Here is a 61,177-nt window from a genome sequence, read left to right as displayed (position 1 = left end):
TGCAATTGCTATTTAGTTGGGATTCAATGTCTATGATATCGTTACAGTCAGCCGTATTACATGTATAAATATGAAGTATCTATAGTTTCTGAAATGGCATGAATGTTGACAAGCCAAATTTTGTGTAGGACATTGTATGATGAGACAACGAGATCCATTTTGGGAGTATGCAGAAGATTTTAAGGGTCGGTTTGTATGCAAATTCTGTCAGAAGAATTATCCCGGGGGAATAGCAAGAGTTAAGTCTCATTTATCTAAACTACCGGGGCGTGATGTTGCAATGTGTACTAAAGTTCCTCATGATGTCCACACTTTAGCTCTCGATGACATCCGCAGTAAGGAAGAGTACCCTTATAAGAGGAGGAGGGGATTATCAAGTTTCACATATATTGAAGAAAATGGGGTTAAGATTCCAGTTAGCCCACTTACAGTTAGCCCACTTAGGCCAACTAGTCCTACTACCTCATGTCCAGATTCTCCACCAAGATTACATCAAGCTACCTCACTTGCAGTATCCAGTACACAAAGATTACATCAAGCTACTCCGCTTATGTATCCAGTACACAAAGATTACATCATGCTACTCCGGCTTATGTATCCAGTACACAAAGATTACATCAAGCTACTCCGCTTGCGGTATCCAGAACACCAAGATTCCATCAAGCTACCCCGCTTGCGGTATCCAGTAAGCAAGACGAAGAAGCAGTGGACAAAATGGTTAAAGATGAAAAACCAGTGATCAAAATGATTAAGGATAAAGAATCAGTAGACAAAATGGTTGCTCAAGCATTCATGATGAATGGCATTAACATTAATGTTGTTCAGTCACCATCATTTATTTCAATGATCAAGGCTATTGCTGAATATGGTTCTGGCTACTCATTACCTAGCTGTGCAACTCTTTCAACGAAATTGTTACGAGATGCTAGGACAGAAGTCAGTGAATATGTCTCTGCAATTAAGGCGTCTTGGTCTCTTACAGGGTGTACGTTGATGTCAGACATCTGGACTGATGCGAAAAGTTGTTCATTTTTTAGTTTGATTGCCTATTCGCCAAAAGGAGCAGTATTCTTAAAATCGTATGATAGAGCAGACAGTGTAGGAGATGATCCCGAAGATATTCTTTTGTCTACTATAGATGAGATTGGGTCTGAAAATGTGGTGCAGGTAATTGTAAACAGAGTTTCATATGAAGAGTATGGCATGGATTTAGTGGCGGAAAGATACCCTCAAATCTACAGAACAAAGTGTGCTTCTGATGGAATTCAACTTTTGCTAGAGGATATATACAAAAAAGTTGAGTGGATACAACTTGCTTTTGATGATGCAAAATTGATAGTTGACTACCTGTGCAAGTACCCTCTGGTTTTGAAATCAATGCAGGTTCTTACAGGTGAGAAGGAGTTAAAAAGGCCTTGTAAGACCACCTTTGATTCTTATTTTCTGATGCTTCAATCTCTCTTAGATTTTAAAGATAGTTTACGTCACGCATTGTTGCATCACCTGAATGGAGTTCCATGAATGAAAGTAAGACTTCAAAGGCAAACAACATTGTTCAAATGATTCAGAGCTTAGACTTTTGGAGTCAAGGAAAGGAGGTAATTTCAGCCTTGGAGCCTCTTATTTCAGTACTTCGTTTAGTTGAAGGTGAGGGGTCGACTGCAGGATATTTGTATGAGGCATTGGAACGTGTTAGGGTGGAACTGAAGCAACGGCGTAGTGCCGATGCATCAAAGTACTCGAAGCTATTGAAACTATTCGATTCAAGAAGGGAAGGAGATATTATCCATAAGATACATGCAGCCGCCGCATTTCTTAATCCATCGTTAATGTATGATGGGAAGATCAAATATGAACAACCTGATATAAGAGATGGCATGAACTATGTTGTGGAACACATGGTTAGTTCTGATGAAATGGATGATTTCACTTCACAGTTGTTACTATATAATGGAAAGAGCTCAACATTGTTCAACACTCTTTCTGTGTTAATGATGAAAAAGGCTCATCCTCGTAAGAATCTATACCAACTTTCTTTTTTCTTCCTGCTTTTTAATTAACATTTATAAACACATATTTATGTTTATCATTTCATGTAGGTGTATGGTGGGAATATAATGGCAGTGAAGTTCCTTTATTACGGAAAGTTGCTATTCGTATTTTGAGCCAACCATGTAGTTCCTCCTTATGTGGAAAAAATTGGAGTGCATTTGAAGTAGCGCAGACAATGAAGGCGAACAACTTTTCAGAAAATACTTCTGAGGAAATTGTTTACACAAGAATGAATTCGAAGATGATGGTGAGTTATAGGGACCTTGAAATGCAAGACAAGCATGCAATTAATCTTGAAAAGCTAGGAGAGCATCCTGAAGACATAAATGGTAGTCGCAGGAAGTCAGAAAGCATTATTCACATCAACGGTGACACATTAAAGCTCAATGAAGTGGTTGATCTTGTATCTTCACCTTAGAAAGCATCCTAGACTTCATAATCTAAAAAGTATGGACAAACTTAGAATACTTACTGTCTCATTTTTTTGGACTGGTGTAGATTAGCATGTACAAAGGTTATAGTGCTACTTTGAAAGTTTGGTTATAATTTCATTTGTTGTATGCTTTAGTGAACCTTGGTTTTTAGAATAGGTCAAAACTTTTTTCGAGCTGACATATATAAAAGTGCTTCTCTTATACGTACTGCCTGAAACAGGAAAAGAGTGTTAAGCAACAGAAGGTGCGAAATTTTCTCAAACTGCATCTTCTGAGAGTATGCTTCACCCATGATTGAGAACCTCGGACAATGCTTGACAGGTTTGTGGTATTATTATTGTTTTAATATTGTTATTTATCACTGTTTTACCCAGAAAAAATAACAAAATTCATCCAACTGTTTTCATAAGCTTCAGAATTGAATTTTATTGATACCTGCACAGGTAGTATTCGTGTTAGCTTGTTTCCCGTAGTTTTATGCCTTCTCCTTTATAGCAGCTTGTGTGGTCTTTCTCTGCTACGTCCTTGTCATTTTTATCGTAATTGATTCTGAAATAGTTTAGTTCTTTTCCGTTCCTTTTCTTTTTTTCCCAGACACAAATGGTGATACTATAGTTAAGCCATCTGTGTGCAAAAAAACTTGTAAAAAGTTAGTAGATGGGGTTTTCAAAATCTTTAACAAAGAAAGCTTCAGTTTCAACATTTTCTAAGACAGTTTTAGAGCACAAGTGGATTCAGCAAAAAGCAAGTGCATCTGGCAGTCGTGGGATTTTCTAACAACCATCCTGATGAGTGAAAACTAAATGGTCCCAATTTTGTCTGTTCAATAATATGTCTAGAACCTTGTGTTATCCAATGAAAAACACCGCAATTATGTCATTCTGTAAGGTAAATTAGAGTTCCAATTAAGTGTAGATGTTATAATCCTTTGCTCCAATTTTAGATGCTGTGAATAAGGGATGATCTTTCACTGTTTTACCAAATGAAGCCGCACTTGGCCTAAGCATAGGGCGTGGGCTAGAGTGATAGACGTTGATCCAATAGAACGTAGTAAACATTTTCAGTGTGGATAGCGTCTTAAGTGCAGCACCTTTTTTTTCGTGTGATCCTGAACCGCAAGGAATAAGAAATCAAGATGAACTCATGAGACACACAAGGTGCACTTAGTTTCTTCCTTTATTTATGACTTGGTTTCTTTTTAACGTGACGATGTACGTGTTTGTTTTCTCGAAATCCATTGCAACAAAAACCAATCAAATCGAAAGTCTTGCTTTCTGTTTACAGTGTCAGCTTAACACCAGTAACGCTAACAGGCTTGCACTATGGGGGATCACGTTTTGTTTGAGTGCACAACAAAACAAACAGCGCCGCTACTCTTTTGCAATGCAATTTTTATTCCATTTATTCGTGTTAAAAAATTAATCCATTAACTATAACGAGCTAAAAATAAAAATATTGTAGTTTTTCATTTTTGTATGAAAATATTAAATAGTTCATTGATATGAGTGCATATATTTTGGCGCACCCATATGGATAATCTATTAAAAACATCGTTTTCAGAATTGAATGACTTGCCTTAGAATTCTCAACCTTTCTACATCTAGATTACCTTAGAAGTCTGGCTTGTGTTCTGTACTCCTATGCCCCTTGACCCCCCTACAACCTACCAAACTATCCAACTTTCTGGCGGGATTCGAGTCCTAGACATCTGGTATCATCACCCAAAAATTTTACCGACTTTGCTAGTCGGCACCTGCGAAAAACTAGCTAGATATGTTCTAGTACTCTGAGATTTGTTAGTAATTGGATAAAAAAAAATTTGTGTTTATGTAATTTTGCTCATAATCTGCAATCCAAAACAGACTATAAAACGGATCCTTTTTGTTAAAAGAAAGGTTTCCTACTTTCTACTACAACAAGTGAAAAACCAACCAATCAATGAAAAGTCCTTGATTCCTTATTCAAAAAGAAGAGTATAACCGCCACCAACCGTCAGCAAAACTCCCGCGAATATTCTTTCCTTTTTGGAATAAACTCCCTTCCTTAAAAAGTTAAAAACAAACACTGTTCATAACTGTATATATATATAACATAGACACCACCTCGAATCTCTCTTTCTTCCTTCTCTTTTCTCACCATGATCTCAAACCCCATCTCTCTTCTTTTGTTGTTAGTTTTCTTTACTGTTATCGTAGATGGCAAAGGTGGTGAACATATTCCAACGACACTAGATGGGCCTTTTAAACCAGTAACAGTTCCTTTTGATAACAGTTTACGTGGACATGCTATAGATTTACCAGCAACTGATCCACGTGTCAAAAGAAATGTTCATGGTTTTGAACCTGAACAAATTTCTGTCACCCTTTCTTCTACTTATGATTCTGTTTGGGTTTCATGGATCACAGGTATATATTTTAAACTTCTTTTCACTCGACAATAGAATTTTTTTAAGATTTGACTTTATTGTCATGGACAAGCCTACGTCTTAGAATTTAAAGTATGTTTTTTTATATTATTTGTTGAATTAATATTTGAACATTTACCTGTGTGCATATGAATTATATAGTAGAAGGGTATACTTATTACTTTATAATATGGACATATGTTCTTTTAAACTTGCCTACTATGTTTCTACTGAGATGAGTAATCCGAAATTCGGATTTCAGGATTTTCGATTTTCTCTGATTTTCGTTTCAACAAAAATGGCTTAACATCAGTATATAGTCTGCTTTCAACAATTGCCAATATGTTGTTTGATGAAATTCTGCCTTTTACGCTATTCGCTAAATGTTTTCATTGATATTGGCTAGGGAGAAAGTTGAAATGATTTTTTAGATCATATGGTTTGTTAAGTATGTGCTTCCTTGGAACTTGATTTGCAGGGGAATTCCAAATTGGGGATGACATAAAGCCATTGGACCCCAAAAGTGTTGCAAGTGTTGTTCGTTATGGGATGTTAAGATATCCATTAAGCCATAAAGCTGAAGGTTATTCTCTAGTTTACAACCAGCTTTACCCTTTCGAAGGCCTTCAAAATTATTCTTCCGGAATCATACACCATGTTCGTCTCACAGGTATGTTCTGTCACACTTCTGTGTTCATTAATTTACCTTTTCAAGTATGTTTGTTGTATTTATCAGTCTTCACTTGATTACTGTTTGCATTGTAGATTTATATTACAGAATCTATTCATTACGGCTTTGTAGGATTGAAACCTGGAAGAGAATATTTTTACCATTGTGGAGACCCTTCTAAAGAAGCCATGAGCGACATCCATTCTTTTAAGACAATGCCAGTTTCTAATCCAATAAGCTATCCTGGAAGGATTGCAGTGGTTGGAGATTTAGGTCTTACGTATAACACAACGTCTACAATCAGTCACTTGATGAGCAACAATCCTGACCTTGTTCTTTTGGTTGGTGACGTAACATATGCAAATTTATATCTCACAAATGGAACGGGTTCTGACTGCTATTCTTGCTCATTCTCCGATTCTCCAATTCATGAGACCTATCAGCCTCGTTGGGATTACTGGGGAAGGTGAAACGAGATTCTAGATTCTCAATGTTTGTTCTGTTTCAATGGACTATAGTTTGGTTCTAGATTCTATGACGACTACTGAATAAGTACTTTTTTCAATTCCATGCGTACCATGTATGTGCTAATTAGAGTCACTTGATTTTCAGATTTATGCAGCCTCTAGTGTCAAAAGTTCCAATAATGGTGGTTGAAGGTAATCATGAGATAGAACAACAAGCAGAGAACCAGACATTTGCAGCTTATAGTTCTCGATTTGCTTTCCCGAGTGAAGAAAGTGGATCCTCCTCAACATTCTACTATTCCTTTAATGCTGGTGGAATACATTTTGTCATGCTTGGTGCCTACATATCTTACAACAAATCAGGTGATGTATATGGACTTTTGTGATTGTTCTTTTCTTTTTTCACTTATAGGCAAACTAAGACAACAAACGGAAAAAGTGCTTTGGTCTAGGTTGAGATCACCCCTACAAAACAGCACCAAACTATTTTGAAGCAGGGTAATTTTGAGGCATTTAAGAAGCACTTACAGAATTGCGGATCTTGGGAATTAAACTCATCAGAGACGTCGTTGCATCTCGCTAACGCTTATTCCTTGAGGCTATAGGCTTTAACTTTGGATAGACTGGGTAGCTAGACCAAATACAATTTGAAAATAAAAACAGAAGTGATTTTTTCACAATATTACGCATAATAATCTTCCAATCAGTAAATGTGTAGTTGTAATAGAGAAAAATCAATCGTATTAAATCATAGTTTCTTCTTCAATAGTTTTTATTGCAAGTTTAAGATTCATTTTTGCAAATAAAAGCCTAGATGCAAACTAATAAAGTAATGTTATTTTGTTATTACAGGAGACCAGTACAAGTGGTTGCAGAAAGACTTGGCCAATGTGGATAGATCAGTTACGCCGTGGTTGGTAGCTACTTGGCACCCGCCTTGGTACAGCACTTACCAAGCCCATTACAGAGAAGCAGAGTGTATGAGGGTGGAGATGGAAGAATTGCTTTATTCCTATGGCGTTGACATAGTTTTTAATGGACACGTGAGTAAACTCTGTTGAGGAGGTTCTTTTATATATATATGCGAACGTCATCATTCCAATATATATTGTTTCTAAGTTTTCATCTCAATCAATATTTTTGTCAATGTAACTTCAAGTTTTGTTTCCTGTAGTCAACTGCATTTTTAGATAGTGTTCAGAAAAGGATGAATTGTCGTTTATCTGTCCTGTCCTAGTAAGAGGGTTTTTAAGCAAGACATGAAACAAATCCACCCTGGCTGTTATAACCATACTGCATATAAGCTTATTTTCGAACACTTTGGTGCATAATAGATTGATTCTTGAAGGTGAAAAACTATTTATGGTTCATCTCAATAGATTTATCTGCACCTATATTTAGTAAAATATATTGGTGAATTCAGATGTTTGAGTGTCTCTAATCTATAGATATGTAATCATAGGACGATGTCTGCCTCCCATCTACTATAGACACTAAAGAATGTTTCTTTTCTTGGTGTTTCAAAATCATCAGGTTCACGCCTATGAGAGGTCAAATCGAGTTTACAACTACTCCCTGGATCCCTGTGGTCCTGTTTATATCACAGTTGGAGACGGTGGTAACCGTGAGAAGATGGCCATCAAACACGCTGATGAACCTGGAAATTGTCCAGACCCATCGACCACTCCGGATGAATACATGGGTGGTTTCTGTGCATTTAATTTCACATCGGGCCCTGCGAAAGGAAAGTTCTGTTGGGACCGGCAACCGGATTATAGTGCATACAGAGAAAGTAGCTTTGGTCACGGTATCCTAGAGGTAAACTTTTCCTTCCAACATGCTTAATGGTCAGAACCACATTTAAGGCTCATGCAAAATGTGATTCGTTACAACAGCTTAGATTTAGATGATTTTTACCATTATTCTGTCACCACTCACCAGGGTGTCTTTATAGCTATAGGCGTCAATCCTTTTAGTTAATTGGTGCTTCTTTATAAATGACCAACTTGGCAGAGCATTTACAGACTGATGTGATATCTCAAACCGTCTTAATACACAATTTGAAGAGCTACATATGATGCAAAGTGGGTCATAAGAGAACATGTTTTAGGGAGATCTGTCCTTAACTCCTTAAGAGCATGAAGTCAATTTATTTGTTGGTTTAAGAGAAGTGTCTCCCATGGGACGGCAAGCCACTTAATCTTAGTTAAAATGCTTGAGTGATTTCTTTCTAATGGTATTGTGAAAACCAGACATTTTAAAAAAAATTGACACCATGCAAATCAAATTACTTAAACTTGGTGTTATAGAACTCCAGTGTAGATGTTTTTGGACAGACTGATACGAGTAAATCATAGAGACTAACATGTGATATGAATTGCAGGTGAAGAATGAGACCTATGCTTTATGGACATGGCACAGGAATCAGGATATGTACAATGGTGCTGCAGATCAAATTTATATTGTCAGGCAACCAGACAGGTGTACAGTACAACCAAAGGCCACTAGACCATGGAGGCGTGCCTTTTATTGATAAAGAGCTTCAGTTGGTAATCAGTATCACACTCTTATACAGAACATACAATCATTTATAAAGAAAGCTATAGAAGCTTTGCAGGAGAGCCACTGACCCTCGTTTGCTGCAGTGTCTTCGCAAAGAAAACAGAAAACAGGGGATCTTAATGTATACTACAAACTCATTGAAAAGATTTCACGATACAATATTAGCTAGATCGAGCTTATCCCTTGTAAGCTAGTGTTTTTATATATTTATTGGTGATAGAAAAAAAAATCGATAGTTTTGTATTTTTCTTGAAAATCTGAATATGTACTACAAGCATGGTTTTTTTGAGAAGGAAATTTTGTTCACTCTGAGTATCAAGTAACAACTTGTTTATTTACTTTTTAATTGTTTTCATTTGTTAAGAATTCAAACAGAATAGAATATGAAAGGCGCGCATATATAACTCATACTCCAATTTGCATATGTTTTTATGTTCTCTATAAACATATAGTTAGAAGATGAAAACAAAACTGACATCCACAATTGCCAATACAGCAAATTTTACACCAAAATCATAAGAAATTCAAAAGATATCAAGAATTTCCAAAATGTAACCATTGCATAGAGGACAATTCCCTCTACTAACCCAAAGCTCTCTAGAACAAAGTCTGCAGAATGTATGCCCACATGGTATGAATGCTGCACCTTTATGTCTCACCATACACACACAACACACATACTCTCCCACTCCTTGTCCCTTTACTTTTTTTTCTTCTTCTTTCACCTCTTCCTCCTCCTCTTCCTCTGCATCTTCTTCTTGGTCATCGTCTTCTGTCGTTAAATACTTTGAACCCACCACACCTGCTTGTCTGTCTGTCTCTTCTAACAAATCCAATAATGACATTGTCATTGGTGGTGGCTGTGGTTGCGACAACAAATTCCCTTTCTCATTCTCATTTCCTTTTCTCCCTTCATTGCCGTTTTCTTCTTCCCCATCATCATCTTCTCCCCTAGGAAGAATTACAACGGCGTCTTCTTCTTCTGTGTCTCCTTCTTCTTCCTCTGTGTCCCCTTCTTCTTCTATCTCCTCTTCTTGCCGTTCTTGTTCTCTAGTATTTCTACCAGAAACAGAAATGTTTCTTCGGAAAGACATAGAACTGTTGGTCCTCTGGAATCTACCATTTGATGATGATGATAACAATGATGAAGAAGAAGATGAGAAAGAAACATCAGAAACAGGGACAGGTTGCGGCGAAGACAAAGACAATGAAGAAGCATAAGAAGATGAAGAAGAAGATGGTTTGGTTGAAGCAGAAAAAGAACGTGGAAGACGAAGACGATCTTTAAGCGATTTACGACTCTTAGTATTACTATAATGATCAACAAGATCTTTATAAGCTGATGTACCAGATTCTTCATCTGCAATGATATCAAGAAGTGTTCTACTTCTACTTGTTCCTAACGTTCTTTTTTCTTGTTGTTCATTTCCTCTAACTCCTTGATGATGTCTTGAATCAAATATCGACATTTTTAGATTCATGCAAAGAGTCAGAAAATTTCTTTTATTTTTCTTTAGATTTTTGTTTTTGTTCTTTTGGTTGGGTCTGTTTTCTTTCTCTTCTCTCATTTACCGACAAATCAGCTGCCAAATATAGATTGTGGTGAGAGAGAAAAACGATTCCCTCTATCCTTTCTGTTTTGATTCTTTATGGGTATTTTTGTCAAGCTGCTTGCTGAGCAGCTGCATGCATATATATATGCATGTCATATCAAAGCACGTACAAAAAATTGGAAGGAGCTGAGGCATTTTGTAACTTCATTGCCTAAATTGATTATTTCTTCATTTTGGTTTTAAGACTTCGTCTGCTAGCTATGTTGCCACCGATGCTCAGGAGACCAAGAAATGAGGGGAAGAGGCAGTCAGCTTGAAAATTGTAACGTGTGGTGGATTTGGTCACAACTCACACCAGCTGGTCCAACAAGAAATAATGAAACTGTGTAGCAGTGTGGGGGAATATTGAGTCGTTGGAAATTCATCGATTAACTTGAGAAGCGACGATGTTCGTTGGTGATAGATGCTTGGAAGCTATATATTAAAAAGAAAAGTGCCACAGAGTCGGAAGAAAATGGTGTTGGTGACCAATTCGATTTCAAAAAGTGATCTGGTGGAAGTCTCCTTCCCTAACTTGTGAAGATATATCATCTTGGCATAGAACGTTTGTCTTTCTGGCTGTCTATATCAACAAACTTGGTTCATTACTCTATGAACAAAATTTCATTTTTTGACGGGTCAAGAACAAATCCTGTCGACGAGCGAGGTATCTTTGCTTCTGAAGATGATGCCCAACGATACTATCCTTGAAAAAGACTAGGAACAAGTTAGTTCCTAGACACCTTAATTTATCATGAAATGGCATGAAGGCAATGTCTGATGAGCAGTCTTCTGATTGTGAAAATTCTTAGATGTCCCTCAGTACAGACGATGTTTCATCTGGGATTTGGAAACTCGATAAAATGGATGTTTGTGATTCGTTGTTAGATATAAAGACAAGGTGGGATGTCTTCCAATCTGACTTTCCTAGTCCATGGCCTCTTTACATGAAGAGATGTTATTAATTCTTTAGTTGGATCCTCTGATTCTAATGTCTCTATCCTCATATTAAGACTTCACTCACGAAGTTGGGAGATCGAAAAGTAGACTTTTCCAGCTCAAGATCAAAGGTGCCAACTACTTTTGGCTCGACAAAACACGAGAAGAATACAGGGAGAACTAGTAACATGCCTTCAAACATAGATGTTCCAATGAATAACACTTGTTGGCCTCAATGAATTCAATGGGCCACAATGCACAAGCGCGCCAGTGAAAACTTCAGTGAAGATGGTTTCTCCTGGATGAACTTTGAAACAATATTAAGCACGAGTAGAGCAGTTAAGAAGCATATTTCATTGCATCTAGTTTTCGATTTTCCGTTTGTTAAATTCTGTGTTAGTGGTGATGCTAGGAGAGTTGTGATATTGATATATTAAAGACACTAAGAAGAAGACCAAAGAAGACTAGAGATTTATTAGGGTTAAAGAGTTCTTAGGTTGAGAGAGTCTGAGAGTTATTGTTCTCTACCCAGAGTTACATATGTAGGGGAGTGATATTCTCTATCCAGCACGCGCTTAGCATGGTGGAACTAATGCACCGACCTATGGTATCAGGTCGCATCCATGAGCCAACATCGCCACAAGACGATCGCAACATCCGCGCGAACTACACCCGGCAAAGGACACAGACCCCCTATCCATAAGCAATCATGAGTGAAGGTGTACTTGCACTAATCCTGACTGTCAGTCACTAGTCACGGCCGCAAGCTACTTGCCCAGACTGCCACTCCTCATCATCACAGCAGACCTATGTAGATATTTCACGTGCTCCCATGATCCACACCCCACGTTGGTGACATCCTTTACACGTGGAGGTGAGGATACACTTTCAATCTCTATAAATACCACTCCTATGAACTACGCCGGACTGATTCTACTCGACCCGGGAACCCGTGAGTAAGATAACGAGGCGTTCGGCTCCACTACTAAAAAATGACATATTATGGCGCTTGTTTTTATCTATCTTGACGGCTTTGTTAAAAACCGTCAAGATAGATGTGTTTTAGTAATATTTTTATGACGGCTATTGCAACATTATGTCGTGTATGACACAAGCGTCAAGAAAATATAATAAATTGATGACGGTACATTTGCAACATTATGTCGTGTATGACACAAGCGTCAAGAAAATATAATAAATTTATGACGGCCATTTGCAACATTATGTCGTGTATGACACAAAGCGTCAAAAAATATAATAAATTTATGACGGCCGTTGCAACATTATGTCGCGTGTATGACACAAGCGTTAAGAAAATATAATAAATTTATGATTTTGTTACAACATTATGTCGTGTATGACACAAAGCGTTAAAAAATATAATAAATTTATGACATATTGTTACAACATTATGTCGTGTATGACACAAGCGTTAAGAAAATATAATAAATTTATGATAAAATTTACAACATTATGTAGTGTATGTATGAGACAAAGCGTCAAGAAAATATAATAATTTTATGACGGCTGTTGCAACATTATGTCGTGTATGACACAAGCGTCAAGAAAATATGATGGTGTTTCTAAAACACTCAAATTAGCAATAGAATAAACCGTCAACCTTCTCACAATTTTTTGGGCACCAACTGGGTTGGACCATTTTGGCTTTCACTAAACCAATAATAATAAAAAATAAAAAATAAATCGAAACGAAAAGAAAGAAAACCAAAAAAAAATATCAAACATAAAAAAAACGAAATAATGAAAATAGGTAGAGCCGGGAAATTTTGGTCACGCCCCTTTCTCTTCTCTCTCTCGTAAACCCTAACTAGTTAATTCTCTTCAACTCTCTCTCTCTCTCTTCCTATAGATTCCTCGCGACCCTTATAGTTGAAAGGGAAAGCAAAAAATTATGGGAGATCTGGAGAAAAAAAACGAACTCTGAAGATTTGAGAAAGTCGATGTTTACACTTCGTGCTGCTCCTACTCCTTTTGATTGATGTTCGAATTAATAAATAAAGTTAATCAATGTTTGTTTGAAAATAACAAACATAAAGTTTCGCGAGCCAACGTTGATACATGTTTTTCAATCAGGTACTCTCTCTATTTGTCTCTTCATTTCGAATTATTTTTCTCAAATTCTCAATCTTTGGTCAAGTTCTAGGGGGTTTTGACGCTGTAATCATCTATCTCTTTTCACTCAAAAAATATATTTAGCTAACCATTTTGGGTTTATAATTAAGGTTTTCATTGGCTGAAACAATCTTCATAGTTAATGCTTCGTTTTCTTTAGTAGCTAAATTCGTCGGAACAACCTTCATTTTGAGCTTATAATGGATATCAGTTTTGTAGTATAACAATACCTTCATTTTGAGCTTATAATGGATATCAGTTTTGTAGTATAACAATTGGTACTTGTTTGTTCTTGTGGCATTTTGCATATTGGTACTTCAAGTAAACTAGTAAATACAGCGTAGGTGATTGTTAACTTATGCTTATGAGAGTATATATACTTGAAAAGAAAAAGAAACAAAATGGAAAGTTCAACTCTCGCTCCTTGTTTTGGTCAACTCAGTAATATAAACAAAAAATGGTTTGGAGAAAATGATATATAACTTACATGGAGCTTTCGTAAGAGATGGTTCTGAAAATATTCCCTTACTAAAAATAGTTCACATTCATGACTGTCTGTCTTTACCAGAACATTCTGACTTTGGTATTGGAATTTGCAACTGAACCTTCTGTGCAGCTTACACAACCTAAGTTGACATATCAATGCTGGTCAGGTATGTTGACATTCAGTAATCTTAACTTCCACATCGCCATATTGTACTGAAATTGTAGCAATATAGCTAGCATGACTACATCACTCTACATGGGGTTCAATTCGGTCCCCGATTGACAGTTATATTTTTCAAATTATGATTTTCCAACTGAGCAATATTAGAAGCCCCTAAAAAAAAAGGAAGTTTCTCTTGCGCAAAGTAAGCTCTCTTGCGGCTGAAAGCGGATCTTTCCCCCTCTTCCCCCCATTCTCAATATTCAAATTTCAAATACTAATTTCAAGTTTCAAAAGGCAAGGCAATTTGAGTTCTCTATATCTTATTTACTGATCAGAACTCTCATCAGTTATATATCATCTTTTTATTATAGTTGTCATCTCTATTTTCTTCTTTTCTTAATAGTCTTTCTGGTTGAGTCTTTCTCTTAACGAACAATTATCCTTTAAACTAGTAAATACAGCGAAATGCATATTGGTACTATTGGTACGCTGTATTTCAAGTATCTACCAATGTTTGTAGTATTACTGTTACTATTGGTACTAGTTTACTAGTTTCCTTATTTGTTGAAATACAATTGGTTGACCAAGAGTTCGGTTCATAACTCATATTTGCTTTGATACAAAAATGAAGAAGACTATATAAAGTACTTGAAATTTTAATTGTTCGCACTAGATTCTGACCGAAGTTACTTTTGGGTTGAGGTTGGCCATTAATCTACACGACAAGCTTGACTAGCCGCCATGGTGTTTGATACTTATATGTCCCACCCGCCACCACCATACTACTTCATACATATATTTTGAGTTGGCATTCAAGTAATAATTTTAAGTCTTTAGTTGGCTGGTGGGGTCATTACTCCTGCCTCTACCTTTTTGGATAATTATGTCAGCCCCAGATTAGTTACTATTTTAATTCAGATTTTCAAGGTTTTGTAGAATTTGAGTTTAATTAGCATTTTTAGGTCTTTTAGGCTATTACTATTTTTTGGATTATTTTAATTATGAATTTCAGTTTCTATTTTGATTAGAATTGGTTTTAGGTTAGATTTCTATTTTGAAAATTGTGTTAGATTATAAAATGAGGTGTAGGCCTTAGGCCAAGTTAGAGTTGATGAATACTAAAAGTTTGTGTGTTTAGAGAAAGGTTTCTATGTTTGAGAATCAGGTCTCAAAGTCAGATCTTTGTACTTACGTGTGCATCAGATGAAAGAGTCACCTATAAGCCTGTCCCATCCAACATGAACTGTTATCCGAAAATCCAAAATCCTCTTACCAAACAGAAAAGTTGGCTGTATTATAATATTAGAGAAAAAGAGTTGTGTCATGATTTTGACCACTCATTGAACCAGTGATTTTCTGCCTCTCATCCTCTCGTCAATTGTATGGTAGCTTGAAACCTTGAGTTGGATCCAAACACCATTCTGGAAATTTAATGAGCAATTTAGAACTGAATTTGTTTTCCTCTCTTGTTGAATGAATCAGGAAAGTTGAAGAGCGTTTATGTTCCACGCCCAGATGGAAAGCAGAAGGGTCTGCCTATTGGAAGGGTGGGTAATAAATTGTTCTTGCTAATCTGTCTTACAAGTTACAAGATTCTCATGTCCTTGTTTTTCCTAAGAACGTTGTTTTATGATCTATTGTTAATTGATATAATCCTGGATGATTACGATCATGAAGGAAAGTGTCGTGTTGGTCACACCAAATGGCCAAATATTGTAATGCTCGGACCTTAGACTCGAGGAATATACTTGTGTAAAGGAAGGTATTGATTGGCTTACATATTTTACTGTGGAGATTCTGTTGGATCATGAATCTATAGCATAGAGGATGAATGATTATAGCATAGAGCGTTTAAAGAGAATTGTACTGGAAATTACAAACTTGTCAGAGGGCCTGAGAGACTCAGAGAAAACATCAAGAAGAACATGGCAGAGCTCTTTAACTTTGGTTGATCTAGGCTGGAGGCAGACCTACGTCAATATCTTTTTTGATTCGTGCTCTTCCATGTTATATTGATCATTGAACTGAACAGATAGTGCTGGATTTATTTTTACATTCATTTCGTTTAATGCCTTAGAACTCTGTGATTGTGGGTACTGAAAGTCTGAAACATAAGGAGTGTTTATCTTTCTTCAATTCTCCAGAGCCCGTACAAAAATACTGCATCAATGTTAGCCTATCTAACAAATCACAGAACCCATTTTGATTAATCAGGTATTGATTGCCGTCAATGAGTTGTTTGGATCAGGAGAAGGAAGGGTTAGAAAAGGCCTCCATTTTCATGATGATGACGGAATGGACTCCGAGAGCCAGAATCTCAAGGCAAAGGTAGCTGCAGAGTCGGTAAGAGCAGTAAATGCTGAGACTGAAGTTCAGACCCTAAAGGATGCCCTTGCAAAATTAGAAGCAGAAAAGGAGTGAAGGGCGAACAGTGGGCGAACAGTTGCTTTTCTTGATCTTCCCTTCAGTGGGCGAACAGTTGCCTGTAGGTTAGCCAATTTCACTCTGTCTCTTCATCTTCTTTTTCTTTCTTATCTGAAAGGAGTGAAAGGCTTCCCGGTGGGGATCCCGAGCGTATTTAGCTCTTTCTTTTGATTCCTCTATGCCTAACCAACCAGAGCAAACCATTTATAGAAGAGTCAAAAAAGCCTTCTTGCTCTTATCTTCCTCCTTCGTGTAGTAAGGGATTGTAATAGGTAGCTAGCCTGAGTCTGACAGTCCTCCCTTCTTGCTGGATCCTGATTCCGATCCATTGGACTCTTAGCAGGAGGGAGATGGCCACTCTTGGGAATGCGATCTAGTTCTTATCCATTTTCCTTGCTTTGCTTCCTTTCCGTCCTTCTTTCCCGGTGAGTGTAATAAGGCTGTAAGCTTCTTGTTTTCACTTGCTAGTCTTAGATTGAACCATTCTCATTGCCTCTATCCCTATGAGTGAGTCATCCTTTCTTCTAATGCTTCCGATTGGAAATTCCTTACTCTATCTCTTCTAGTATCGGGTCGTATTTCACTAAAAAGAGTTCGCCTCCGGTTAGGTTTTTTTTTCCTTCTTACGGTTAGTTCATCTTTGATATGTCCTTGAGTCCAATGAGGCTAAAAAGTTAGAAGTCTTAGACTCCAAGAGCAAGTGGTCTAACCCGAACTACTAGTAACGAGATTTGCCTGCAATATGAGTAAGGGGAATGGAACTCTTGTTTGAGAACTTTAGCTACTGGGACTTAGGTTAGCTAGCTTCGGCTTCTCTATGGCTATTTGGATTAAGGAAGTAGGGTAATGCACAGACAAAGAGGCCTAATCTAATAATGGTGAGTCGAATCAGGCGCGGCAGCCGTTCCAAGGCTTTTATGCCACCTAAAGGCCTAAGATAGGATAATGAGGTTCATGTTTAAGTATCCTCCGGGTTTTGCCTATATTCTTTGCTTTAGTGATTGAGTTCCCTTTTTTCGAAAGTGGTAGCACCTATACCTTTTAGTGCTTTGGCTAGTTAGTACATATCGATATATCCTACATGGTGTAATGCGTTATTTGGGGGCTTAACCAATATGATTCTCTGTCATATATAGTTGATTGTATCTCTTTCGTTTAGTAGTTATTGACTTAGTGTGCTAACACATTGTTTGTGTATTTTTTTAATACTGTGTAGAAGTTGTTATATGATTATATTTTTAGTTTACTTATTAAACAAACTAACACATTCTTCTTCATATTGTTTTTTAGGTTATAAGTGAGATAGCACGGTAGCTCAATTAAGTTTGTTTGAGATGGATCGGTTGATTAGCAATTTGTTGGATGGGTTATGTAAATTACATTGTTGTTGGATTATGAGACTTGATTTTGAATCAAGTGCTTAAGTTATTTAATTTTTTTCTCCGTGAATAAATCATGTAATATGAACAAGTTCTTGGAATGATTTATGTTAGTAATAAAAGTATGATTCTTGTTTATGTAATGGACTCTAGCTGTCAAGTGTCTGAATGTATTGGTGGTGTCGGAATGTATTGGTTTATAGGAATTTTCAGATTTACAGGAAAAAAAAAGAAAAAAAGAAAAAAGAGGAGTTATGACGGCTTCCAAAGAACTGTCGTGTGGCATACCAATTCTTGACAGTTTTTAGTGTTAATTTCTTGGACGCTTTTTTGTTTCTCAAGATGACACTTAAAAAAAAAACAGTCATAAATGAAGGTTTATTTTTCGACACTTTTTCTAATAAATTATGACGGTTAAGTAAAACATGTCATGCAAAAGGATCCGATTATGGCGTTTATAAATGAGTTTTTTGTCATATTAAATTCGAGCTTTGATGTCAACTTCTCTAGAACCGTCATCAAAATTATGACGCTTTTGGTTAACTTTTATGGCCGGGCTCTATAATGGCGGTAGTTTTTTAATGAAAAATGTCATTAAACTGTTTCATGGACGGCTAAAAAGCCGTCATCACAAGTCATTTTTTAGTAGTGCTCTCAAAGCCGAACTTCGGTCTCACCCATCCATCCATATCGGTCCCGCATCGCTCGCTTTGTAAGGGAATATCACATCACACCTTTTACATTGGCCGTCGTGGTCTCGACATTTGAGAAACCAAACCACCTTCACACTAATCAGTAGCCAAAAATCAAAACAAAAGATTCTCAAGCCCACGAAGCATGGCAAGCCTCGAAGCTCAATTCCACACTTTGGCAAGCCAGCTAGGAACAATGAATGAACAAATTGCCCAACTCAGGCAAGAAAACGTCACATTACGTGCACAAGTTGATACACAGAGCCCACTAGCTGGCACCGCAGAAGACGACGTCATCAACGTCAGTCAACAGATCACCGAGCTAAACCAAAGGCTCGACAAGAATGCGGTCAAGAAAGATTCCACCCAGATAGTGCAGAAAATGCTGAAAACCTATCGCAAGATCTCCATTTGTCGGCGAAGTCCTTCACAAGGTCTCCCTCCGGACTTTGTCCAACCACGGTTCCCATCAGTATGACGGTCGACATGCCCCAGCAAAGATATAGCACGATATGCTCAAAGCCTTGCACTCTACAGCGCGCCAGAGTTCGACCATCTCCGATGCAGGCTCTTTCTAGCAAGCTTAAAGGACGGCCCACTCGATTGGTTTTTCTCCCTCGAGCCAGACTCCATAATGAAGCTTTGAGCGGCTTACCGACTGTTCGAGCGAGCCAAGACGCATACCAATGACGAAACAAAGGGTGATCTCAATTCACTCTTCCATTTCACTCGGGCAAGGAGGAAACCTACGGCTTCTTAAGCCGGTTCAAAAGCAGAGCTCTTGGACATGGAAAGCGGCCTCAAGGAATCATTTGTCGGTGTGGCTTTTCACAACCGCCGCCGCGACCCGCGAACACCGACACCCTAACCGTGTCGCTCTTGAAAGACCAACCCAAACGTTGGTCGGCCATGCGCTTCGAGTGGATAAATACATCAAGTCTGCAAAGAGGCTTTGCTAAAGCGTAAAACGAAGAAGAAGAAGAAACGTAAGAGGGAGAGGTTTACGAAGTAGCATCATCCTCTAGGAAACGACCCGACAACAAGGGCAACCCTCCGGATCTAAAACCAAGAAATGATCGGGAATTCGCCGCGTGCTCACGGATCTCCTAGTTACATACTAGAAAAGATCAGGCGAGCTGCATTCTACCGACCAGAGATAAGGCAGCCAACAGATCGCCCAGACCAGCCCTACTGCACTTTTCACCACGCCAATTGCCACGAGACCGACGTCTGCTGGGGGCTCAAGCATTACTTGCAAGACCTGGTCGAAGCTGGGCACATCAAGCAGTACACTAATATACCTGACGGCGACCTGCGCCACAAACTCATGGCCCGCAGGATACGAAGCATGTCCCCACCCAGACGGAGCGATCTGAGGTCTCAAAGTCGCCCTCACAGCAGAGGACGCTCTCGAGAACGCGTCCATCAAGATCGCCGTCAGCCGTCAAGAGGTCGCGAGCACGACAGAACCATCCACATGATCACTCTCCAAGATGATTCTGTCTCAAGTTCACGGGAAAAAAAAGGCGCCGGAGGTGCCCTCCATGAAGTATACAATTTCTCTTCACAAGCTGCAGCCGTGCCACGTAGTTCAGGGCGTAGAACAGGAGACATCACCTTCTCAGAGGCCGACCTCAACAAGGTCTGCCTCCCGCATAACGATGCACTCGTGGTCCACGTCAAAATCAGTGACTGGACCGTCAAGCGAGTTTTGATCGACCCTGGCAGCTCTTGCGATATTTTGTTCTACCACACGATCCAAGAGATGAACTTACCAAAGTCGGTCTTCATAGACCCCATTGCACCCCTCTTCGGATTCAACGGCTCCAGAGCCGATCCAATAGGAGACATCATCTTCCGGTCGGTGGGATCCCGGGAAGACAAAGTCAGCTTCAACACGCGCTTCAGCGTCCTAGATACCAAGTCGTCCTACAACGCCATTCTAGGACGACGGTGGATACATCGATCGTCGCCCGCCCCGTCGCGTTGCACCAAGTCATCCGTTTTCCTGGCCCAAGGGGAATGATGGAACTTCGAAGCAACCAGCTCGAGGCCCATCATTGTAACCAGATCATCGCAGCAAACAAGACCACGGAACCTCCCATCTCCGTCAGCAACGAACCTACCAGCTATACAATGGCCAAAGATTTAGTGGCTGAGGTGAGAGCTAACAAGAACAAAAGCGAGTAATTTGGGGGCTCCAACAAGAGTTTCCACTCACCAGCCCCGATCTCGACCACTACCAAAGCAGCAGGCGTACCAACAGTACAAATCCTGGAGGTCGCCCCATTGGAAAGCATCACGAACAAGCAAAGTCTCGTGATACCACCACCACCTCCCCCCAACCGAGAAGAATGGCGGGGAACTACCCCAGAGTTTGTTGTCACGCCAACAGCCATCGCCGGACCTCGTTGTCGTGAACCACGAGGACGCCCCAGTTCCTCGACTACTCTACTACCGGTAGCCACCAAGCAGAGAGTCGCAAAGAACAATCCTCCAGAGAGCGCCCAGAACGCACAGAGCCAAGCACCGACTCAAGACAAGCAACAAGTGAACCTGGGAACCGAAGGCGAATTCTAAACTTCGTCTATGTGGGAGCCAACCTCGACCCCACACTTAAGGCTCAACTTGTAAATTTTCTGTCCATGAATAAAGATGTGTTCGCTGGTGGTCGATATCGATGTGCCCGGTATAGACCCTAGTGTTGCATGCCATCGGGTTAAACGTCAACCACGGTGCCAAACCGGTTCGACAAAGATCCTAGGCGATTGTCATTACGCTTTCAAAAAGCAATCAACGACGAGGTAGAGAAGCTCAAACAAGTAGGTTTCATCCGGAAGGTCGACTACCCAGAGTGGGTCGCCAACATAGTGGCAGTCCCGAAAAAGAATGGCACAGTCCGTTTGTGCGTCGACTTCACCAACGTCAATCAAGAAACTCCAAAAGACAGCTTCCCCCTACCAAGAATCGACCAACTAGTCGACCAGACTTGTGTGCACGAAGCTGCTATCATTCATGGACGCCAGATAGTGGGTACAATCGGATACCACTAGTGAAGAAGATCAGGAGAAGACATCGTTCATCACTGAGCAAGGAATTTATTGTTACAACGTTCTCCCGTTCGGACTAAAGAACGCAAGAGCAACCTATCAGCGGCTAGTAACTAACATGTTCCAGGACATGTTAGGCGATACCATGGAGGTCTACATAGACGATATGGTTGTCAAAAGCAAAAAAGCAGCTGACCACCTCACTCACCTCGAGCAAGCGTTCTCCAGATTACGACGATTTTTAACCGGAATGAAGCTGAACCCAGAGAAGTGTCTTTTGGAGCGTCCTCCGGAAAATTTCTCGGATATCAGGTCTCGCAACGAGGCATCGAAGCAAATCCAGACCAAATTCGGGCGTTCATCGACATGCCCGACCCGCAAACAAAGAAACAGATACAAAAGTTGTCAGGTATGGTCGCTGCACTCAACCGATTCATATCCAGAGCATCAGACAAATGCCGACCGTTCTTACAGATACTAAAGAAAGGCGAGCAATTCTCATGGAACGATCAATGCCACCAAGCATTCGCCACCCTTAAGGAGTACCTCACAACACCTCCCGTCCTAGCCAAACCAACAGACGGAGAAACTCTGGGGCTCTATCTGGCGGTATCCGATTTTCGCCATCAGTTCGGTCCTATTCAAGGACGAGCACAATTCAGAAAAGCCGATCTACTTCACAAGCAAGACACTCACTCCAGCCGAGAAGAACTACTCTTACATAGAAAGAGCGGTCCTTGCTTTGTTATACTCGGCAAGAAAATTCAGACCGTATTTCCAGGCTCATCCAATCAAAGTACTTAGCGATCTCCCTTTGAAGATGATTCTTCACAAAGAAAACAAGACTACTAGGATGGCAATATGGGCGAAGAGTTGGCGAACACCACATGGACTCGTCCCCCGCGATATCGCGGAAGGCTCAGTCGTTCGCGGACTTCCTAGCAGATTTCCGGTCGGCGACCCTAATTGGGAGGTCTGAAAGCAGGTCGCGACCCAAGAAAGCGAAAAGCACGCAAAACAATCCGGTCTCTACGTCGATGGTTCAAAGAACCCCGAGGCAAGTGGTATGGGAATCGTTTTAGTCTCCCCCGAGGGAGCTATGGTAGAGAAGGCAGTTCGTATAGACTTCGCAACGTCCAACAACGAAGCAGAGTACGAAGCACTAATAATGGGAATGCGCGCGGCGATCCAGCTCGGAGTAAAGGAGATCCAAATCTTTAGTGACTCGCGAATCGTGGATTCGCCCGGGTTGCAAAAAGAGTACACTACCGGTGAAGGTAACCTCTCCAAATACCTTCAAGTTGTTAACAATTTGCTTCCGGCCATTTAGCGAACAACGATACACCATTTTTTGCGTGACGAGAACCGTCACGCAGATAGCTTGGCATACTTAGCCACTCAGACACCGAACTGTGTCCCTAGACAACTGATTATCGAAGTAGTCGATAGACCAGCTTACCAAGCGGACCAAGTTTTGATAATTAGCGACCTGTTCCCACTCTCTGAAGATCAGACGAGTCAATCCTGGATGCAGCCTATTATACAGTACATCCAGTACGGCACACTCCCAGAGGAGCGCACCAAAGCCAAGAAGGTTCCACACCAAGCACGTAGCTATTGTTTGGTGAACGGCAGATTATTCCGCAAATCCGCAGGGGGACCTCATCTGAGATGTATCAGTCCAGAGCAAGGCCAGCTAATTTTTGCTGAAATTCATGAAGGAGAGTGCGGCAACCATGCTGGAGGTCGATCACTAGCCCACAAAGCGATCTCCCAAGGGTACTTCTGGCCTCGTATGCAGATTGATGCTAAAGCGTATGTCCTCAAATGTGTCAAATGCCAAACATTTGGTCACAACAACATCATCTGACCCATTTCGCTTGAATTGATCAACATCGCGAGCCCTTGGCCGTTCCACATGTGGGGCATGGACATTATGGGACCATTCGTCCCTCAGAAGAGCACCGGCTTCCGCTTCGTCCTTGCTGCCACAGACTACTTCACTAAGTGGGTTGAAGCAATTCCATTAGCACACGTCAAAGAATCACACGTCAGAAATTTCATTTGGACTCATATCATCACCCGGTTTGGCTTACCACATACACTGGTGATGGACAATGGCTCCCAGTTCAAGGGAAAAACAGTCAAAGAGTTTCTGGCCAAATGGAAGATCGTTCATGCATTCTCCACACCACAGTACGCTCAAAGCAATGGACAAGCAGAGGCCAGCAACAAAGCCATTCTGGAGAATTTGAAGAAGAAAATTGAAAAGAACAAGAGCCAGTGGCCAAATCAGCTGGAGAACATACTATGGGCTCATCGCACTACAGCTCGCTCAAGCACCGGCGAGTCACCATTTTCCCTGTGCTATGGCACAGAAGCCGTCATCCCCACCGAGCTGACAATCACGACAACCCGATCTAAACTTGTCGAATCAGGCTTTAATGACTCAGTTCTAGCTCGAGAGATCGACCTCCTCGAGGAACGGCGCGACCTAGCAGCCATCAGGGTGGCAGCCTACCAACAGGTCCTTAAGAGATCTTACAACAAACGAGTACATCCACGGTCTTTTCAACCGGGGGATCTCGTTTTGAAGAAAACTCAAGATGACGCTAAGCTAGCACCAACGTGGGAAGGCCCTTACATAGTGGAACGCGTCGTTGGCAACGGCGCGTATTGGATTAAAACCCAAGAAGGAAAGTTGCTGCCACGACCATGGAACACATACTTGCTAAAGCAATTTTACCAATAGTTGTATTACGCATTGTAATTCCTGCTCCCAGGCACTACAAAGTTCATATGAAAGAAACTCAAGATTGTTATCATAAATGGCGGATCTACTCACATCTCCAAACCATACCTCTCACACAGCAAGCTCCATACCGAAACACGCTCTCATGCGAGCAGGACGCTCTCAGGAGCTTACAGGCTTATCGCCTCTCCGAGTCTCGCTAAGTTGAGGACCTATACTTCTAGGATCAACTCAGCGAGAACGCTCTCAGGAGCAGAACGCCCTCAGGGGCTAAACACGCTCTCATGCGAGCAGGACGCTCTCAGGAGCTTACAGGCTTATCGCCTCTCCGAGTCTCGCTAAGTTGAGGACCTATACTTCTAGGATCAACTTCGGCGAGAACGCTCAGAGGCGTAACGCCCTCGGGGGCTAAAACACGCCTCATGCGGCGGGGGCGCCTCAGGAGCTTACAGGCTTATCGCCTCTCCAAGTCTCGCTAAGTTGAGGACCTATACTTCTAGGATCAACTCAGCGAGAACGCTCGGGAGCGTAGCGCCTCGGGGGCTAAACACGCTCTCATGTGAGCAGGACGCTCTCAGGAGCTTACAGGCTTATCGCCTCTCCGAGTCTCGCTAAGTTGAAGACCTATACTTCTAGGATCAACTCAGCGAGAACGCTCTCAGGAGCAGAATGCCCTCAGGGGCTAAACACGCTCTCATGCGAGCAGGACGCTCTCAGGAGCTTACAGGCTCATCGCCTCTCCGAGTCTCGCTAAGTTGGGGACCTACACTTTTAGGATCAACTAAGCGAGAACGCTCTCAGGAGCATTACGCCCTCAGCGACTAAAACAAACTCTCATACGAGCAGGACGTTCTAAGGAGCTTACAGGCTCATAGCCTCTTTCATCCTCACTAGACGAGGACCGATACTCCTAGGGTTAACCAACGAAGAACGCTCCCAGTGAGCACCATAACCCACGAACTCGCAGGGGCACGGTCCCCTTTCGTCCTAAAAGATCAAACACTTACATATCGCGTTCCCGCGCATTATCATAGCGGCTTAACATGTAACGAGAATACGTCTCAGAAGCAAAATCCATAAACAGAATCAAAGCCATGAACAAATCAGACCAAAAAGTATATAACATTAATCAAGTGCTCACCAAAAGGAGCACACATTTCGGATCCAGTGAAATCAGCTCTAGAGCACCGACCTGCTGGGTCTACCCAGAAAATCCAGGTCGGCTACCAAATTACAAAAACCAAAGTTAACGAACTGCCACTTTCGTAGAAGCCAGTTCTCCAAATTCAAAAGAAGCGAACTGCTCGGGCAAGCCCGAAAACGCAGCTCTAGTGTTTAACCCTCGTAGGGGCAAAGAAGACACACGTTCGTATCAAACACAAAACAAATTCTCACCAGTAGACAGAATCAGCATCACGGAGCAGCGACCACATGTTTATCCTCAGGAACAGTGCTGGTTGAGGGAACATGCCTGGCAGCTCGCAGAGCAACACGCATACCGGCCTCTCGAGCCCCATCTGCCTTCTTTAGCTGACAGTATTTCTCGTCCAGCTTGGCGTACTCACTACAGGCAGTGGTATACGCGTTCTGAGCCTTACGGGCAACCCTCTGGCATTGCTTCGCGTACTCGGTGACTTCCGCGATCTCCACTTGCAGATCAGCCATCGACGCAGCAAGTTTCGCATTTTCATCAGCAACAGCACGACATCTAGCCGACATAGTCTCCAGCCTTTTCTTGTCAGCTACCCGAAAGCAGCCTCGAGACATCCATTTCGACTTCGGACATCGATATCGATGATCGAGGCGTTGCACAACACTCTTCAACTTATCATAACCAGCAAGAAACTACAAGTACGGAAGGACAATGAAAATCAATCAAAGCGGACGAGTGAAAAATTAACAAACAACGTACTCACCAAACAGCTCGCCATGTCCATGGTCCCCAGGAGCGTATCCATATCTTCATCCTCGACCTCAGCTTTGTTCCCGTCCAGCACGATACCCCTCAGAAGACTAGTCGCTATGGGCGCAGAGTGGAAGCTGCAGTCGGAGCGCTTTACAGCACGCCTCTTCCCCGTCTTCCCGACGTAGAAGAACTCACTCTCCACGTCCCCAACGCGAGGGTGCGAGCTCCCACTAGCGACGTGGCCCCCCTGCTCCAGGTCGTCCATCCGTTCGGCGGCCGAGGGACGCCGTCCTCCCGGTGGGGCGACCTGATCACAATACCTCCAGTAGGGCGCCACGACCTCCGGGGCCGTTTAGTTTTTGGACCCGACGCTACCGCCTTCCTCTTGCCACGGTCCTCGTGCACATGAGGATGAAACTCCATTTCCTCCATCAGTAGAGGAGAGCTCTCTCGTAGACTGCCTTCTCCCCTAATAAAACCATAACACCGAGCCATAGGAAAAGCTAAAGCACAAGGAACAAAACAAAGCCAATGAGGGAGAGATAGCATCCAACATCACGACAAAAAAAAAATGAAAGAACAAACATACCTGAGAAGATGACCAAAGAAAGCAAGCAAGTTCAGAGGAGAAAAGAGGCGAAGACAGCGGGAAGTCCAAATGCCGCCGCTCTCTCCCGAGCGATTTATATTTATGCAAGGGAAACGTCTTCCCGAGGCAACTCATTATGGCATCGAGACGCCAAACGCCAATCCAACTGGCAACCATCATTTCATATTTCACAGACCGTTCATATCCGCACACGTGCCAAGCACGCACTGTAATGGAAGTGACCACTGCTCACAGGACGCTCCAGCCGTACCAATACTGATTAACTAGAGGACGCTAACACCGGCTACACGCAAAACAGTTCAAGAGTGACACAGGTCCACCAACCCAAAGGCATACAAATCAAACAGACATACAGTACGCAAGGAAGAAAAACAAAGGATAACAATATAGCCTTAATATAAAACAGTTAGCAAACTGAATACCACAGTCCAGCCTCAGGTCGCCGGATAAGCCGAGCTGCTGGGTCTACCCAGGAAATCCAGCCCAACTAAACATCAGTATCATAAAGACAGGCAAAGAAAAGGACGAACTGCCCAGGTAACCCCAGGAAAACAGCTCTATTGTTTTAGGCCAGAGGCCGCGTACAAACACAAAAACCAGACATTGACCTCTCAAATAACATCATCGAAGCCTTCAACAAGAGGGACGTCCAGCACTTGGGAACAACTCGGATCACCAGGAGACGCCACCACTCCTTCAGTTAACGTCCCACCCAGACCGCCAACGACAGGAGGCTAATCCGCAACCACCTCACCGCGGGGAGTAAGAACGACGCTAGAGACCGGCGAGGACCAAAGACTACCGACCTCGAGTGAATCGACTGCCGGTCTATTGCGGTGTCCTTGAAGGCTCCTCGGCGGTAGTCGCCATATCTCGCCTCCAGTTCTTCTATTTCAAAGACGGATAGCAAGATAGGCCTCCCCTCGCCTCCATCGCGGTAGTTTTTACAACGTCGCAGTGGCGTATTAAAGCAACAACCTTTTTCTTCAGATCATCGACCTCATACCTCAGCCCAGTCGCCTCGTTCACAGCCGACGTCCTCTCCAGAGACAACAGAACCCGGTTATTGCCTTGAGTATCCAGCTCCACCTTCTCCGATTGAGCTATCGCTCGGAGATCGGAGACCTCGAGCCTCAAGGACTCGACCTCCGACTTCTCCATCTCAGCAAACAAGGCAGCTGTCTTCAATTTCTGATACCCGGCAACCAGCTGCAGCAGCTCGCACATAGTACCACAAACAAACGATAAGCAACAGTGTACAATAAGTGATAGCACAAACAGTAACAACGCGACCACTTACCAGACAAATCGCCTTATCCACCCCTCTCAGATTCGACTCCAGCTCCTTGGCATCAAGGTCCTTCCTATCACCATCAAGCGTCATCCCCTCCAACAAGCAAGCAGCTATGGGTGCGGACTTGTAGCTGCAGTCCGACCTCTTCACATAGCGCTTCTTCCCAGTTACCTCATCAATGTACATCAGGTTGCGCTCCAGCTCGTCCTTGCCAGTACTGGACGGCCCCTTACCAGCATCTCTTGAGCCAACCTTCCCCTTCATCTTGCCTGAGGCATCTCCAACAACCCGGGGTCGAGCGACCTCCGGGGCAACCTCCGGGCCGTCCTCAACTAGAACGCTGAAGTCGGGCATCGGCCTCGACCTCGGGTTGCGAGCTGCCCTCCCACCCATTTGCACCTCACCACCCTGTGCGGTCTAGGCCACCCTCGCAGTCTTAGCAGGTCGGTACTCCGGAGCGTCGGAGGGAGCGTCCTCCACGTCGACAGGAGCATCCTCCCGACCCATCCCGATCCGCACTGAGGCCCCAAAGACTTCGGGGGTCGCTTCACCCCAGTACGACCCCGGTTTCTATCCTCTCTGGTCACCAGATCACTCCCACGCTTCTCCATAACACGTTCTTTGGACGCTCCCTTACCACGAGCCCTTGTTTTCTGAGCTTCCCTTCTCTTCCGAACGACAGGCCCTCCACGCTCCTTAAAGTTATATGCCCTAGATCGCTTCAAAGTGAAGTGCTCAATAATATCAGCGACTTCGATCTGGTATTCACCGCTGGCGTTCAACAGGTCGAACACCTTCAACAACCGCCATGCGTGTTACCCATTTAACTGCACACAGCTTTGCCTGGCGGTTCAAAAATTCGCAAACCAACTTCGAAAATGGTATCGTCATATGCGCCCTCAGCTGCCCCTCACAGACGATCACCCCGTGGTGCGGTGGGACGTACCTATCGCTAAAGACCAAATCGCCTCGCTCAGGCTCGTGGATCTCCAGACCGTCTACGTTTATACCATATCTCTTCCTTAGATATGGAAACGCCCTCAAAGCGTGTTTATCCACAGCCCTAGCGGGCGGCTTCATTTCGAAGAGCGACCTCTCACGGCGTCTGAAGTGCTAACGTCGGCAACCATTGCGGAGCGGATCGAGCATCTTCCTTCCTCACTTCATCCCTCATCCCCATCACCCTCACCAAGCATACCAACTGATTCGTCTGTCTCCTCCTCATCTCCCCAACCAAGGGAAACTTCACGAACCTCGTTCGAACGAGTGTCATTGGAATCCGACATCTTTCTCCTCTAAGCTTAACAAATCTAGCTACTAGTATCTAACAGAGTACCCTAACAACTCTAGCACAGAAGCTTAGCACCAAACAAGGGAAACGGGTTCAAAAATGGAAGAGAACTAACCTGAAGATTGATGCGCTAATGAAGTTCTCTCTACCAGACGAAGCAGCCAAATGAAGTCTCAGTCAAGCAAGTAAAATTTTTGAACAACCGCCCCTCCAGTTTCCAAGGCATTATGATTACACCCTAGCCCTAGCCTACGACTTCCAAGTAATCTGTCTTGTCTTTTCACATCCCGAAAAACGGGCGCCACGTTTTTCAGAATCGCCGGATCTGTCGTCACGCGCACCGCACACGCGTCACACGATCGCACTAACTAGCTCACGCGGTTAACACTAGCTGTTCTTCTAATCGATCGTGGGACGATTCCCAACTATCACATAGTACGCTGGCAGCGTGCCACCGTTCTCTCGCCAGTCGTTATCACAACCCACCGGTAGGGGGCTGTGTAGGGGAGTGATATTCTCTATCCAGCACGCGCTTAGCATGGTGGAACTAATGCACCGACCTATGGTATCAGGTCGCATCCATGAGCCAACATCGCGCCACAAGACAGATCGCAACATCACGCGAACTACGGCGGTGACCACGGACCCTATCCATAAGCAATCATGATGAAGGTACTTTGCACTAATCCCGATCGATCCATCGGGTCACGGCCATGAAGCTACTTGCCCGATCGCCACTCCTCATCATCACAAAGAAAGACCTATGTAGATATTTCTCACGTGCTCCCATGATCCACACCCCACGTTGGTGACATCCTTTACACGTGGAGGGTGAGGATACACTTTCAATCTCTATAAATACCACTCCTATGAACTACGCCAGACCTGATTCTACTCTGACCCCAGGAACCCAGAGTAAGATACGTAGGCAGTTCGCTCTCAAAGCCGAACTCGGTCTCACCCATCCATCCATATCAGTCCCCCAGAGACTGTTTGTAAGGGAATATCACATCACACCTTTACAACATACTTATACTAACCTAAAACATGATAATAGAAACTACTAGATATGGATGTCCACACTTATAGAAACATGGGACTTTCCAGACATATTATAATACTGACATATTCTAATACCGATATATTCTAACATTCCCCTCGTGTAATTACGCAAACTATGCAAATTACAACTTGGATTACAAAAAACAAAAGATAAGAATACTGCTCCCCTTTCGCATAGAACTGTCTTCAGTTGAAGAACTCGAACAACTGTTGAGACGTTCTGGAGCTGAAACTGTCGGTGTAGGAAATGACCTAACCGAATATGAAGGTGTACCTCGATCCACAAACCGAAATCATAACACCCATTAGTGGCGTCTTTGCTTGGCTACTACTTACTTCATTCGTTGTTATGGGCTGTCATAATATAAATTGAAAACAATAGCGGTGACTTGATGTGCGCTTCTTGGTTGCTACTATCAATATCACCATTAATGTCAACAAAAAATACTATTATGGGTACTCTCAAAACATACGCATGATTGAGGCTTGATTTGCTACCTGAAACATACGTGCAGTTGAGGCTTGACTGCTACCTGAAACATACTTGCAGTTGAGGCTTGACTGCTACCTGAAACTTGTTTGCAGTTTAGGGCTTGATCAAGCTACGAATATCAAGACTGCAGAGTGGGGATGTCATACTGAAGACTGAATAGTGGATTGCCTTGTCATGAAGAGTTCGTCAAGGCTTGTTGGAATATGGAGACATGAGTACTCTTCCTCATACGTCTCCATATTCTCCTTCCCTCATATACTACTGAATGTCTTCATATCTCCCTATTCCCCCTCTCAAGTGGGAATATACAAGGCTGTTGAAAAATACAAAGGCTTGTCTATTCCGACTTGAACTTGAAACTGAGAAAACTAAATACCAACTTATACAACCAACCAATGCCCACTTCAAAAAACAATACTTCATATTCTCATTCACAAAAAAAATTCTAATAGAACATGCATCAAACAAAACTCACGATAGAGGGTGGAGGGTGGGTCGCGCCTTTTTATGACTGCGAACTTCTGGAACAGTGGAAAATGGAAAGAATAATTCCTCGTGAGATAGAGGTCATGTGCCCTATAATACTTCAAACAAACAACTTGATCATGTTCTAGAAACCGGAGATGTAAGACGACATCAATACCATTCTTGCGCGAAGTTTAAAACAATACTAAGAAACCAATACTGAGAAACTTCGGATCTCTCTCCTAGCATTCTTCAAACCGTGAATAATATAGTAACTATGAACAGCGTTGGTGAACAGTAACCATGAATAGTAACCGTGAACAGTAAACCGTGAATAGTAATCGTGAACAGTGCCGGTGAACAGTAAACCGCCAGAGAAAAAAAAATTGAAACTTGAATTGAGATATAAGAACTTCTTCTTGTGAGAAATCCTTCTTCTTCTTGAAACTTGACTTGAATACTATACTGAAAAACTTAAATAAACTTGATTTTGTTTATTGGTGAGGGATTCCTCTCCTAACATACCACTGAACCTCGCTCTGATACCATGTTAAATTATGTGTTAGTGGTGATGCTAGGAGAGTTGTGATATTGATATATTAAAGACACCAATAAGAAGACCAAAGAAGACTAGAGATTTATTAGGGTTAAAGAGTTCTTAGGTTGAGAGAGTCTGAGAGTTATTGTTCTCTACCCAGAGTTACATACTTATACTAACCTAAAACATGATAATAGAAACTACTAGATATGGATGTCCACACTTATAGAAACATGGGACTTTCCAGACATATTATAATACTGACATATTCTAATACTGATATATTCTAACAAATTTAATCTCTGAGGGTTAGTTCAATGCATTTGCATCCAGTTTCCGATTTCCCGACAATTATTTTTTTATATTAGTTTGATGTATTTGCATCCAAATTTTGATTTCCCGTTAATTATTCTTTGAAGTTAGTTTAATGTAGTTGTATCCATATTCTAATTTTCTATTAATTACTTTTTAAGATTAGTTTAATGCTTGTATTTGCATCCAGTTTCTGAATTCCCGTTAAATATTATTTGAGGTTAGTTCGATGCATTTGGATCCAGTTTTCGGTTCCCCATTAATTGTTCTTTGACGTTAATTTCATTCAGTATTATACATGTTTTAAAATATTTGTTATTATTTCTTTGTCGTTATTTTTTTTTTCATTTTCTATTATATATTGTGTAATGTTATTTTTTGTATAATTTAATTTTCCACATGTAATTTGTTTTGGTTTTGTATATAATTTATTTAAGCCCAACGTCCACTTTAACTGAATCTTGTTATTCCGCCGAAATATATATATTATGGCTAGAATTGTGATATATATATAGTGTTAAAAATTTATAAATGTATAAATTTAATTGGAATATGTCGCAATTATTATGGCAAGAATTGTGATTTTTGGAATCTTCAACTATGAATAAATGTTTAAATCCCATTGTGGATGACGCATCAAATCGAAAGGGTTTTAAGGAAATCGTTTTCGGTGGAAACTATTGTTTTTAGCAATTTAGTTTTTTGTCTCATATGTTTTTTTTTTTCGTAATTAGCTATATTGTTTAGGAAAAGTTGGAGGCTCTATGAAACTCTAGATGGGATTATTTTTTCGTAATTAGTTATAGTGTTTAGAAAAAGTTATAGACTCTCTGAAACTTTAGATGAGATTGTTTTCTTATTTATATCCTACTTTTTTATAAGTAGTAATAGAGTTTAGAAAAAACTGGAGTCCCTGCGAGTGTTCCAAAAAATAGATTGGTGAGGGTACAACTTAATATATATCTAAAGAATTGGAATATGTGGTAATTATTGTGGCCGTAGTTGTGATTTTTTAAATCCTTAACTGAATAAATGTCTAAATCACACAGTGGATGACACATCAAATCGAAAATTAGGAAAATCGTTTTCGGTAGAAATTATTGTTTTTAGCAATTTAGTTTTTTGTCTCATATTTTTTTGTTCGTAATTAGCTATATTGCTTAGGAAAAGTTAGAGATTATGTGAAACTCTAGATGTGATTGTTTTTTCGTACTTAATTAGCTATAGTATTTAGGAAAAGTTGGAGAGTCTGTGAAACTCTAGATGAGATTGTTTACTTATTTATATCATACTTTTTTATATTTAGTAATAGAGTTTAGGAAAAATTGGAGTCTCATATAGCTATAATATATATCTATGGATAAAGATAAATATTTGTTTCCTATTTTATCTCCTACTTTTTCTTAATTAGCCATGACACATGGACACTCTAGAAACACTTCCTCAATTGAAGAGGGTAGAGCTATAATATATATAATAATTATCAAATAAGTTGAAATTTAGTAGAGATGATCTTCATGGTTAGTTGAACACATCCACAAAAAACTATGTTATAATTTGCGTTGTAGATGAAGTTGTGAGGCATGGTATAAACTAGTATAAAAAGTATGGTAAAGAGAACCTGCTCGTAATTAGATATATCTATATCTTAACATTAAAGCTCCTAAAAGGGATATTTTTTGAGTTTTCTTAAAATTTTATGTCATCAACTTCTATTAAAACGGGGATTCTTCTCCTATTGAAAAGAGAAATTATATCATTTCTAATTAAAACAAATAGTCAAATGGGAGTAAAAATTATATATAACTATAGCCTTGTCAAATAGTCAAAAGCTCAAAGCTCAACCAATCAGTTTGTATAATTCTAATCACCCATAACAAACTCGTAAACTCTCCCTCATTTATTTCACTCTCAATTCTTAAACAAGTATCAGACCTCAACCTAAACGAAAAACAAAAAACAAAAAACAAATTCATAAAGGACTTGTGCAACTTGTTAGACACTTGTCCTAATATTTATAAAACTCGTTATCATTATCAATAAAATTTTTACTTAAAAAAAAATAACAAAACAAAACAAGTTAATTTTTTTTACTTTCAATGTTAATCTTTTATAGTTTCCTCCACATGATAGTAGGGTTATATAGACTTATAGTATTATAGGAAGTTAACAATTTGTTGAATTGTTGTAGACTTGTAGACTAGATTATATAGATATATATAGACATAGCGCTTGTCCTAATTATTTGTAAAACTCGTTATCATTATTAATAAAATTTTCACTTAAAAAAAACAAAAAAACAAAAAAATAACAAAACAAAACAAGATAATTTTTTACTTTCAATGTTAATCTTTTGTAGTTTACCATTTGTCCAAATGGTTACGACATTCCTTATCGAACTCATGCAGTAGAACACCTTAGCAGCTACTAATAGTACTCTACACAGTTTCAAGTTTGCAAAATATGGTTAACTGTGGAGGTGGTAATGACTACTTGTGATTTTACTGCTTCAGATATTTGCCCTCTTTGCCTATCCATTTTTGCCTAAAATTAAACTCAGCTCCTTTATTAAATGGGGCCATAGTTTTTTAAGAAGTTGTGAGCCTTGTTAGCAATTCGGGATACGGCAAAAATTCGGTACGGGAATAATTCGAGAATTATTCGGTGATTAAAAAAAATAGTACGGTCAAAAATTCGCAATACGGCAATTATGCGGTGTTTAATTAATACGCGTTTTAAACGTTTGGTTGCAAAAATTTGGAAGTAAAAAATTCGTGATATTATGTTAGTAAATATTAATAATAGTTGTCATTATTTACAACATAACAAACATATTTAAACAATTTAGCTACAAAAATATTGAAACCAATTGAATAGTTCACATAGGTACCTTCATTTATTTGTTCTTGGATTGAAATTACCGTTCAAATTTCAAAATGCACACACACCATGACATGACAATTTAAATATTGCCCAAAAAGTATAAAAGCAAAGTTTTTTGATTAATTTATCACTAAAAATGTAAGAGTGAGGGACTTAAAGTAAAAGTGAGAACATAAAAGACATAAAAAATAATAAAAATGAAACTGAATTTTTATTTTTATTATTATTATTATTATTTTGGAGCGGAATTTTTGAAAAATTTGGCAAAATCCGTATTATTCGTTTCAAGGCAAAAAATTGCGAATTATTGCGAATCTTTCAAACATTCGGAAGTATTATACGTTTTGCCCTTCAAAAATTCGATTCGCGAATAATTCGGCAAATTGCTAACAAGGGTTGTGAGTGGGAAATGAAAAGCCCCTCCGTCCTATTTATAAGGTTGTGTTTGAGTTATATAGTGTACCCGGTTCAAGTTTGAACTTGAGTTGGAACTACCTCAGGTTGATTTTTAGTTCAAGAAAACCCCTAAACTGGTTCCAGTTAAAAAATGGCATAACTTGGTGGTTTTTTTTCAACCCGGAACATTAGATGCTTTGTTTATTAGCCTTAAATAAAAAATGTGTTTTATAGGGGCGTGTTTCAGGCTTCGGATCGGATTATGGTATGGGTTTACATAATTAATTCTCAAAATTTTCATAATCTAATATGTCATGCCAAATATGATTTTTGTTTTCGAAATGGTAACATTTTTTCCAAAGTTGGAGAATTGGAATTTTTGACAAATTTAAAAAAAAATAAAATAAATCGGATGCAATTGAATCACTCAATCTATTTTATAATTTGTATAATGTATACATATTCTAGCGTTTTTAGTTTTTTTGTACTATTATTGATTAATGCAAGTTTATCATTGTAGCAATTCTAATTACATTAGAACCATAGTTCGGGATTTCGAACAGAATCTCAGAATTCCGTCGGATATTTTAGTTTTTGAAAAATTCAAAATTATATGTTAATGGTTGAAATATTGATAATTTCAAAATATGCTCAATATACCTGAATAAAGTGTAGGGGCATTTTTGTAATGTAATTATAATATAGGGGCACTACAATAATCCAATTTGATGATAGAAACTGCCCGAAATTATAAAATCTAATTTAGAGCATAATGGAATTTTTTAACAAGAAATTTGATTAATTTACCAAACGAAAATAGCTTGGTAGCTAGTTGATACAATGTGTGCAAAGATAAACCCAGAAGAAAATTTTCACTTTGTCATGGTAGTTTCAACTTACTGAAAACTAGTTAAATTACAATATTATGAAACAAATTAAAGGGATAGTAGAGATGATATATATTTTATATGTTGTTTTAGGAATTCTTTTTGTACTACTACTACTGTTTTTTTTTTTGTCAAAGGTTGAGGGTGCGCAGCTGAGGACCCTTGCACCCCCTTGGCTCCGCCCCGGGACTGGGGCTTAGTTATTCTATATTAACTGCATTATGTAGTTTCCTCCAATAGTCTCAGTGACTAAAGTGAGGCACTGGAGAATGTCGGCAACCATTTTTACTATAACTAATTATGTTTTTAAAATCAAATTTAACATAAATGATTTTGACATTATACCAAACAATCAAATACAAAACAATTTATGATTTAATGACAAAAACAAACATGGAAAGAGAAAATTATATCAAACTGAAAAAAAGGGAAAAAAAAAAAGGAAAGTCATTTGAAGAGGAAAGCTCCACGATCCCTGAATGGCTTTATATAACTCATTCTTCGTTGAATTACAGCTATACAGATTCAACTTATTCGTTATTATGCAGTTTATTCAATGCGTGCGTTTTTTTCATCTTTAGCTATTATTGTCAAACGACTTCACTGTTCTTAGTTCAAGCTTTCCTAAATACAACTGGAAGAGCTGGAGCATACAAAGCCAACAGTCTCCTTCCATTTTCAACATAAACTCCAACATCTCCGCACCTAGGCTTAGGGCACACTCTAGGCGGCCTAGGGGGCCGGCACTCAGGGCAGAAGCCTAGCTTGTAGCCACTTCCATTTCTATCAATTTGAAGGGAGACACCAGCCCTGTTACCGGCTCCTGTTGTTATAAGTGTCCTTTGTGTGGAAGCAGGATTAGACTCAAGTGCCCATTCTGTCGATTGAACACAAATCGTGGAAGCATTGAATCTTATCCTAAAGTCCCTGGATTCCCCTATAACTGTTTCAGTAGCCAAGGATGGAGTGAAAATGACAGGAAGGCCTGTTGAACCGATGCGGTCCTCTTGGCCAACAAAGAACGGGCACGAGGCATTTCGGTTAACCAAGGTGACACCTCCTCCATTATGAGTACTTGCTGGCAAGATGTAGTACTGAGTACCAGCTTGGAGTGGTTGTCCAGTGGTGTCAAGCACAGGAGGAATTGTGCCTTGAGCAAGTATGGAAAGTGGGTCGGCTATAACGAACAATAGAAGGCTTACAACTCCTATTACATTCAACATGATGATAGAGGTGTCAAAGCAAAGAAGTTTGATGATTTGTTGAGATTGAGCTGATTTATATAGAGGTGTGAGGATTTGAGAAGTTGACAAATTCGTCAAGATAAACATAAATGTTTCTGCGAGTACGTCTATGTGTACAGTAGATGAAGGCTTTATTACTTGTACCAACATGCTATCTGCCTATCTCTAGTGATGTTCCTAAGACTGTAAGAGTCATACATGTACAGCTATCGTAAAGGTATCCAATTTCACCACATGCAAAAGGAGTACACTTATCCATATTCCGAACATGTTTGTTCAAACAAGTTGAGCAAAGACAACACAAATCTAAGCTTTGACAGACCTATAAATGGACTTACGAGGCAGATAAGTGTGAATGCTGAATAGTGAATACCAAATTAAAAAGTTTCAAGTTCTCAGTTTCAACCATTTTACAAAATGTTTTGGTACACACTACGTGACATACAAGTTTTTTTTCTGGATAGGCCGGGATTTCCTGCCTTCCAAAATCTCAGCCAATTCGAGATTTTGAACTAAGATTTTAGGTTGAATTATACACTATTATAATTATTACAAATATTACACTATTATACACTATTACAAATATTTTTTTGGGGTGAATTATACACTATTATAACTAGTATTTTTCTTTTCGACGGAAAAATTGGGTGTGCTGCATCCCCCTTGGATCCGCCCCTGCTTTACATATTCTTCTGGCCTTGAGGTTAGAGGAGATATAAAATACATGCAACCTTCTTCACTAGCTACTCTATTCAGCTACTCTATTCGTTTCCTAAACACATGAGTGAAACTTACACCAATAAATTCTTGCAGCGCACCAAGTATACCTGCAGCCAAATTCTGACTTTTTAATTACCATTAAAATCTCTGTAGCCTTAAGTGAGTCTGATTCCACCTCCAGCTTCTTAACATTGCATAAAATCCCTCCTTTGAGACCATAATAAATAGCACTAAGCTCTTGAAATAGAACTGATGAGGGTTTACCTCCAAAACTTGAGTAAGCCATTATCACTTCACCTCTAGAGCCCTCAAAGCACCACTATAACCACTTCCATTTGATGTTAGGCGACCCATTCACAAATTAGATGTAAAATTTTAGTTTCTTATCCCAAATTATTTGTTAAATTTTAGGACCGATTTTGCTGACATACACACTGACATGCTTTTTTTGCTGGGTAAGCTCGTTTCGATTGTATTAAAAGGAAAAAAGAACAAAAGAATGGTGTGAGTGGATTGTGACAAGTTCACATCTCACTCAGAATCAGCACTAGGTCTTTACAAAGATTCAAAAAAGTGCAAAGCACTATCTAAGTCTATAGTAGGTATTCGCAGGATGCTCCCATCTTGTAATCCATGAAGGTCTACCAAGATATGTTCTTCCTATGTTGTCTGTAAGTGTGACTCCCTTTCTGGCAGCAGCATCAGCAGAGAAGTTTGCTTCTCTCCAAATTGAAGTGATGACAAACTTTTGTAGCATATTTTGGACATGTTTCCATCTGTGAATCAAGGCCCATGGCAGCTGTGACGATCCAAAAGCCTGGACTGTTGCTTCAGAGTCTGTTTCAACCCAAATGTCGGACCATCCCTTAGTGGCTGCCGGTTCAAGGGCTTCAATGATTGCCAAACACTCGGCCCAAGAACTCGTAGTCACTCCCACGCCTGCAGTAAGTTAAGAGAAAATCTCCGTTATGATCTCTCGAAAGTAGATCCAATCCCGGCAAGTCTGGATTACCCCTAGATGCCCCATCGGTGTTGACTTTGATGGTTGGAGCATTTGGTGCAACCCAGTTAACACTCTCTATTCGGGAGCAGGTTCTTAGTTTCCCTTGAATGCCCCAATCGCTGAGAATTTGAGTGTCTTTCGAAAGTACATGACAGCCTTGGATAAGTGAGAAGAACAATGAATTTGTCTTCCGACTTGTGTAAGGCATTTTAAGATGTCCGGCTTCTTGTCTTCAAACACAACCATGTTCCTATGTTTCCAAATGATGGTCATAGTGCCCACCATCGCCGAGGTTCCAGCTTGTTTGATTAGTGGACTTCGAATCGAGAGAGTTTGATAGCATCATTTAACTTGTTGAAATTTCCTCTCATCTTAAACTTTTGTCCGAGCGGCTCCATATCTCAGAATGAGAAGGAGCATTCCCATATAAGGTGAGAATTTGTTTCTTCATTATTTCCACAAAGTCGGCAAGAAGAAACTAGCTTGACGCCTCTTTCTTTTATTCGCTTCATCAATTGATATGCCCATTTGACAAATTCTCCATGCTATAGTCATGCGGTTCTAGGATGAGTGTGTGAGTTCCACATATGCTTGTGCCAACTATTCACATTTCTTTTCCCCTGGATTTCTTGAAATGCCGAGGCAACACTGAATTTCCCTTTGAGGTCGAGGCACCAAATAAGTGTGTCTCTATCACCATCGTTCCATTTTAGAATGCCATCAGTTGTGAGTCCAGCAGTGGTTATCAAGGCCTGAAAGTTACTTGGTATTTGGACAGATCCATTTACAATAAGTGTACTTACTTTGGAGTTACAATCTTTGAGTTCATGGTTGGTGAGATTCAGTGCATCTTTGAGTGATGCAGAACCCAGCCAATTGTCTCTCCAGATATCCACAAGATTGCCACTACCAATAGCCTATTGAGTTCTTGGTCTGATTTCTCGCATTGCTTCTTTGATTCCCTGCCATATAGAGGTTGGCCTATAATAGCCTATCACATCACCATCTCTTGTAAGATATTTGTTTTGCATAAAGATTGCAAAATCATCAGTCCCTTCTAGAAACCTCCAGGCTAACTTCATGAGCATTGCTCGATTAACTTCTCCAAGTTTTCTAATACCGAGCCCTCCTTCTCTGTAAGGTTTGCATACCTTGTCCTACGCAACCGTTACTCCCTTTTTTATGGATGGGTCACCACTCCATAAGAAATTTCTCATCGCTTTTTCGGCATCTTTAATCGCACTCTGAGGCCACTTGTAAATTGACATATTGTATATAGGCATGCTACTAATCACAGATTTGATCAGTGTGCATCTGCCTTGAAGTGAAAGCATGCGTCCTTTCCAACTAGACAACTTGAGTTTAATTTATTCATTGACTAAATTTGCATCTCTTGTGACTCTGCCTTGGATGAGTGGGATGCCTAAATATTTTTTCGAGAGTGCCCTCCCGCTATGCTAACTTTTGAACTTGCTCTTGCCCTCCTATCATGTGTAAAACTCCCCAAAAAAGTTTACACTTGTCTCGCTCATAGTTTGGCCCGAGGCTTTCTCATATCTAGAAAGTAACTTTGAAATTGCTTGAAGATACCGAGATTTCCATTGGTGAAGATAATAATGTCATCCGCGAAAAGCAAGTGACTTGGAGCCGGTATATCCTTGACAAAGAGCATTGGTTTTATCTTGTTCCCGAAAGCATCAAATCATTGATTCCTCTACTCGGACAATCCTCTGCAAGAGCAAATAGGAGCGGTGACAATGGGTCCCCTTGTTTCAATCCCTTCCAACCGAAAAGTACCCAACGGGTCCCCATTAAGAAGAATAGACATGCGAAGCTGATTCCATGATTTTTTTTTTATCCATGCGATCCAAGTGAGTGAAAACCCCATCCTTGACATGGCTTGACAAACAAATTCCCAACTCATAGTATCGAAAGCCTGTGAAATATCCACTTTGATTGCTGCACTGCCGCCAAAACTTTTTCTATTTAGTTCATTCATGAGCTCAGATGCAAGACCGATGCTAGAGTGCACACATTTGTCTTTAATGAAACCGTATTGTTCCTTAGAGACCAGTTTGTGCATGTGTTCATTGAGTCTAAGCTGCAACACCTTTGAAATGATTTTCATAAGAAAATTACTCATGCAAATTGGTCGATAGTGCTTTAATTGCTTGGCATCCTTGCTCTTAGGGATAAGAGTGATAAAGTTTGCATTGAGTCCCCCTGGAATAGTAACATCTTTAAAGAACGATTGTACAACAAAACATACATCGTACCTAATAATGCTCCAGCAATGATGATAGAAATGGCCCTGGAAGCCATCGGCCCAGGAGCACTATCTGATTTCATGAGGAAAACTGCCCTTTCTATCTCTAAGAAGTCAGGAATCCTTGTCAGCATCAAGTTGTCATCGGTAGTGAGCACTTGAGGAATCAAATCCAGGAGTTGCTCATCTTTGTGTAATTGTACGGCTTGGAACTTGTGCCGGTAGTGATCCACCACATGTGACATGCACCTGGCGTATGGCCAGATCAAAACAATGCGGGATTGGTGGTTAATTAAGTACTTAAGTCGCTTTGAATTTGTTCCACAAACTAGCCTTGAAGACCTTGTTCCCAGCATGCGTATGCTAAGCAAAAATTGGATAAAACTATGATTATACTCTTAATTTTACGTTTAATTGGGAAGAAAGCAGTAAAATCAAATATTTGAATTTTTAAGACTTGATGATTTTCGATGTGCTGTTACTGCTGTACAAACATGCTTTCATAGGGTTCTATGTCTTAAAATAAGGCAGTGAACGATGAATTGAAGAAAACGATTTTCAGTAAATGCAATATATGCTTTTCTAGTGAATCAGTATATGTGATTTCCAATATCCAATATTGTCCTGGGTCTTATTTGGAAAAAACAAAACAATGAATTGTTGCTAAATACAAAGGAAGACATATCTAATTAGGGACTGGTTATATGAATTCACCTTATAGTGATTTTAAAGTTACTCCACTCTTAAAAGTGAACTTACTTGATGAATTGAGGCCTATGTTTTTGTGGAGATATCCATTGCATGATGGAGAACACCCCTACAAAAAATCAGCTCAATTGAATATGTTTAACTTTGTCAAAAGTTGTTATGAAATGAAAAAATGAAGGCGTGGATAATTTTATAACATTCTAAACATTTTGACGAGGTTGTACATCTTCAAATGAACTGATTTTTGTGAGGATGATCTCTATTATGTGGAGATGAACGTCTCTCCACCAAAAAATCAGCTTCTAATTCATCGTATTTAGTAGTGAGTAACTTGGGAGTCACTTTAATTGAAGTTCATATATCCATCTCCAAATAAATAATTAAAAACACAGAGAGATCCAATAAATTGCTGGGGCGGCCGTACCCAAATATACATTGTGTTCATGGATGATGAATAACAAAGTGGTCGAACATCTTTTTATTCATTATAAACATGTGATCATACAAGGTATATACAGATCAGAAAGTAATAAATGTTACAATGTATCTCACGTACATCCAATTTATTCCAATTTACTGATCAAATTACTCTGGTTTCCATAATATTCAAACTCTCCTAAACACAACTGGTAGAGCTTGAACATACAAAGCCAGTAATCTTATCCGATTTTCAGTAGAAACACCAATATCGCCACACCTGAACCTACAAATTGGGCACACATCAGTAGGGCAGTAGTTAAGCTTATAAGCATTTCCATCCCTTAGGATCCTAAAGAAGTCGCTAGGTGCATTTTCTGCTCTTGTTGTTATAAGCATCCTTCCAGTCATGTTTGGATCAGATTCATTATCAAGTGCCCAGTCCGTGGGTTGCTTACAAGTTGAAGAGGCTTAAAATGATATAGCGAAGTCGCTTGATTCACGTATAATTGTCTCGTCAGAGACAAAGGGGTTGAAGAGGACTGGAAGCCCAGTTGCATCAGCTTGAGCCGCTTGCCCAACGTACAATGGACAGGAGCCATTGCGGTCGACGAGGGTTAAACCACCACCTCCACTAGTGGTGCTTGGTAAGATGTAGTACTGAATACCAGGTTGAAGTGCTTGTCCTGCGGTGTCAAGCACTGCAGGTTGGGCAGTTGTCGCCAGTGGATTGGCCATAACCAGCCATAGAACTGCTATAACACCAATCTCTCGGAGCATGATATTTTAATTATGTCTAGAATTTAATGATGAGATTCAGCTTAGCTGATAGCTCAGATATATAGAGGGATGAGGCTATTGCCGATATGCCACTGTCAACTTGGCAGTCTTATCTAATGAAACAGGAACGTAGCTGCTTTCAAAAGTCTCTGTTTTATTTGAGAATAGTCACACATACACACGACATTCAGATGGTTTATTGAAATCATTGAAGAGCATGCAACTCTGCCTAATTCAATCCTAACTTCATATGAACGGAGATGCGTTTGAAGTCTCTGTTTTGAGTCAGAGGAGGAGCGATACGTGTACCAGTTTGGTGCTCTTAAGTCTTAAGTCTTAAGTCTTAACTCTTAAGGATATCCATACATGTATGAATGAGCCAATGATGTCCATATAACAGGATACCCAAAAAAAAACAAGGAAGGGTTGAAACTTGAAACTCTCACGTAGAAAAAGAAAAGCACCTAAAAGTAATTTTACAATTTTAAAAAACTAAAAAAGTTTTAATCTTTCCTATGCAAAGAAAACTCCTCCAGTAGCGTTTGGGTCGACGGGATTTTTTCTTTTGGTGAAATATCCCCACCCGATTACTATTTTCTATTTACAAGGCTCTAACTTGATATTATGTGTAATTTGTTATCTATCTAACAAAATAGAGAAGTGTGGGGCTCAAAAGACCCCATCCAATAGTAGATAATCATTTTCACCAAAATATGACTTGGCAGATCTAAGTGTTTAGAGGGTTTGTGAAATTTTGTTAAGTGTAATCAATACTATGAAATTTATCAAAAAATCAGCCAAAAGTCAACAATTGCGACTGGACTTATAAATTGTTGGGTTAGTAGCCCATAAACTATTGGGCCCCCAAATTTGACATGATATTGCACAATTAGCTGCCCCAATTGATATTATTGGGTTTATGGGATGGCTTTGCTTCAAGACGCTAAAGTTAATCGCAGCAGCACGCCGAGGTCTCGGGCGGAAAAGGCACGCATACCCTAGTATTTCATAAGGATAAATATGTAAATGTAATATTCAAATCTAATTAGGGTGGTCTAACGACTGGGCTTCTACTAGAACTAGCCATTTGGCCCGGCCTATGGCCGGACTTGCTACATAGATAGCTAATGACTCAAAAGCCTAAAGTCCACTTAAATAAATAATATATATATATTGATAGCTAATGATTCATTGCATACTTTGTTTGAAGAGTTTATGTTTTTCTATTTTTTTTAAGAGATTGCAAGCTCTCAAACCATGATATAGTACGTGTAATGCATACATTATTTCTGGCTGATGCATCAACAGTAGCGAAAGAGAAATCGATGTCAATTTCAAATCTAAATAAATATCATGATATAGGTGACAATGAATGTTTGTTTGTACACTATATTGCACCATTTGCAATATTGAAGTATTGAGACAAATAATAGTTATCACAACAAAAATGTAATTTCTTTAGATTTCCAAGTCAATCTGATCATTCAGGTTACCTGCTTTGGAGATTGACATTTGCTTCATCAATTCCTTGTACTTAGGACTACTTCAGGAAACTGTTATACATGATAGCTGAATTCTATAGTCTTTCGAAGTAGATACAACTTTAAGAGCTTGTCTTTGAGGCAGTTATTTTCGAGACCGGGTTGGGCTAAGATAAGTCACATTTGCACCACACAAATATTTGCCATCTGAATATAATTGTAGTTGTGATATTATTCTCTAGTCACTTGGAAGGGTATGTTGTTATGAATACCGTCTCATTTATCTATAGGCGTGTCAGAAAATTAGAGTCGGAGGCCGTTTGGTTTTTTAGCCTCTGAATGCAATGTGCTTCTCATTTATATGTGGGCGTGTCTGAAATTTAGAGTTAAGGACCAGTTTGGTTTTTTTTATGTCCAATCATCTTTGGTGTATATATTGTAATTTGCATTTGACGGACCTTACTACCCATTTTTCATATAAGTTAGTTCTGTTGATATTTATGGTTTCATCTGTCGTTCTTCATCCTTATGCACATAATTTTCATTCTTGTAGTCAAATAAGAGGGCACGTTGAACAGATGGGTTTGCGTATTACTTCATGTGGAGATGAAATTGTTCAATTCCGAAGATGCCTTACTGCTTCCTTTTTCCTCAATGCAGCTTCTAAACAGCCAGATGGTTCTTACAGGTCTGAACTTCACATGACCTTATGTAATTTGACAACTGAGTAATATTAACCAACACCTGTGACTTATGATTTATCCCATATATATGTTGCTTGTTACTTGATGAAGCGAAATGCTTCTCTGAGCTCTTTGTACGCGCTCTTATTAATTATTTCTAATATGTCAACCTCATATTTGCTGTGCGAGAGTATGTGCTGGTGGTCAGATAGTGCGGATTCATCCTTCTTCGGTGTTATTCCGGACAAAGGCAGAATGCATAATATTCAATGAACTGGTTCGAACAAATGATGATTACATCCGCAACATAACAATAATAGATCTGTGGTTATCCGAGTTAGCACCTCAATACTATGCTCCACAGAATTAAGATATATGGTATAGTGGAACAGGTAAGAAGCAGCCCTTGATAGAGCAACATGGTTTCTTGCATATTTTCTTTCATCATGCTGTAGATTCCCATAGTATAGTGTCTATTTAGACTGCCTGCGGCTAAAGTGCACGGTCACACATTCTGACAAAGAAAATAATCATTAGAGAAAAAAAAATGGAAAGAAATAAGAAGAGACAGAACTTTGACTACCTAAAGCTATCTGCTAAAAATATGTGATGGTATGAGTTATAAATTCTTGGCTTCATGGTTATTTGATCTGACAAACATTTCAGGATCGTTGATGGCTAAGATTGCTTATTTTGTTCAGACTTGCACTTCTTCAATATAGTAAATATATTTCATCGGTTTCATGTGCAGCTTTCATTGTCGCATATGGCAGAACTAAATTCTTTGGCATGCTATTCAATTCCCTGAATCCAAGGTTTAAGGGCAAGTACTTAGATCATAATGCTAATTCGGACACTCATAAACAAAACAATGACCATATATCACTAATCAAAATTCAAGTCGTCATACCAACCCACCAATGCTGGCCTAAAAAAGTAACAACAATTCATGACATCCACTAAATCAAACAATATAACACATAGAAGCACACAGTAAAGAATAATAACAAAAATATAAAACTTTCCAGAATTATAAAGAAAGTCAGAATCCTCGAGGGAAAGTACTCTTTCTCTCAGAGCCTCTGCAAGAGCAGGTGCAAAAGGGTACAATTCCGCTTTTACAATATAGGTGTGGTAAATGCACATAAATTGAAATAACGATTAACTCACTGGATGGGAAACTGATGAGATAGGAGAATGGAGGACGTCTATACTTGAGCACGAAATCATTTTTTATATGAATGAAGGAATGGCATTCTTGAATGCGTTTCTCCGCCTTTTGAGATAGGAATGAAACTATGCACTGTACGTGGAGTTGTCTTTCACGTGTATTTCCCAAACTGAACTAAAGCTAACTACTGAAACTAAGGCTTACTGGGTTTGTTGTTGCCAATCTGCCCAAATGTTAAACCAACGATGGTAGCTATAGGAGTCTTGTGATTGAATATTGTTATGTATACAGGTGATGCTAAACTTTCTGCTCTAAGAGATTTATAACAGCAGGGAAAGTACCCAGCAAGGTGAGTAGGTGACGGCAAGTAACATCCTGATAATTGCCTCCATTACTTTCACACAAAGATATGGGTGATTAAGAATTTGTGAGTGCACAGTTGCACACAAATATAAGCCCGTAGAAATTAAAACACATGTAAGCAAAAAATAACTAACCATCCATTCAAACATTGTGTTGTTACAACAACTTCCCGTCCCACAAAGCGTAGAGGTGTCCTCTTGTTTCCCTGCTTCCAATTCTTTTCGGTTACTCTACAGTCAACTTTTATAAGACAAAGCAAGCATACATACTTAAATCTGAACAACATACCTTGATAACTACTCTGTCAGTAACTGCAAAAGGAAACTGAACACCTTTACCACTTTGAGGCTCAACCCTTGACTCGGCATACATGTCCCTAGTTTCACCCTTGAAATCTCTGTTATCTACTTTGGGATCGATAAACTGGATGCATGGGTGACCTCCTATTGACATCACGGGATTCAGTTCTAGGCACTTTGGCTGACCTCCCATCTTGCCTTGATTCAAATGGCAATGGATGGTATTCGTTCGAAGCCAACTGTTTCAATTTTCCAGAATGATTATTACTATGAGACAGGTTCGCATTTTCAATCACATGTTTTGAAGCCGAAGAATGACTTACCTCTTCATGCAGTCTCTTTGGAGTGCCACTTATTATGTTCCAGGCTTCCGATTCACTCACTTCCTATCAAAACTTGTCGTCTTTCACAAATAAAAAACATTCGCTTTGAGTACAACCTGAAAACCAAAGCAATAATGCTTTTCAATCAGTTTAGTGTATAAATAAAATTAGCAGAAGATAAAATTAAACAATATATTTCAAAAACCCCAGTGATCCAGCTGAAAATAAGATGGAAAGTGAAAATGAAATAAGGATAGAAGACCGTTCTGCAAAAGATCAATTTGTAAACAAAAAACAGAAAAAAACACCTTCCACTCACATCATAAAAATTATTGAAAAACCATTCCAGCATTTGACCCGTCTGGGTTTACACTACATCATCTGTGTACCACGACCCGAACTTTTTTATGTTTCTATAATGATTTAGAGTATCTGATTGTTGGTTATTAGGTAGTTTCATAAAACAAAAGCTACCATTAACCTATTTTATAATTGAGAATTTTACCAAACACGTCGAGGAGGTGTTTCTAGCAATGGAGGCTCGCTAGAAAGACGCCGAGCAGGGGTGTGAACCTTATGTGCCGAGCTCCCATGCTCTGGAACCACAGAATAAAGGGAAACCTCAAGAGCAGCAATTTCTCTCAGCTCATCTTCAAGTTTCTTGATTCTGGATTCCATCTCTTCAAAATTTAGGCTCTGCTCTTCATCCAAACCATTCTCCTCAACATCAACTCTTTCATCCTCACTTCCAACGCTTTGAGAACTATTTGGGCCCTCATCCATGAGATCTATGTCCTTTACCTGTTCGTTCATGAGCACATGAAACTCGTCATTTACATCTATGTTTCGAACAAATAGATGAAGAGACTTCTCTTCACTCCCTTCGAATGATTCTGATAATGGTTTTGGATGGACTTACTTTCGATAAGAGGAATTTTTAGCTGTTCCTTTAGCAAGCTCGCCATTGACTTTTGCAGATTTTTTTGGAGTACTATGTGACGCCTTAATTTGTTTCTTATCTGTTGAGAATAAGAGAGAGATTATCATGAATAATATGTTTACCCATCCTTTTTCGTGCCTTCACAATTCGTGTAAGATTGCTTGAAGATTCACGTTAAGCCTTTGATTTGAAACATGGTACTAAAATGAAAAAGAAGGAGATAAGATTTAAGAACGGCTTAAGAATGGAGATAAAATTTAAGAATTGAGATAAGATTTAAGAAAGGTCTTTATCTACTTATCCATGGGCTACGAACAATTGAAATCGCAAAAAAAGGGCGTAAATATGGGCGTAGAATTCATTTTTTTAGGTAAAATCTGATGTGTCTGAGAGAAAAAAGTGGGGCTGACGTGGGTCACTGGGAGCATTCTCAACTACTCAGTATTAATAGTCTTTGAATTCAATGGGCTTTTTGGTATTGCGCTTCGATTGCAATTTAGTTGGGCTTGCTTTCATGGCTTGGTTAATTGGACTTACTTTACATAGACTAGGCTTTTGTTGGGCTTGCTTTCATGGCTTGGTTAATTGAACAACTCTCAATTTCACGCTCATAGAGCATGCCCAAATTGCTAGTTACTTATATTGAGATAATCAATCTATCTAATAAAACAAATCGGTGTGGGCCTGTAGGGCCCTATCCGGTGGCTCAAATTTTTGTGCAATTTGTTATTTGGGCACAAGAGTACTCAATCCTTGATAATTTGGTCAACAAAGTATGCCAGCCTTTTATTGTTTGATGGGTTGGGCCTTGTCACATTGAGTGGGTTGAGTTTTATCACATTTGGTGGGCTTTAAAGTTTGGTGGGTTGGGGTTCTTTTGGGCCTATTTTAAACAGTGTCGTAAGGCATGTGCAAATACTAGTATTAAACAAACATAACAAATTTGTAGACAGACAATTGTTTGCTGTCCACAAAACATCAAGTGCTGATTGGTGGTTTTGCTGCCCGAAAAAACTATTTAGCTGCCCAAAATTTGTGTTTTTCTGTCCAAAAGTTAATTGGATCAATGAAAAGTTGATGTTTGTGGACAAGTCTGTCCACAAATTCGTTCTCTTAAACAAATTCCATGAAGTGTATCAAACCGGATATATATAATGGTTATCATAACTATTTCCAAACTACTATAATGAAAACAAGAAATTGGTCCCAAGGCCCAGTTTCGATTGAAAACAACTCTAGAGGACAAAGTTTTTTTATAATGACTCACAAAACTATTTTCATCATTGAAATAGCTCACGAATCCACTTTCTTGATTTTAATAACCCTCAAGGACAAAATAAGTTGGCCCGGTTCATTTTATATTTCTTAAATACCACTTTTACCCGTTCATGTTAATAAACAAAATTACGAGTGAGAAAACCCAAAACCCCTTTCTTCTCCAACCGACCAGACTCTTTGATTCATGACGCACCTCATCAAACTACAAATCGAATCTCTTCAACAGGTACTCATTTCGATTACCAATTCGTCATCTTTAAGTTATTGATCGCTTTAGGTTACTTGTTAACAACCAATCATCTTTCTTTTCTCTTTTAAAGATTTTGATTATAGGGTCTGGAAGGTATGTAGACCGTGTAAATCTTGAAGTCGGACGTGTAAATCTAACAATCAATACATCTATAAGGTGGATCTTTAGCTCCAATGGCCAAGCATTTTGGAGATATCCAAAAGAGATGGTGGTTCAAATCCACCAAGATCATCTAAATTTCTAACGTTAATCAAACAGGGAATTAAGTATCAAGTGTGTAATTCAGTTCCAAAAGAAGTTCATATAGTCCAAAAAAAGTTCATAGTTGTTGAGGTATGAACAATCATTGTTCATAGTCCAATAGGTGTTCTCATTTATCATTCCTCATGTTGTTGATGTATGACAATGATTGTTCAGTGTGAACAATGACTCTTCATAGTCCAATAAGTATGAATAATGATTGTTCATTTTTATTATTGAACACGTATTGTTCATACCTACTTTAAGTATGAACACGTATTGTTCATATCTGTTTTGGGTATAAACATTTATTGTTCATATATGTTTTGGGTATGAACAATCATTGTTCACATCTGTTTTGGGTTCATATTTTTTTTTGGGTATGAACAATCAATGTTCATATTTGTTTTGGGTATGACCATTTATTGTTCATATATGTTTTGAGTAAATAACTTTTTTGACTAATGGTTATTTCTTATGTTTTTTGAAGAGCAATCGCTTGGTCAGATGAAATTTTACGAATACAGGGTGTTCTAGTTGAAGATATTCTATAAGTGTTCATACTCCAATAAGTGTTTTTACTAATCGTACATTATGTCGAGGTATGAACATGAACATTGATTGGCCAAGTAGGTATGAACAATGATTGTTCATAACTAATGTTGAAGTATGAACATTGATTGTTCATACCCCAAATAGGTATAAACAGTATGAACATTGATTGTTCATATGAACAATGAGTGTTCATAGCTCATGTTGATTGATAAGCACTCAAAAGTGTAGTTTAAACTTAACCCCTTAATAGTATTACATTTAGGCCAATTATGTTTATAATAAATAAGAGTTAGTACTGTTTACGTGTTTTTGTGCATTTTAAGACTTGAAATTGATTAGGTGACTAAAGGCACCACTTTTGCATGGAAAACGAGTCAAAATGATTGCCAAGGAAGTTTTATATTTAAAGCCCAAGAATCATGGAGAAAAATCTTTTTTAAGCCTAGTCAAAGCTGGGAAGTCAAAGTCAATCCGGGTAGAAAAATGACAGAAAAGTCAATAGAACTTCAACAGGCCATATCTTTGGACTCAGGCCTCGGAATTGGGCCTACTTTATGTCAAAACAACCGGCTCGGAATTCTCTTTCCAATGGAACCAGACTTGCTCCAATAAGAGCTATAAAAGTGGACGAAAAAGGCACAGAAGTAATTTCCAACAACTGTGGCCTCTTTAGACTTAACCTAATAGACTTTGCGCTCACTTTAGAGGCCCAAACTCCCCCTTTTTGGCCCATGTACGAAAATGTAACCCTAACCCTCTCCTATATAAAGAGGGTTAAGGCTAAACACTTCATATATTTTTTTTTCCCTTAGTTTATAATTAGTTTAGTTCTTAATTAATTTTACTTTCTTTAGGGTTAAAATATGTTAGGTTGTAGCCACCATTAATTCCCATCAATAAAAGCTTAGTTCTTTAATTAATTATTGTCTTTTCAATTATGTCTTTCTTTTATTGTTTTAGTATAATGATTCCAATGATACAAGGCTAAATCTCTATTAGAGGAGGTTTATGAAGCCATGTGAGGATGATTAAACATTAGTATTATTATTTTGCAAATAAGAACTTCAAGTTCTTCGTTATGAGTAACTAGAGATAGAGCTCATAACGGAGAGCTAGAGTTTAGAGCCACTACCAAAGAGATTTGTGGTCGAGCTAAACTCTCATGCTAGTGAAGTCTTGATCTGAGAGGACTTGGTGTTCACTAGGGATTAATACAAGCAATTCGATACTAACTAATAGTCAATCGAATCGCATGGCAGATTAAACCCCTTCTAATACCTTGTATTGTCATTTGAAATCACTGTTTTTCACCTCATATCTACTGTTTTGACTCTCATTAGTGAAACATACTTCTAATCAAAACTCGCATTCAAGTAGTGTACGACTAGAGTGGGCGAACGCGACTACTCTCCTATTTATTTCTATGATATTGAGAGTATTATATCTACTGTTTTGATAAGCTTTATTCACTGTTCAAGCATCTCTAATATACTGTTCCCAAGAAGTTAATTAAATGTTATCTTATCAATGGCGCCGCTTGTTATCTAGTTCGTTTACATTACGCGTGTTTAGATTACAAAACACTGTTTTTACTATTCACAAAACACACACTAAAACACTATTCGTAATTTCTTCAATTTTTTCTGCTACTGTTTGAGAGCAGAAGAGTTGTTCAGCCAACTCCCTGCCCTCCCGTGACCTGACCCTAAAAATTTGAAACCCTAGTTTTAACTCACAAGCGCACGAGCCCCAATTTGCCTTCTTCTTCGAATCGACCGCGATTCATTCTCTCTATGCTTAGGCGCGCATTGAGCCCAAATTACCTTGTTTCTAAGCGAGCACGCACCCTAGGTTAAATACAGTAACTTAATTTTTTAATATTATTTCCAATATTATCTCACGAGTACAGTACAGTACTCGTACGCTAAAAATTACAAAATTTTAAAAAAATAAAATTATTTTTCTTCATTATAAACGGTGTCTAGAAAACTGAAAGAATTTGGGGTTATCTAATTAAGGACGTGCACCCACGGACAATCTCCCTTAAATTCCTAAGTGACTTGGCCGTTGGTTTAATAAAAAATACAAAAAAATTAATTAATTAAATATTAATTAGAAAGCCCACCCACTACCAAAGCCCGTTTCACAGGCCTGACATCAAGGCCCAACATGAAGCCCATAATAAAAAGCATTTTCCTAATTCTTAAAATTTTAAAAACTAATAAGGTTAATCTTTTTACAGGACTTCACAATCCACATCGTGTACTAGGACCAGTACTCATATAATTGTTCAAGTAACGTAGATGTGCTTCAATTTTGTTGAAGACGCTTATTTATATCGTAGCAAGGATGCTCTGGTAACACCTCTTTACATCCTCGAATTATTGTCAGAGGATTCTATTTCTAGTAATAATTAGGCTATTTTTGCATGCTCGTTAGGATTTGCCTATTAGACTTAAAACTTGCATGAGATTAAGATATGGTACGCATAAACCTGCCATATTAATTTATCGTAGACGCAAAAATAATTGCCTATCTAGAAATTTACCAATCACCACACACCCACCACCTACGTACACCCACCAACACTGCATTTGTAGCAATGGATGAAGAAATAGCAGAGAGACCCCTCTCTGATTTCTATAAGGCTTTAAACGATAGACCTGAGTCCTGCATAATTCTTGCAGATACTATGGGGATTTTAGAATTCCCCCCAATATATTTAATCTGCTACCTGTTTTCCATGGGTTAGACCATGAGAAACTTTATCAATACTTACGTAGGATACAACACGTTCTTACTACATTTCATATCCTAACGTAAGACCTGAACAAATAAAGCTCGGGGTGTTTCCGTTCACCCTAGTTGACAAAGCGGTTGCTTGGCTAACAACACAAAAGTTGAACTCTGTCGATACATGGGAAAAACTAGTAGAATTATTTATGGAACAATTTTACCTGCCACAGAAGACTGATGAAATGCTATCACATATTCATTTCTTTCGCCAAAAGCCTCAAGATCCTTTTATGAGGCTTGGAATCGTTTCACTGATCTTCTAGTAGAATGTCCACATCATAATCTGGGTAAAGACACACTAGTTTGTGCCTTCTTCAAAGGCCTATCTTAACATCATAAAGAGACTTTAGATATCATGAATGGAGGTAATTTCCTAGGTAAAAGAGCCACAGATGCTTATAACTTTCTAGATAATAAATCCAAGAAAAGTAACAACTAGGGAGGTAACGATTACTCCCGCTCCATTCCTTCTTCTACAGCTAAGGCAGTCAGTATGTTTGAGATTAAACAAGATCCTAAACTAAAACTTTAATTGAATCCCTCACTCATAAGGTAGATGCCCTTTCTGTTACAAAACAAGAAGAGAAACCAACTCCCGTCATGAATATAAACTCTCTTTGCTATAATTTCTGTTATAGTCTTGAGCATTCCGATCATTATTGTCCTCTTGCTTATGAACAAACCATTACACAATCATAGCCAGAAGATGTCTGTGCTTTTAATTATATACCTAACGCACCTTGGAAACAAAATCCTAATTTTAGTTGGCGTAGTAATCACTATCAAGGAGCACCTCCAGGTTTTAATAATCAAACGTTAGGTCCAACAATAACTACAATCAATATCAACCAAGGCAAGGACAAGGGCAGGGTATTAATAATAATAATAATAATAGAAATTTAGTCCCGGTTAATAACAACTATCAAAATTCACCTGTTAATAATCAACGTGAGATAGTACTTGTTACACAACCCATGACAACTCAACCTTTCCAAACTAATAGATTCGATGCATACATGCAAACTCAACAACATATATTACTAGCTATCCAACAATTATCCCAAGAGAATACCCAACAAAAAGGCGTGTTTCCAGGTCAATCCATACCTAATCCAAAATCAACAAACACAGCTTTTGAATTAAATGGTAGCTCTAGTAATGAAAATATAATACAAGGAGAACTAAAGGCCGTAACTACTCTCCGTTCAGGGAAAGTGGTTGACAACAAAGTTATAATGCCTGAGGATTCCCCACAACAAGATAAAGAAAACTTACTAGATACCATAGTTGAAACTAAAGATCCTACCACGGTAGAAGTACCAATTAAACCTCAACCTATGGGAAAACTAACAAAAGTTAAAGAAGAAGGTGATACTCCTACTAACCCTTACGCTAGATATAGGGAAAAGCCCCCGTTTCCCCAGAGACTAGCTATGCTAAAGAAGGACGATAATTTTGACAAGAATAGGAAAGTTTTTAAAAATTTAACTATAAACCTTCCTCAAGCCATAAAACGTCTTCCAACACACGCTAAGTTTCTTAAAGATTTGTACACCACAAAGAGGAAAACAAACATACCTAAAGAAGCCTCCTTAACATAACAGTTTCCTTCTTTATCTGAGCACAATGGAATCGTTAAGTACAAGGACCCTGGTCGTCCCACTGTACAATGCACCTTAGGCGATACTTTCACCACAACTGCTTTTCTAGATCTAGGGGCAAGTGTTAACTTACTCCCATTTTACCTTTATAAACAACTAGGTATACACGATCTAAAACCAACTAAAATGGCTTTGTAGTTAGCCGATCGTTCGATTAAGTATCCTAAGGGCGTAGTTGAAAATATTATTGTTAAAGTACAAGACTTTTATTATCCAGCCGATTTTGTCATTCTAGACATAGAAGTCGCCCAAGATTCTGTTCTTATCATCTTAGGGCATCATTTCTTAGCAACTGCCAATGCCCTCATTAATTACCGCGATGGTTTGATGTCCATTTCCTTTGGAAACCTTGCTGTTAAGATAAATGTTTTTAAGATGATGCAACAGACACTAGACACAATTATAGATGGAAAAATTAGCATGATAGAGAGCCTCACTCAAGATTATTTTAACAAAGTCTTTCCAGAAAATCAGATGCACCAATTTCTTTCCTTTGGTAGTACTAGGGGTTCATACATCCAAGAAGTACATGCCCTCTTAGAATCTACTCTTATCCATGATCTAGCTCCTGAGTTTGAAGAACTCATTCCTGAACAAATCTACATTGTAGAGGAGGAAGACCCTCCTGAATCCCTCATTCCCACTTCTCCCACCCTTGAGCTTAAACCTTTTCCTGCTGAGTTAAAATACATTCATCTTGATCCTGATGGCACTCATCCGATTATTATATCATCTCAGTTATCTGCTACTGAAGAGGCAAATTTGATTAAGGTTATTCGTGAACTTCATTATGCAATTGGTTGGTCTTTAGACGACATTAAGGGCATTGACCCTAGCGTATGCAAACATCACATACATTTGGAGGATAATGCGAAAACCTCCCGTGAGCCACAACATCATTTGAACCCTGCCATGAAAGAGGTAGTTAGAGCGGAAGTTTTGAGATTACTCGATGTTGGCATTATATACCCCATCTCAGATAGTGAATGGGTGAGCCCAGTTCATGTAGTCCCTAAGAAATCAGGTGTTACAGTCATTCGTAATGTCGATGGAGAGTTAGTTTCCACCCGAATTCCTATAACGTGATGGATTTGTATTGATTATAGGGAGCTTAACACTATGACACGTATGGATACTTTCCTTTACCCTTTGTCGACCAAATGCTTGAACGTCTAGCCGGCCATGCTTGCTATTGTTTTTTAGATGGCTATTCTGGCTATTTCTAGATTATTATTGACCCTGATGACCAAGAGAAGACTACATTCACATGTCCCTTTGGTACGTATGCATATAAAAGAATTCCCTTTGGCCTTTGTAATTAATGCACCTGGTACTTTCCAGCGTTTTATGCTACATATTTTTAGTGACATGGTGGAAAAATTTATGGAAGTGTTTATGGATGATTTTTCTATTCATGGCCATTCCTTTGAAGATTGTCTTTCAAATCTTTCTAAAGTTTTGAAATGGTGTTAGGAAAAGAACTTAGTCTTAAACGAAGAAAAATGTCATTTTATGGTCACTAAAAGTATAGTTTTAGGTCATATTGTTTCTTAAAATGGAATAGAAGTGGATAAAGCTAAAATAGATAAAATAGTGTCTCTGCCTATACCATGGACTATCCATGAGATTAGGGCCTTTCTAGGCCATGCAGATTTCTACAGACATTTCATAAAAGATTTTTCAAAAATAGCTAAGCCTTTAACACAATTGCTTTTAAAAGATGTCATTTTTTATTTTAATCATGACTGCAAACAGGCTTTCAAAACTTTGAAAGCTGCTTTAACCTCTGCACCTATCATACAACCACTAGACTGGTCAAAACATTTTGAACTTATGTGTGATACTAGTGATTATGTCGTTGGTGCTGTGCTAGGACATAAGTTAGATAATAAGTCTACCATAATTTTTTATGCTAGTAAAACCTTAAATGATGCTCAACATAATTATACTACTACTGAAAAGGAATTTCTAGCCGTTGTTTATACCTTAGATAAGTTTCGTCCCTACTTAGTTGGTTCCACGACCATCGTCTATACAGACCATGCCGCGCTTAGGTACCTTCTCGCGAAGAAGGATGCTAAGCAGAGATTGATCCGTTGGATTTTTCTCCTAACTGAATTTACCTTAGAAATTAAGGATAAAAAATGAGCTGAAAATGTAGTTGCAGATCACTTATCAAGGTTAACTAATGAGGATGATGTTTCGACCCCCACCTACGTGGCGAACGTCCATTGGTAGGGATCTCCACTTTATTCATTTAATCGACAGGGCTAAAGCTCAATTTGCAGTACCATGGATTAATGTACAGGCCCATTAACTCATGTGTCTAAGGCTGAACCTTAGCCACATAGCTTGCCACTAATGTACATTGATTTATGTCCAAATTCATTTCTTATCAAAGAGATAATTATCAGTTGAGAGTTATATTCTATCACAATGACTCAAGCTACAAGAATACTTGAGCTACAAGGATTCTCTACTCTACCTATATAAATACCAAACTATTTTTCATACAGAACTACGTTCTTGAGACTTGATCCCACCGATAATTTGGGTACGTAGGCAACCGAAAGGTACAATCTCATCATTCTTCCGATCACCATCACTTTTCTAACTACTTTTCTACGTTCTTCACCTCTTTCGTCATCACTTAGTGTTTTAATCATATTTGGTCGAAACAGATGACAGTGATTCCAAATCAATATCTGACTCTTTTCCGGATGAACATCTTTATTCAATTTTTTCTGCACCTTGGTATGCAGACATTGTTAATTTTTTAGTGTCTGAGATCATTCCTGAGATATGGACTAGGAATAAACGTATTTTTGGCCAAAGTTAAGTTTTACTACTGGGATGAACCCTACCTTTTTAAGTATTGTGCACATCAGATAATTAGTCGTTGCATTCCCCAGTGGGAGCACAATGAAGTCTTATCTTTCTGCCATGAACAATCATGCGGGGGTCATTTTAGTGGAAATAAAACTGCCGCCAAAGTTCTTCAATGCGGCTTTTATTGGCCAACCCTGTTTCAAGATGCCCATGCACATTGCAAAGCGTGTATTAGATGTCAACAACATGGGCATATTACTAAACGTAATATGATGCCCTTAAATATCATTCTTATAGTGGAGATTTTTGATATCTAGGGTATTGATTTCATGGGCCCGTTTCCTGTTTCGCATGATTTCATTTATATTCTTGTAGATGTAGACTACATTTCTAAATAGATTGAAGTCAGGGCTTGTCGTAATAATGACCATAAAACTATAGTATTATTTATGAAGGAGTATATCTTCTCACGTTTCGGCGTACCTAAGGCCATCATTAGTGATGGAGGAAAACATTTTTGTAATAGAGTTATTGAATCTTTAGTCAAGAAATATGGAGTTACTCATAAGGTGGCGACTCCGTATCATCCTCAAACTAGTGGTCAAGTAGAGATGTCCAATAGAGAAATTAAAAAGATTTTAGAAATGACAGTTAATCCTGATAGGAAAGACTGGTCTAGACGCCTAACAATTGCTTTATGTGCCTATAGAGCAGCTTTTAAAACACATATTGGTATGTCCCCTTATCGCTTAGTTTTTGGTAAACCTTGCCACTTACCTGTTGAGTTGGAATATCATGCCCTATGGGCTATTAAAAGTTTAAATTTCAACATTAACGCCACTAGTGTCAAGCACAAATTACAATTAAATGAGCTTGAAGAAATCCGTAGAGATTCTTATGATTTAGAGAAGGATTATAAAGCTAACATGAAACCTTGGTCAAAAAGTTTTGCTATATAACTCACGTTTACATATTTTTCCTGGTAAATTAAAAACACGTTGGTCCGGACCTTTTCTAGTTACTGATGTCACTTCTCAAGGGGTAATCACTTTGGTAAATCCCAAAGACAACAGTACCTTTCAAGTAAATGACCAATGCTTAAAACATTTCCATGAATTACGTTATCCCGCTATAGAAGAAACTCTTCTACAAGACCCTGTTTATGAGGACTGGCCCTTTATGCTTGGTGTACTTCCTATCCATACTCTATATTTTGGGAGTACTCCATTAAGGTAACCGGACCCTCCTTTCGAAGTGTGTGGCTGTAAGTGTCGGATCCTTAGTCCATGTTCATGTAATTCATGCATTCCTTTCTTGCACTTTTTCTCGTTTATTTTGAGTAGTGTTTCTCTATGGAGTGATTTACATTTGTACTTGCTTTATTATTGTATTTTTCAAAAATCATTTTCATAAAATTAGAAAATATAAAACCCATAAATATTAGATAGATTAGAAAGTCTAGGATATCTGACTTTAAAAGACCTTGTTTTTCACCACAACAAAAAAAATTCATCATATTCTAAAATTTTGTTTGGAGGTGGGTAATCACCGCACCTTGTCCTCTCACTTCCTATCTTTGTTTATGCTGCTTTTAGTCGTATAGATTTGTGTGACACAATCTAGTATTCTAGATGTTCCTTTGCCCTCATAACTTATGCCATTTATGCATTTCGAGGCGATCTTCCACCATTTCATGTCACCCACGGTTAGATTTGTGTTTTTCCTAGATCATTAGATAACATTCTTCATGTTGATCATTTTCATAGCTCATTCGCAAAAATCGACCGCTAACGAATCGGGAATCTTAGTTTTAAGTTTATGAGACAGTAGGACAAGATGGGTATTTTAAAAAAATTGGGCTTGGGCCAAAATTCATTTTTCCACCCAACTCACGATATTTACACCCCATCGACCATCCTATTTAAAATCCAACATCGGCCCATTCACTTCATCTTCTCAAACAAAATACAATCTAGCCTAAATCGATCCCAGCGCGCACCGCGCTTATCAGAAACTAAATCCAAGCGCTCCCCGCGCCTCCATCGAAACAGGCCTTCTCCAAATTTTTACAACACCTTTCACCCATCATCCCCTACTTAAACCCCTACCCGTATTCAAGTTTCAACCATACAATGGCCCGACTAGTAAAAATCATATCAGAATTCACATTTAACGCGGAGATATTCCAGCCATTCTATGGTACAGAGATGCGTGCTAGAGGGTGGGATAGAATATCATAGTCTACTGAGGAGTACTACTATGAGGATTTGGTATTGCATTTTTATCATAATAAGAGGATACTTCCTTCAGGGAGAATGTTTGTGGATTTGGACGGAGTTCACATGGATGTAACTCATGATTTGCTCGCTACCATCACTGGGATACCCGCTAAATAGGTCACCTTGACGTTATAGAGATCCCAGTTTGATGGAGTGCATTAGTTGATGCTAGAGACGCTGCTTGAGGGTCGTTACAATGATCGTTCTCATCGTGCCGTGCGGCCAGTCGGCCGAGGATTAACCAATTTGGTCGTGGCGCAGATGGCTAGGAAAGAACCTCTATAGCACTTCAAAGCCAAGTGACATCAGCTTGTCATTCTTACACGTTCTTTGGGTTTTGCAGAACAGGAGGTATGGTTTTTTCCTCATTGATTTTCTGCGTGAAGAGCTTATGGTTGTAGGCCTGAGCACTGCACCCCTACCTGTTTTAGTTACCAAGATTATGTTATCTTGGGGTTGCGTGCCTGAGTCACCTAGGACTCATATTAAGCTTTACTCAAACACAAAGGCATATAGTGACTGTGTCCAAAGGCATTGGACACTGCCTGAAGAGAG

The 61,177-nt window shown here is 39.2% G+C and overlaps 7 protein-coding genes and 1 long non-coding RNA gene across 16 annotated transcripts; 4 read left to right on the top strand and 4 right to left on the bottom strand.

Moving 5' to 3' along the window:
- The first annotated feature begins 465 nt into the window (after positions 1 to 465).
- On the top strand, positions 466 to 2,687 carry LOC147506740 (uncharacterized). The gene is given in 3 exon segments (XM_086558798.1): positions 466 to 1,485; positions 1,488 to 2,013; positions 2,100 to 2,687. Coding segments are annotated over 3 exon segments (1,917 nt in total). The 3' UTR covers positions 2,471 to 2,687.
- On the top strand, positions 2,360 to 8,908 carry LOC147506739 (purple acid phosphatase 15-like). Of its 2 annotated transcripts, XM_086558800.1 has the most exons (8): positions 2,360 to 2,499; positions 2,707 to 2,807; positions 5,369 to 5,560; positions 5,693 to 6,026; positions 6,173 to 6,390; positions 6,880 to 7,070; positions 7,561 to 7,845; positions 8,411 to 8,908. In XM_086558800.1, the coding sequence occupies exons 2-8, from the start codon at positions 2,777 to 2,779 to the stop codon at positions 8,558 to 8,560; spliced, it is 1,401 nt and encodes a 466-aa protein (XP_086414926.1). In that variant the 5' UTR covers positions 2,360 to 2,499; positions 2,707 to 2,776; the 3' UTR covers positions 8,561 to 8,908. The 2 variants fall into 2 exon arrangements, with proteins under 2 accessions (XP_086414926.1, XP_086414925.1); XM_086558799.1 differs by lacking the exons at positions 2,360 to 2,499; positions 2,707 to 2,807 and adding an exon at positions 4,268 to 4,891.
- A 205-nt stretch (positions 8,909 to 9,113) lies between these two features.
- Positions 9,114 to 10,065, bottom strand: LOC147506738 (uncharacterized). Its single transcript, XM_086604278.1, has one exon. It carries the CDS (start codon positions 10,056 to 10,058, stop codon positions 9,114 to 9,116), a length of 945 nt encoding a protein of 314 aa, XP_086460404.1. The 5' UTR covers positions 10,059 to 10,065.
- A 2,777-nt stretch (positions 10,066 to 12,842) lies between these two features.
- Positions 12,843 to 17,848, top strand: LOC147506737 (uncharacterized). 5 transcript variants are annotated; one of them, XM_086558797.1, is made up of 5 exons: positions 12,843 to 13,214; positions 13,870 to 13,906; positions 15,385 to 15,449; positions 16,117 to 16,391; positions 17,617 to 17,848. In XM_086558797.1, exons 1-4 carry the CDS (start codon positions 13,200 to 13,202, stop codon positions 16,321 to 16,323), a joined length of 324 nt encoding a protein of 107 aa, XP_086414923.1. In that variant the 5' UTR covers positions 12,843 to 13,199; the 3' UTR covers positions 16,324 to 16,391; positions 17,617 to 17,848. The 5 variants fall into 5 exon arrangements, 3 of the variants coding, with proteins under 3 accessions (XP_086414923.1, XP_086414922.1, XP_086414921.1); XM_086558796.1 differs by having other exon boundaries at positions 13,822 to 13,906; positions 16,117 to 16,387; XM_086558795.1 differs by having other exon boundaries at positions 13,822 to 13,906.
- Positions 17,849 to 26,536: 8,688 nt separating this feature from the next.
- LOC147506736 (kunitz type trypsin inhibitor 104-like) lies at positions 26,537 to 37,966 on the bottom strand. Its single transcript, XM_086605833.1, has 3 exons — positions 37,020 to 37,966; positions 27,664 to 27,798; positions 26,537 to 26,608 (listed from the first exon to the last, which is right to left on the bottom strand). Exons 1-3 carry the CDS (start codon positions 37,728 to 37,730, stop codon positions 26,537 to 26,539), a joined length of 918 nt encoding a protein of 305 aa, XP_086461959.1. The 5' UTR covers positions 37,731 to 37,966.
- A 5,199-nt stretch (positions 37,967 to 43,165) lies between these two features.
- On the bottom strand, positions 43,166 to 43,474 carry LOC147506735 (kunitz type trypsin inhibitor 104-like). Its single transcript, XM_086605832.1, has one exon. It carries the CDS (start codon positions 43,472 to 43,474, stop codon positions 43,166 to 43,168), a length of 309 nt encoding a protein of 102 aa, XP_086461958.1.
- Positions 43,475 to 45,369: 1,895 nt separating this feature from the next.
- LOC147506734 (uncharacterized) lies at positions 45,370 to 46,649 on the top strand. Its single transcript, XR_015193901.1, has 2 exons — positions 45,370 to 45,643; positions 45,828 to 46,649. It is a non-coding gene; the product is annotated as an uncharacterized LOC147506734 (long non-coding RNA).
- Positions 45,874 to 49,049, bottom strand: LOC147506733 (uncharacterized). Of its 4 annotated transcripts, none has more exons than XR_015193900.1 (6): positions 48,300 to 49,049; positions 47,795 to 47,910; positions 47,461 to 47,710; positions 47,307 to 47,389; positions 46,222 to 46,442; positions 45,874 to 46,152 (listed from the first exon to the last, which is right to left on the bottom strand). XR_015193900.1 is itself a non-coding variant. In XM_086558793.1 (6 exons), the coding sequence occupies exons 3-6, from the start codon at positions 47,800 to 47,802 to the stop codon at positions 46,352 to 46,354; spliced, it is 432 nt and encodes a 143-aa protein (XP_086414919.1). In that variant the 5' UTR covers positions 47,803 to 47,910; positions 48,300 to 48,595; positions 48,714 to 49,048; the 3' UTR covers positions 45,874 to 46,351. The 4 variants fall into 4 exon arrangements, 3 of the variants coding, with proteins under 3 accessions (XP_086414919.1, XP_086414918.1, XP_086414920.1); XM_086558793.1 differs by having other exon boundaries at positions 45,874 to 46,442; positions 48,300 to 48,595; positions 48,714 to 49,048; XM_086558792.1 differs by having other exon boundaries at positions 45,874 to 46,442; positions 48,300 to 49,048.
- Positions 49,050 to 61,177: the final 12,128 nt, after the last annotated feature.

Source organism: Coptis chinensis, chromosome 4 (genome assembly GCF_015680905.1).
Source record: "Coptis chinensis isolate HL-2020 chromosome 4, ASM1568090v1, whole genome shotgun sequence".
Taxonomy (NCBI): domain Eukaryota; kingdom Viridiplantae; phylum Streptophyta; class Magnoliopsida; order Ranunculales; family Ranunculaceae; genus Coptis; species Coptis chinensis.
Note: the sequence above shows the minus strand (reverse complement) of the source record. Positions and strands in the feature narration are given on the sequence as shown.

Coding starts and splice junctions, on each gene's coding strand:
- LOC147506736 (XM_086605833.1), bottom strand. CDS start 37,730: ATGTTGGTACAAGTAATAAAGCCTTCATCTACTGTACACATAGACGTA. Junction 27,799..37,019: donor GCGGAGATGTTGGAGTTTAT/GTTGAAAATGGA, acceptor GAGAAGGTGGAG/CTGGATACTCAAGGCAATAA. Junction 26,609..27,663: donor TAATACGCCACTGCGACGTT/GTAAAAACTACC, acceptor CTTGTGCTTTAG/CTTTTCCTATGGCTCGGTGT.
- LOC147506733 (XM_086558792.1), bottom strand. Junction 47,390..47,460: donor CTGACAGAGTAGTTATCAAG/GTATGTTGTTCA, acceptor GTAACCGAAAAG/AATTGGAAGCAGGGAAACAA. Junction 46,443..47,306: donor ACACAATGTTTGAATGGATG/GTTAGTTATTTT, acceptor CCTTGGATTCAG/GGAATTGAATAGCATGCCAA.
- LOC147506735 (XM_086605832.1), bottom strand. CDS start 43,474: ATGCTCCGAGAGATTGGTGTTATAGCAGTTCTATGGCTGGTTATGGCC.
- LOC147506738 (XM_086604278.1), bottom strand. CDS start 10,058: ATGTCGATATTTGATTCAAGACATCATCAAGGAGTTAGAGGAAATGAA.
- LOC147506737 (XM_086558796.1), top strand. Junction 13,907..15,384: donor GACATATCAATGCTGGTCAG/GTATGTTGACAT, acceptor TGAATGAATCAG/GAAAGTTGAAGAGCGTTTAT. Junction 15,450..16,116: donor AGGGTCTGCCTATTGGAAGG/GTGGGTAATAAA, acceptor TTGATTAATCAG/GTATTGATTGCCGTCAATGA.
- LOC147506739 (XM_086558799.1), top strand. CDS start 4,624: ATGATCTCAAACCCCATCTCTCTTCTTTTGTTGTTAGTTTTCTTTACT. Junction 5,561..5,692: donor ACACCATGTTCGTCTCACAG/GTATGTTCTGTC, acceptor ACGGCTTTGTAG/GATTGAAACCTGGAAGAGAA. Junction 7,846..8,410: donor TTGGTCACGGTATCCTAGAG/GTAAACTTTTCC, acceptor TATGAATTGCAG/GTGAAGAATGAGACCTATGC.